Here is a 72,089-nt window from a genome sequence, read left to right on the forward strand (position 1 = left end):
CTGGAAGAAGGACTGTGACAAGTATGGACGGAAGCGGGTGGGCCAGGCTGATGCCAGACGAGGGCCGCCGGCGGGAAACTATAGAGCCTACACTTGGAGAGGGGCAGTGTGGGGGATCAACACAAAACCCTCATTGGAGACGAGGACTTGGAGCTACTTTACATTAATGCCTGTTCAGCCGTACCAGAAGGTCTTCAGGTGGTGGTTCAAGGGTCTGCAGAGGTGCCAGCTTTCAGTGAATTATTCTACGTCCAGGTTGTGGTTAATGACAAGGTGGAGCTGAAGGGCATGATTGACTCAGGATCCATGGCTTGTACGATGAGTGAGGGGGCTGAAGCATTACTCAAGGCAGCGGGAGTCCTTCTTAAAGAGCCTGAATCAGCAGAAAGAATTGTGCTTGTCGGTTGTGGTGGAAAGCAGACACGTCCCAAAGGTGTTTATGACTTGACGCTGTCTGTGTATGGAGTGAAGTGCGCTGTTCCTGTTCTGCTTGTGCCGGGCCAGCATGATGAGCTCATCATCGGTTCGAATGTCCTCAAGCACCTCGCACGTACCATGAAGAGCGATGAAACTACTGGAGACTCATATCAGCTGGAGGCAAGAAAGTACCGTCAGACTGTGACCAGTTCCTTGATATGCTGTCCTGCACCACAAGATGGAAGAGTGAGGATGTCCCAGAAAAGATCGGCCCTTTGAAGCTGCCTCATGCTGTCACATTGGAACCGCAGCACGAACACCTGGTGTGGGGTAGGCTGTCCAGCAAGGTGCCAATGTCTCCAGGCAGCACAGTCATTGTGGAGCCATGTGGTTCCGGGTCAAGTCCACGGGATGTCCTTGTGGGTCGTGTCATCACTGCGATGTGGGCTGACAGGTGGGTGCCCTTGAAGATGACGAACCTTTCGTCGAAGCCAATCACATTGAGACGTAATGCCATCATCGCTGATGTGTTCCCGTGTCTTGCTGTGGAGGACTTCAACGTTCAGCAAGGTCTGTGTGAGATGGAGGGCTTGGAGCCAGAGAGTGTTATAGTTTCAGCTGCCACGGATGCTGACCTCAAAGAACGCCTGTCCAACCTGGGGTTGAGCGATTTGGACATTGACTCATGCCAGGCTAGCTTTTGGGCGAAGAAACGTCTTGTCGAACTGGTTGGAGAGTATGAAGACATCTTCTTCAGACACTCACTTGATTGTGGCGAGGCGAGAGAGTTTGTGCACAGCATTCGCCTGACAGATGATCGCCCATTTCGCATGCCATATAGGAGAGTCCCTCCTGCACATTACCAACAGCTACGACGTGTGCTCTCAGACATGGAGGAGAGGGGGATCATCCGCAAGTCCATCAGCGATTATGCATCCCCTCTCGTCATGGTGTGGAAGAAAGATGGTGGGCTCAGAATCTGCACAGACTTCAGGTGGCTAAATGCACGGACTTTAAAAGATGCTCACCCACTGCCTCATCAGGCCGACTGTCTAGCAGAACTGGGAGGTAATGCTGTTTTCAGTACAATGGATCTGACCTCGGGCTTCTATAATGTTCCGATGTGTGAAGACCACAAGAAGTATACAGCCTTCACGACACCTGTTGGTTTGTACGAGTACAATAGGATGCCGCAGGGGCTTTGTAACAGCCCAGCATCGTTCATCTTTGGCAGCCTTAACTTCACAAGCCTGCTCTGCTACTTAGACGACCTACTTGTCTTTGCGCCCACTGAAGAGGAAGCACTAAACAGGCTCCAAGTGGTCTTCAGTAAGCTCAGAGACAACAACCTCAAGCTGAGCCCCAAGAAATGTCACCTTCTGATGAGGTCAGTGAGGTTCCTTGGTCACGTCATCGACCAAAGTGGGGTTGCGGTGGATCCCACCAAGGTTGATGTCATCTGCAAGATGCCAAAGGAGGCTCTGATGGAGGAGGATGGTCATACTCCATCTGTAAAGAGGCTGAAGTCATTTCTTGGCATGGTGTTCTTCTACCAGTCTTTCATCCCTGGCTGCTCAGCCATTGCCAAGCCCCTGTTTGCCCTGACGGCAGGCCAGAAGAGGAGAGGCCGGACTGGTAGGAGTGGAGGAGGTGCGGGTTTGTTCAGGAAGCTGACTGCGGCAGATTGGACTCCTGAATGCGAGAAAGCTTTCCAGAAGCTCAAGACAGATCTGCTCAACTGTGCTGTATTGGCCCATCCTGATTTCTCCAGACCATTCATCCTGTCCGTTGATGCATCCCTGGACGGGCTTGGGGCTGTGTTGTCACAATTGCCAGTAGGGGAGGACAAGGCTCGCGACATTGCTTTTGCCAGTAAGACCCTCAGCAAGTCACAGCAAAGATATCCTGTTCATCGTCTTGAGTTTATGGCACTGAAATGGAGCGTCTCTGAGAAGTTCAGTCACTGGCTGAAGGGACATGACTTCACCGTGTGGACAGACAACAACCCGCTGACCCACATCATGACCAAGCCCAAGCTCGATGCATACGAACAGAGATGGGTAGCCAAACTGTCTTCATACAACTTCGACCTGAAATACATCCCAGGCCCAAAAAATGTTGTAGCAGACGCACTCAGTCGAGATCCCTTTACCACTTCAGTTAGCAGGCGTCTGATCCAAGAGCCATATGGTAGCCTAGTGCAGGAGGCTGAAGGTGCGGAGGCTGAGGAGGTGCAACAGACATTCAGACTGGGCGTCCAACACCACCAAGCGGTTCAACAGCACGAGCCACCACATGACACCGCAGGCTCCTACAGTGCAGCTGAAGTCAAAGCTGCTCTAGCCTCTCACAGTTCCTGGAGGAGTGGTGTGGATAACAGGGCTCTTTTTCTTGGCCAACATGTTCAACAGCTGCAACCTGCAGGCCAGTGTACCCTGCCCTCACTCACTCTGCGCGAATTGGAAGATAAGCAGCTTCAGGATCCCACTATATCTTCGGTTCTCCCTTTTGTGGTCCGCAGACGTCGGCCATCCAGACGAGAAATGCACAGTATGGGCCCCAGTTCGTTGGCATTACTGAAACACTGGGAGAAGCTAGTCATTCGGAATGGTGTCTTGTACCGAGAAACAAGAGACCCTGTGAGTAGGATGAAAAGATTCCAGTTGCTACTGCCAACCAGTTTGAGGGGTGATGCCTTGAAGGGAGTTCATGACTTGGCAGGGCATCAAGGACAGGCGAGGACGCTCCATCTGGCGAGACAGCGCTTCTTCTGGCCCAGTATGGAGAGAGATACGAGAGAGCATGTGCGATGCTGTGAGAGGTGTGTACTTGCAAAATCCCCGGAGCCCTCAGCACGAGCCCCCTTGGAAAGTATTAAAACTTCCGCTGCCATGGAACTGATCTGCATTGATTTTTGGTCAGCAGAGGATAAGAACAAGAACTCTGTTGATGTGCTGGAACCCCAAGACTCACATCTACAAGATCAGTGATGCCTCTGGCCAGAGCAAGGTTGTGCACAGGAACCTTTTGCTTGACGTAAGCTTCCTTCCTGTCCAAGATACCCTGGAGAATCAGTCTTTTGTCAGCTCATCAGAAGTTGAAGGCACAAGTGTCTGCGGAGATGTGGATAGCCTGAGCAATCTGGAGCGAGGGTATTCTTTGGCACGGACGTCCTCATGGGTTCTGTCAGACCCAGATCGAGCTGCTGAGGCTTCAGCAGACGAAGAAGTTTCTATTCCTGAACTTGAGGATGAGTCTCACGCTCATGAAGACATGGCCAGTTCACCTAAAGCGACTCTGTCTGATCCAGACTTTGTTCAGGCAAATGCACCTACTGACGTTGATACGACTCCGACTGACTCAACCCCCACTCATGCCTGCTCACCTGCTGACTCTACTGTGACTCAGACTGCTGTAATTGATAACAGAATTCAAGGCAGGGTCGTAACTAGAACTGGGAGGGTGGTTAGGTCTGTCAATAGGCTTATTGAGAGTATGGTTCAGAGACCTGTTATATGGGGCCTCTCTTTGCCTCAGAAAGTTTGATTTAGAGTGCACACCGTTAAGTTTTTTCTCTTTTCAAATGGGGTTTTTGTTTTTTTTCCTTCCTTGTGTGAATGTGAAACCGTACTGTGGGTTTTTTCAAGCCAGGGGACCAGATGTTTAGGGGTGTAGGCTGCACCTTTATGTTCCTGAGAGGATGAGGGCCTGATCAACCTTCTTTTTTTCTCTTGATCTGTTTTACGGATAGTTTTTACTGAACTTTGGGATTAGATTTCATTGTTATTTGGTCCAGGTACGAGTGTGTTTACATTAATGCATTTTTGGTGCTATTATAGAATTCAGGGGTGTCGTTATTTTGGTGGAATTCAGGGGGGGGTGAATGTAGCAGGTTTATTTGTATAGTTATGAATTCCACCAAAAATATTTCTTTTTGTATTACTGGAGTTTCGTTTTGGGTTCATTCTGCCTGCGCGTCGGGTTAGTGCAGTGCGTGCGTGTGACGTCATCAGACTGGAAACTTGCGCCACGCAAGGTTGACCTCAGTCAAAGCAATGCTGGATTTGACTGAGGTGAGTTCACGTCAGGTCTCTCCGATAATAAAACAGATATATAAGTTGCTATTATCACTTATTTGTTGACTTATCACTGTGTAAGAGTGTCTATGATGATGAGTGAATCTTGCAGTAGTCTTAATGAACTACGAGCCGCAATATTGTGTCTTTTATATGTTAAATGCAGTTCGGTAGCTGCTGCAGCACATGGTGAGCTAGCTGTTCGGCAGGCCATTAACATTGTATTGACGTGATGCTATTTTTTTTTTAGATGCTAATTTGATGTCACGCAACACTCATTGCCATATTGTTTATGACCGCAGGTATGTTTTTTTTGTGTGTTTGTGCATATTTGTTCTAGATGAATGAATATATGTGTAGTTTATCTAATGGAATTAATGAATGACTAAGGGGAATTTACAATGTGTTTTTCTATTGGGAATATCTGTGATATTTTTCTTTGTATTTGTTTTTTGATTACAAATGTATGTAGTTTTTCTTTGTGAAAAGAGGTTAAATGTGATTAATGTGAATACAGTGAAAGCAATGCTGGATTTGACTGAGATGCTAATTTGATGTCACGCAACACTCATTGCCATATTGTTTATGACCGCAGATAATAAACTACATTGTGACAGCCAGTGCCCCTGTGTCTACTTGAGAACAACCCAGAACACAACGCAGACAGACAAGACGGGTTACATATATATTAAAATGTAATTTACTCCTGTGATGTCAATGCAGAAGTTTTAGCAGCCATTATTCCAGTCTTCAGTATCACATGATACTTGAGAAATCATTCTAATACGCTGATTTGGTGCATAAGAAAAAAATCGTCTCAACTTTTAAAATGGTTGTTCTACTAAATATTTTGCAGAGATTTTTTTTTTGATGAATAGAAAATTCAAAACAATTTTATTTCTTTGAAATGTAAATATTTTGTAATATTATGTCTTTACTGTCACTTTTAAATAAAGTATTGTGTTCTTACCGAAATAAAATAATACATTTATTTCCCAAAAAATAAAAAGAAGATATTTGTCACGCTGTCTGGTCTCTGTTTCCCTGAGTCTCCACTAATGGTCTCACTTCCCCATAGGCACCTCACCATAGGCACTACAATTCCCACAAAGCCTTGTCCCTTCATCACAGTAATTGCACTCCTGTTAATTGCACTCAGGTGTCTTCACTTGATAGTCATTACCCTGCCTATATTAACCGGTCTTTTTCTGTTTGTCTTCATGGAGTCCTTTCATTCCGTCACCCAGTTTCCTCACCTTCCGAGTTTCCTCGTCTTCCGAGTTTCCTGTTCCAGTTCCTATTCCTGTTCCTGTACCTATCCCTATTGTTTGTTTGTTTGGATTGATTTCTGGTTTTGACCCCTGTTGTGAGGTGGGCTTCTGTCTCGACCGCACAGATGTGGTGGTCCTCTGCGCCGCCCTGGTAGGCTTCTGTCTCGACCGCACGGATGCAGTGGTCTTCTGCGCGGCCCTGGTGGGCTTCTGTCTCGACCGCATGGCTCCAATTCCACCTTGCTCCTCTCTGGATTCCTGCCCTGTCGGTTCGGCCCTGGGCCACTGAACGTTATGTTCCTTCCTGGACTGGTGTTTTGTTTTTTGCTCTTCTTCTCTCTGTTTCCCTCTATGGACCTCGCCCTCGGTCCCTCCCCCTGATCCTCCGCCGGTCCACCTCCCTCCTGGGCTCCTTGTTTTGTTTTTTTTCTCTGTTTCCCTCTACGGACCTGGCCCTCCGTCCCTCCCCCTGATCCTCCGCCGGTCCACCTCCCTGCTGGGCTCCTTGTTTTTTTTTTCTCTCTGTTTCCCTCTATGGACCTGGCCTTCCGTCCCTCCCCCTGATCCTCCGCCGTTCCACCTCCCTCCTGGGCTCCTTGTTTTTGTTTGTTGCACTTCTTGTCTCTGTTTTCCCATTTAACCTGGCCCTCCGTCCCTCCCCCTGGTCCTCCGCCGCTCCACTTCCCTCCTGGTCTCTGTGTTCCTTGGTCTCTTCTTGTGTTCGGGTGGAGCATCTGGTAGCTGCTCCGTGGAGGAAGGGGTAATGTCACGCTGTCTGGTCTCCACTAGTGGTTTCACTTCCCCATAGGCACCTCACCATAGGCACTACAATTCCCACAAAACCTTGTCCCTTCATCACAGTAATTGCACTCCTGTTAATTGCACTCAGGTGTCTTCACTTGATAGTCATTACCCTATGTTACCCTATGTTAACCGGTCTTTTTCTGTTTGTCTTCATGGAGTCCTTTCATTCCGTCACCCAGTTTCCTCGTATTCCGAGTTTCCTGTTCCAGTTCCTATTCCTGTTCCTGTTCCTGTACCTATCCCTATTGTTTGTTTGGATTGATTTCTGGTTTTGACCCCTGCTTGTTGGATTCTGATTTGGATTACCCATTAAACCACACTGCGTTTGGATCTCTCGTCTCCTGTGTTTCCCTGGGTTCTGATCGTAACAATATTATAACATTTCTTCTTATTTTTAAATCTTACTGACCCTAAACCTTTAAATTTTGGTGTATAATTTTTTTTTATTTCTTTGTTTGTTTATAATACGTGTGGACCCTGAAAAAAAATGTAGACACTTAAGCTATGTTTAAAAATAAATGAATGTCAAATAATTAAATAACATAACATAAGTGTTTTGTGGGTTTAGTTGGTCATATCCTACAGATATACAGATATATATAATTTGATAAAATAAACAAGAAAATACTACTTCTTTATCTAATGCACTGAAATTCATACATCTAATGTATTTAAGGGCCAAATTTTCTGTCGCATTGTTGTTGTTCTGTACGTTGAATCACATATATCAGCAAAAGTTAACATGAGCTGTCACCTGTTTCCACTACAGCTTTAGGTTGAGAGCTGCTGTTGCAGGTGGTGCCATCAGCTTGGACAGTCACATTTAGTCTCATCCCACACGGCAGAGAGGTCAGCTGACAGGAAGTTCCCATAGAGTGACAAGAAGCTAAACGTTGCTGCTGTCTGTCTGTTGCAATTGCTGTGTACCCATTAGCTCCGGCGCTGGCAGTCCATGTCACGTTGGCTGTGTTGGTGTCACACTGGAGCACAGTTGTGATGTTTTGAGGGTCACAGGGAGCTAAAGGAGATAGATAGTTGGTTTCAAAGATCTGTTAGTACTGTGTAAACATGCATTTTATTCCTCATTTAAAATTTTTATCTATTCTTTTTTTTTTTACACACACAATTTGTATTTTCCATTTTAAAGGGGAGGTCTAATGCTATTTCATGCATTCTGACATGTTTACACTGTTAAGAGCTGGATTCAGCAACCATTACTCCAGTCTTTAGTGTCTCATGATTCTTCAGAAAGAAACATTTATTTAAAGTATTAATTGTATTAATTAATTTCTTTAAAAAAAATATTACTGACCTGTGTATCATGAAAAAAAAACAAATGTGCAGAGCATACTTCAGACCATAGTAGTCTGGGTGCTGAATCCCACAATGCAAAGCACTCGACTTTGTCCAAATTCAACTCATTTAACTGATTTGCAAAGACATTTTTTTTTTTTACATAAGATTTGAGATTTTATGCCAAATGAACCTATGTATTTCACCTGAATGCCACTCACTGAATTAAACGTACTCTGCAAAGTAATCAGGTCATGTTACAAGAAAGTACCATTGTTTAACCTTAAATAATATTGAATAATCTGTTTTACATACTATTTCTTAAAAATAGTAAGCAGTATACAGTATATACTGCACGTTATGCAGTGAACAATGAACATCTTGATTATGTAGGGTGCTCCTTAGTATCCCGCCTCCTCTCCTCGCTCCTCTGTCCTCCATCCTATAACCCGGAAACCGATCGAGCACAGCCATCTTGAAGGACATCTCAATTCTCTAATTGCACCACGAGGAGGCGAGGATCGAGGAGGGAGGAGGCTTCATGAGGAGCGATGAGCGAGGAGGATACACAGGTGTATCCTATAGATACAGACGGTTGGTCTGGGAACGCCCCCGGGAACGCCCCGTCACGTGATGTGAATTTAGCCCGTGGGGGAAAACATTGCGTTGGCGCCAATTGAAATACACGGGACAATCATGTCGAAGAGTTGCTGTGTCGTTTTTCTGTACCTCCAATAAACTAACAAATTATGAAATGAAGTTCTACATCCTTCCTAATAAACACACAGAACCGGAAAGGATGACAAAATGGCTACAAGCAATAAGTTGTGAGGATGATCAAGGGAAGTTGTGGAAATCCCAAGACTAAGCATGTGTATGTGTGCAGTCAGCATTCATCACAGGCAGGCTACGTTAACATTGTGTTCATTATTAACGCTATCAAAACTGTGTAAGGTTGTTTCAGAAAGTGGCATGTATATATAATTAGCCTTATCATTCTACCTGAAGCAAAACTATGTAACGTTAGCCTAGTGTAGAACATAAACCCGTTTATCCACTTAAAAAAGCGTGTGGACATGTAACAACTTAGTTTTGTGTCAGAACTTTTACACTTTCATTCATAAATTCATCCAATTTTTGAATGAATACATCTATATTAGGGCTGTAAAATGAATCAAATATCGATATGGACTTGTGTATTTCAATATTAAAGTTAAAAGAGACTAAAATTGTTCTACGCGTCTCTGGGAATGAGCTCTCAATATGTGCATTTTTGTCATTCAGATACACACAATGTTCGAAGTGTTTTCCCCCACGCCGACTCCACCCTCGCCACGCCCCCAGCTATGACTAGATGCCGACTGTATGTATGCGGAAGTCTTTTATCGAATTAACGTGACGCACGTGTAAATTCTCCTCCCCCTTCACCTCTGTTGTAATAAATTTCATTTATATTTTACCTTTTTACTTCAAATAAACCATTCATGTCATATATTTCAAACAGGGCATCTTGCTTTATTAATATTTATTATGAATGTCTTAATTTACAAACTTTAACAACATAAGGGCAGATCCCTTTAATCACAGCTGATGACACTTTGAAGTAACGCTGAAGGGAGCGAGGATAAATCATTTCGCTTGATTCAAGTCCTCCATCCTCACGTCTTTTCCTTGCGTCCTTACCTCGCATCCTGAAGAGGTGGCGCTAAGACACGAGGAAAGGAAGCGAGGAAGGGAAACAAGGATGCACAAATAAGAATTGAGAAGCACCCGTATTGTAACCTTCGTTCCCTGAAGGAGGGAACGGAGACGTCACGTCGGTGACCGACGAATTGGGAATCTCGCTAGAAAGACCAATTTACCTAGAGTGTAAACTAAACTGTCTAGCATTTCCGAGTGTTTTCCCTCTATTTGTTCTTACCGTGTCTAATTTTGGATTGTTTATACTCACTCTGATCCTCTGCTGTCTTCCCTGACCTCTGCTTGTTTCTGTTTTCGATTCTGGTTTCCCTGACAATACCTGACTCCATTCCTGATTTCTGCCTGTCTGACCACTCTTAAATAAATACTGCAATTGGATCTGAACGTTTCTGACTCTCTTCGTAACAATCACCACCCAGGAACCGTATCAAAGCACTTAATAGAAGTTATTCAGAATTTTTTTTTTTTTTTAATTTCAAGTGTTGCAGAGAATAATATTGTGTACTATAGGTTAAAAGTTCTGGAATTAAACATTACTATACAAACTTGCAGTATGCAAAGTTCAATTTTAGAGAAAATATTTACCAGTACTGATGCGACGCACTTTACTGCGTTGCCCAGTGCAGTCCACACTCATAGCTGTGACTGACACATTGTACACTTGACCACACGACAGGCCGCTGATGTCACAGGAAGTTCTGTTGGAGTTGCTGGTTAGCGTACGTCCATTATCATCTACTGCTGTTACTGTATAGTATGAAACAAGGCCACTGGATGCTGCCCAGGAAACAGATGCAGTGTCCGACCCACAAGATAATGACACATTGACTTGAGTGGGAACACAAGGAGCTGGAAAGGAAAAGATTCATACCACAAAAAAGCAGAAGATTTTAGCTCTATAAATAATTTGATGCCAGAAGAATCACCAAATTTGCATGTTGTGTTATTATTTAATGTTATACCTGTGTCTAGAGTGACCAAGGCTTTAGAAGAGGTTGAACAGGTCTGGCCGTATCCTGTAACACAGATGTTATAGTGCTGACCACACGGCAGTGAGCCAATGTTGCAGGAGGAGCCATTGGTGAAGCAGTTGTGCTTTTGGGGGTCCTGGAGCGACTGTAGTGTTGCATTAAAACTTAATGAACCGTTGCCTGGTGTCCAAGAAATGAGTGCTGAGTTGGTGCGGCAGTCCAGACTGGCTTGAATGCCAGTGTTGTGGCACGGTGCTGGATCATGACAAAAATGTTAACATATCAAACTGCAGAATATATTTTTACATTTACTGATTGGTGCTTGCCATGAAAAAACTGCTAAGGTTTTGCTGTATGGTTGCTAGGGTGTTCTGGGTGGTTGTTAGGTAGTTTCTTAATAGCTCAGAAAAAACTAAGGCCGGTTTATTGTTTCAATCACTAGTTATCACTAAGAGCTGAGTTCAAGTACCTGAGACGAGAGTGACAGGCTGGCTAGCCGGGCCCATGCAGACACCATTCATGCCCATGACTGTGATGGAATATTCCTGGCCACACTGCAGGTTTGGGATATCACAGTGTGTGACAGTGTTGTTGCAGGATGTCTTGTACCCTTGGCTGCTTTCTGCCTTTACCAAGTACCAAGTGGCACCAAGTGCACTGTACCAGGTGATGGAAGCAATGTTGGATGTACAGTTTAGAGCGGCAGCAACACTGGTGGGAATGCAGGGAGCTAGAGAAGAGGAGGTTATATAAAAAAAATTATTATATATAAAAAGTGTACATATACAGTACTTTTCAAAAGTACAGTACTTTTTTAGGTTTCTTGAAAGATGTTTCGTATTCTCACCAAGACTGCATTTGTTTTATCGAAATACAACCAAAACCTTAATCTTATTGAATTATATTGAAATTTAAAATACCTGTTTTCAATTTTTTTTTGTTATATTTTAAAATGTAATTTATTCCTGTGATGTCAAAGCAGAATTTTCAGCAGCCATTATTTCAGTCTTCAGCATCACATGATCCTTGAGAAATCATTCTAATACGCTGATTTGGTGCAGAAGAAAAAATTCTTATCAACTTTCAAAACAGTTCTGCTAAATATTTTGCAGAGACCTTTTTTTTGTTTTGTTTTTTTGTTTTTGATGATGATGATATAAATTTTTTTTTTATTTGAAATTTAAATAGTTTCTAACATTATGTCTTTACTGTCACTTTTGAATGAATTAATGTGTTCTTACCGAATAAAGAAATTTATTTATTTTCAAAAAAATAAAAAAAGATATTATAACAATTTTTCTTTAAAAAAAAAAAAACTTTGAATCATGGTGTATTTTTTTGTAATACATGTGGACCTTGAAAAAAAATGTGGACACTTAAGCTACGTTTAAAAAAAAAAATCAATGTCAATGAATTAAATAACATAACATAAGTGTTTTTTGGGTTTAGTTGTATTCTTAGTTAATGTGATGAACTACACTTGTGGTTCCTTGGGATAGATAAACAGATATATATCATTTGATATAAAAAAAGCAAATTCTACTTTTTTATCTAATGCACAGAAATTCAAACATCTAATGTATTTAAGGGCCAAATTTTCTGTCGCATTGTTGTTGTTCTGTACGTTGAATCACATATATCAGCAAAAGTTAACATGAGCTGTCACCTGTTTCCACTACAGCTTTAGGTTGAGAGCTGCTGTTGCAGGTGGTGCCATCAGCTTGGACAGTCACATTTAGTCTCATCCCACACGGCAGAGAGGTCAGCTGACAGGAAGTTCCCATAGAGTGACAAGAAGCTAAACGTTGCTGCTGCCTGTCTGTTGCCATTGCTGTGTACCCATTAGCTCCTGCGCTGGCAGTCCATGTCACGTTGGCTGTGTTGGTGTCACACTGGAGCACAGTTGTGATGTTTTGAGGGTCACAGGGAGCTAAAGGAGATACATAGTCGGTTTCAAAGGTCTGTTATTACTGTGTAAACGCATTTTATTCCTCATTTTAATATATATATTTTTTTTTTACACAATTTGTATTTTACATTTTAAAAGGGGAGGTCTAATGCTATTTCATGCATTCTTCTGACTTGTTTACACTGTTAAAGAGCTGGATTCAGCAACCATTACTCCAGTCTTCAGTGTCACATGATTCTTCAGAAAGAAACATTTATTTAATGTATTAATTATATTTATTAATTTCTTTTAAAAATCTTACTGACCTGTGTATCATGAAAAAACAAATGTGCAGAGCATACTTTAGACCATAGTAGTCTGGGTGTGAATACCACAATGCAAAGCACTCGACTTTGTCCAAACAAACTCCACTCATTTAACTGATTTGCAAAGACATTTTTTTTTCACAAAATTTGAGATTTTATGCAAAATTGACCTATGTATTTCACCTGAATGCCACTCACTGAATTAAACGTGCTCTGCAAAGTAATCAGGTCATGTGACAAGAAAGTAGCATTGTTTAAACTTAAATAATATTGAATAATCAGTTTTACAAACTATTTCTTAAAAATAGTAAGCAGTATACAGTATATACTGTACATTATGCAGTGAACAATGAACATCTCAGTTACGTATTGTAACCCTCATTCCCTGAAGGAGGGAACAGAGATGTCACGTCGGTGACTGACGAATTGGGAATCTTGCTAGAGAGACCAATTTGCCTCGAGTGTAAACTAAACGAGCCAGTGCATATTGGCATGCGATGATTACATCCAGCTGCTGCTGATCACAGCGCAAGTATAAGGAGAGGAGGTGGCGGGTGAGTTGTGACATACGATGGGAGTGCAGACAACCTTGAAGGTTAATGTACGCAACCGTCACAGTGTTGTCCATACGGACCAGTACATGCCTGCCTTGTAAGCATCCTCTGAGATGGTTCAAGGCAAGGCGTACTGCTAACAACTCCAGGCAATTGATATGCCACTGCAGTTGGGGTCCCGTCCACACCCTGACACTCTCAAACAGCCCGCTGGCAACATAAAAGGATTAGTGTAATCCGCCTCTGGACCGTAAACATCTTTCAGTGCTCTCTTTAGACCCAGAGATCTCATTTGCTCTTTTTTGTTGAGTGCTTGGGTACCACCGATCGAGAGTTCATTGGCGGAATAAAACAAAACAAATATTTTCTGCCCAGCCATTCTACAGGGGAGGCAGTGTTGCGTTTACCATCTCTCGATGAGCAATGGGGGCTGAGATGGGCTGGGTGGTTGCCCTGTGACCAGCTCCACGGCAATGCTCAGTGTTGCCCTTGGTGATGAGCAGAAGGGTGGAGGCAGCAGCTGCCCCCAGGGCAGGATGTGTCAAATCGCCTCAGTCTGCTTCTGTGCAGCCGAGAACTGCTGTGCGAAACTCTCGACTGTGTTGCCGAAGAGGATGGTCTGGGACATAGGGGCATTAAGGAACCAAACATTGTCTACGCCCTTCATGTTGGCCAGACACAGCCAGATATGGCACTCCTGGACCACAAGCATGAACATCGCACGACTCAGAGAACTCGCCACGGTCAGTTGCGGTTCAGAGTTCTTTTAAAACTTCCGGATCGAGTACACCCTCATACAGGTCCGTCAGTGCCTAAACCTAGTGTACCTGCAGTAATGCCATGGCGTGTATGATGGAGGCAGCCTCTACACAGGCCACATAAGCACTGCCGGTCAGAACAGACAAGTGTTTACAGGCCCGGGAGGGAAGGGACCGTTTGCCCTGCCATATGGAGGCGGTACCAGGACACAACTGCATCGCAACTGACTGCCTCACCAGAGGGAAACTCCATATACACTTTGGTTGCTCCACCATCCATTGTGGAGAGGGAGGAGGAACTACCAAGCCAGTTTCTGGCAGTAACAGGTGCCATCCATGACCTGGTGAGCTCCTCATAAACCTCTGGGAAGAATGGCACCGGAGTGGGGCAATAAAAACCATATATATATAAATTCACTGTATTTTATCTGGTAGTGATAATAATTACATATGCATATTCAGAATAGAAGCTTGCAGCTTTGTCCACATGCTACTGTACCTGCCGTGACCTGACTGGTCACACTGGTGTTGGAGCTACAGCTGTTGGCCACTGCAACCACAGTGATATTGTACGTCTGCCCACAGCACATTGCAGGGATTATGCAGGATGTGGAGGTAGAGTTACACACCAGAGTCTTGATTGTAGATTTTGCTTGAGCATAGTAGATCTGTGCCCCTTTACTCGACTGCCAGCTGATCTGAACATCACCTGTTCGGCAGTCTAAGAGCTGACTGACCACAGACTGAGGAGCACAGGGTGCTGGGAGACAAAGGTAAACAAAGTATTACTTTAGTATGTTTAAAGGAATATTCCAGGCTAAAAACAAAGCTTTCTCAACAGAATCTGTTGTGTACTGTAAAATACATTTAAAATGTGAAGTACTGTCGTCAAACAAAGCACTTAACATGAGTTATACAGTAAGTGTTACGGCACGAAAGTGTTTTTTTAAATTTTCAAATATTGAAGAGAATGACATTGTGTACTATAGTTTAAAAGTTCTGGATTTAAACATTACTATACAAACTTGCAGTATGCAAAGTTCAATTTTAGAGAAAATATTTACCAGTACTGATGCGACGCACTTCACTGCGTTGCCCAGTGCAGTCCACACTCATAGCTGTGACTGACACATTGTATGCCTGACCACACGACAGGCCGCTGATGTCACAGGAAGTTCTGTTGGAGTTGCTGGTTAGCGTACGTCCATTATCATCTACTGCTGTTACTGTATAGTATGAAACAAGGCCACTAGATGCTGCCCAGAAAACAGATGCAGTGTCCGACACACAAGATAATGACACATTGACTTGAGTGGGAACACATGGAGCTGGAAAGGAAAAGATTCATACCACAAAAAAGCAGAAGATTTTAGCTCTATAAATAATTTGATGCCAGAAGAATCACCAAATTTGCATGTTGTGTTATTATTTAATGTTATACCTGTGTCTAGAGTGACCAAGGCTTTAGAAGAGGTTGAACAGGTCTGGCCGTATCCTGTAACACAGATGTTATAGTGCTGACCACACGGCAGTGAGCCAATGTTGCAGGAGGAGCCATTGGTGAAGCAGTTGTGCTTTTGGGGGTCCTGGAGCGACTGTAGTGTTGCATTAAAACTTAATGAACCATTGCCTGGTGTCCAAGAAATGAGTGCTGAGTTGGTGCGGCAGTCCAGACTGGCTTGAATGCCAGTGTTGTGGCACGGTGCTGGATCATGACAAAAATGTTAACACATCAAACTGCAGAATATATTTTTACATTTACTGATTGGTGCTTGCCATGAAAAAACTGCTAAGGTATTGCTGTATGGTTGCTAGAGTGTTCTGGGTGGTTGTTAGGTAGTTTCTTAATAGCTCAGAAAAAACTAAAGCCGGTTTATTGTTTCAATCACTAGTTATCACTAATGAGCTGAGTTCAAGTACCTGAGACGAGAGTGACAGGCTGGCTAGCCAGGCCCATGCAGACACCATTCATGCCCATGACTGTGATGGAATATTCCTGGCCACACTGCAGGTTTGGGATATCACAGTGTGTGACAGTGTTGTTGCAGGATGTCTTGTACCCTTGGCTGCTTTCTGCCTTTACCAAGTACCAAGTGGCACCAAGTGCACTGTACCAGGTGATGGAAGCAATGTTGGATGTACAGTTTAAAGCGGCAGCAACACTGGTGGGAATGCAGGGAGCTAGAGAAGAGGAGGTTATATAAAAAAAATTATTATATATAAAAAGTGTACATATACAGTACTTTTCAAAAGTACAGTACTTTTTTAGGTTTCTTGAAAGATGTTTCGTATTCTCACCAAGACTGCATTTGTTTTATCGAAATACAACCAAAACCTTAATCTTATGGAATTTTATTAAAATTTAAAATACCTGTTTTCAATTTTTTTTGTTATATTTTAAAATGTAATTTATTCCTGTGATGTCAAAGCAGAATTTTCAGCAGCCATTATTTCAGTCTTCAGCATCACATGATCCTTGAGAAATCATTCTAATACGCTGATTTGGTGCAGAAGAAAAAATTCTTATCAACTTTCAAAACAGTTCTGCTAAATATTTTGCAGAGACCTTTTTTTTGTTTTGTTTTTTTGTTTTTGATGATGATGATATATATATATTTTTTTATTTGAAATTTAAATAGTTTCTAACATTATGTCTTTACTGTCACTTTTGAATGAATTAATGTGTTCTTACCGAATAAAGAAATTAATTTATTTTCAAAAAAATAAAAAAAGATATTATAACAATTTTTCTTTAAAAAAAAAAAAAACTTTGAATCATGGTGTATTTTTTTGTAATACATGTGGACCTTGAAAAAAAAATTTGGACACTTAAGCTACGTTTAAAAAAAAAATCAATGTCAATGAATTAAATAACATAACATAAGTGTTTTTTGGGTTTAGTTGTATTCTTAGTTAATGTGATGAACTACACTTGTGGTTCCTTGGGATAGATAAACAGATATATATCATTTGATATAAAAAAAGCAAATTCTACGTTTTTATCTAATGCACAGAAATTCAAACATCTAATGTATTTAAGGGCCAAATTTTCTGTCGCATTGTTGTTGTTCTGTACGTTGAATCACATATATCAGCAAAAGTTAACATGAGCTGTCACCTGTTTCCACTACAGCTTTAGGTTGAGAGCTGCTGTTGCAGGTGGTGCCATCAGCTTGGACAGTCACATTTAGTCTCATCCCACACGGCAGAGAGGTCAGCTGACAGGAAGTTCCCATAGAATGACAAGAAGCTAAACGTTGCTGCTGCCTGTCTGTTGCCATTGCTGTGTACCCATTAGCTCCTGCGCTGGCAGTCCATGTCACGTTGGCTGTGTTGGTGTCACACTGGAGCACAGTTGTGATGTTTTGAGGGTCACAGGGAGCTAAAGGAGATACATAGTCGGTTTCAAAGGTCTGTTATTACTGTGTAAACGCATTTTATTCCTCATTTTAATATATATATTTTTTTTTTACACAATTTGTATTTTACATTTTAAAAGGGGAGGTCTAATGCTATTTCATGCATTCTTCTGACTTGTTTACACTGTTAAAGAGCTGGATTCAGCAACCATTACTCCAGTCTTCAGTGTCACATGATTCTTCAGAAAGAAACATTTATTTAATGTATTAATTATATTTATTAATTTCTTTTAAAAATCTTACTGACCTGTGTATCATGAAAAAACAAATGTGCAGAGCATACTTTAGACCATAGTAGTCTGGGTGTGAATACCACAATGCAAAGCACTCGACTTTGTCCAAACAAACTCCACTCATTTAACTGATTTGCAAAGACATTTTTTTTTTTCACAAAATTTGAGATTTTATGCAAAATTGACCTATGTATTTCACCTGAATGCCACTCACTGAATTAAACGTGCTCTGCAAAGTAATCAGGTCATGTGACAAGAAAGTAGCATTGTTTAAACTTAAATAATATTGAATAATCAGTTTTACAAACTATTTCTTAAAAATAGTAAGCAGTATACAGTATATACTGTACATTATGCAGTGAACAATGAACATCTCAGTTACGTATTGTAACCCTCATTCCCTGAAGGAGGGAACAGAGATGTCACGTCGGTGACTGACGAATTGGGAATCTTGCTAGAGAGACCAATTTGCCTCGAGTGTAAACTAAACGAGCCAGTGCATATTGGCATGCGATGATTACATCCAGCTGCTGCTGATCACAGCGCAAGTATAAGGAGAGGAGGTGGCGGGTGAGCTGTGACATACGATGGGAGTGCAGACAACCTTGAAGGTTAATGTACGCAACCGTCACAGTGTTGTCCATACGGACCAGTACATGCCTGCCTTGTAAGCATCCTCTGAGATGGTTCAAGGCAAGGCGTACTGCTAACAACTCCAGGCAATTGATATGCCACTGCAGTTGGGGTCCCGTCCACACCCTGACACTCTCAAACAGCCCGCTGGCAACATAAAAGGATTAGTGTAATCCGCCTCTGGACCGTAAACATCTTTCAGTGCTCTCTTGAGACCCAGAGATCTCATTTGCTCTTTTTTGTTGAGTACTTGGGTACCACCGATCGAGAGTTCATTGGCGGAATAAAACAAAACAAATATTTTCTGCCCAGCCATTCTACAGGGGAGGCAGTGTTGCGTTTACCATCTCTCGATGAGCAATGGGGGCTGAGATGGGCTGGGTGGTTGCCCTGTGACCAGCTCCACGGCAATGCTCAGTGTTGCCCTTGGTGATGAGCAGAAGGGTGGAGGCAGCAGCTGCCCCCAGGGCAGGATGTGTCAAATCGCCTCAGTCTGCTTCTGTGCAGCCGAGAACTGCTGTGCGAAACTCTCGACTGTGTTGCCGAAGAGGATGGTCTGGGACATGGGGGCATTAAGGAACCAAACATTGTCTACGCCCTTCATGTTGGCCAGACACAGCCAGATATGGCACTCCTGGACCACAAGCATGAACATCGCACGACTCAGAGAACTCGCCACGGTCAGTTGCGGTTCAGAGTTCTTTTAAAACTTCCGGATCGAGTACACCCTCATACAGGTCCGTCAGTGCCTAAACCTAGTGTACCTGCAGTAATGCCATGGCGTGTATGATGGAGGCAGCCTCTACACAGGCCACATAAGCACTGCCGGTCAGAACAGACAAGTGTTTACAGGCCCGGGAGGGAAGGGACCGTTTGCCCTGCCATATGGAGGCGGTACCAGGACACAACTGCATCGCAACTGACTGCCTCACCAGAGGGAAACTCCATATACACTTTGGTTGCTCCACCATCCATTGTGGAGAGGGAGGAGGAACTACCAAGCCAGTTTCTGGCAGTAACAGGTGCCATCCATGACCTGGTGAGCTCCTCATAAACCTCTGGGAAGAATGGCACCGGAGTGGGGCAATAAAAACCATATATATATAAATTCACTGTATTTTACCTGGTAGTGATAATAATTACATATGCATATTCAGAATAGAAGCTTGCAGCTTTGTCCACATGCTACTGTACCTGCCGTGACCTGACTGGTCACACTGGTGTTGGAGCTACAGCTGTTGGCCACTGCAACCACAGTGATATTGTACGTCTGCCCACAGCACATTGCAGGGATTATGCAGGATGTGGAGGTAGAGTTACACACCAGAGTCTTGATTGTAGATTTTGCTTGAGCATAGTAGATCTGTGCCCCTTTACTCGACTGCCAGCTGATCTGAACATCACCTGTTCGGCAGTCTAAGAGCTGACTGACCACAGACTGAGGAGCACAGGGTGCTGGGAGACAAAGGTAAACAAAGTATTACTTTAGTATGTTTAAAGGCATATTCCAGGCTAAAAACAAAGCTTTCTCAACAGAATCTGTTGTGTACTGTAAAATACATTTAAAATGTGAAGTACTGTCGTCAAACAAAGCACTTAACATGAGTTATACAGTAAGTGTTACGGCACGAAAGTTTTTTTTTTAATTTTCAAATATTGAAGAGAATGATATTGTGTACTATAGTTTAAAAGTTCTGGATTTAAACATTACTATACAAACTTGCAGTATGCAAAGTTCAATTTTAGAGAAAATATTTACCAGTACTGATGCGACGCACTTCACTGCGTTGCCCAGTGCAGTCCACACTCATAGCTGTGACTGACACATTGTACGCCTGACCACACGACAGGCCGCTGATGTCACAGGAAGTTCTGTTGGAGTTGCTGGTTAGCGTACGTCCATTATCATCTACTGCTGTTACTGTATAGTATGAAACAAGGCCACTGGATGCTGCCCAGGAAACAGATGCAGTGTCCGACACACAAGATAATGACACATTGACTTGAGTGGGAACACATGGAGCTGGAAAGGAAAAGATTCATTCCACAAAAAGCAGAAGATTTTAGCTCTGTTGATCATTTGATGCCAGTAGAATCACCAAAATAGGGTTTTAACTAATTGCATGTTGTGTTATTATTTAATGTTATACCTGTGTCTAGAGTGACCAAGGCTTTAGAAGAGGTTGAACAGGTCTGGCCGTATCCTGTAACACAGATGTTATAGTGCTGACCACACGACAGTGAGCCAATGTTGCAGGAGGAGCCATTGGTGAAGCAGTTGTGCTTTTGGGGGTCCTGGAGCGACTGTAGTGTTGCATTAAAACTTAATGAACCGTTGCCTGGTGTCCAAGAAATGAGTGCTGAGTTGGTGCGGCAGTCCAGACTGGCTTGAATGCCAGTGTTGTGGCACGGTGCTGGATCATGACAAAAATGTTAACACATCAAACTGCAGAATAGGTTTTTACATTTACTGAATGGTGCTTGCCATGAAAAACCTGCTAAGGTATTGCTGTATGGTTGCTAAGGTGTTACTACGTAGTTTCTTATTTGTTCAGAAAAAACTGAAGTCGGTTTGTTGTTTCAATCACTAGTTATCACTAATGAGCTGAGTTCAAGTACCTGAGACGAGAGTGACAGGCTGGCTAGCCGGGCCCATGCAGACACCATTCATGCCCATGACTGTGATGGAATATTCCTGGCCACACTGCAGGTTTGGGATATCACAGTGTGTGACAGTGTTGTTGCAGGATGTCTTGTACCCTTGGCTGCTTTCCGCCTTTACCAAGTACCAAGTGGCACCAAGTGCACTGTACCAGGTGATGGAAGCAATGTTGGATGTACAGTTTAGAGCGGCAGCAACACTGGTGGGAATGCAGGGAGCTAGAGAAAAGGAAGTGATATGAAAAAATAATTTATATATAAAAAGCATATATATGCAGTACTGTTCAAACGTTTAAGAGTTAGTAGGGTTTTTTATGTTGTTGTTGTTGTTGTTGTTGTTGTTTTTAAGACATTTTGTATGCTCACCAAGGCTGCATTTATTTTATGAAAGATACAATGAAAACCGTAATATTATGACATATTATTTCAATTTAAAAAACCTAACTGTTTTCTATTTTAATATATTTAAAAATTTCATTTATTCCTGTGATGTTTAAGCAGAATTTTCAGCAGCCATTATTCCAGTCTTCAGTATCACATGATCCTTGAGAAATTATTCTAATACGCTGATTTGTTGCGCAAGAAAAAACTTGTATCAATTTTCAGTATTTTTGCAGAAACCATGATAAAAAAAAATCACAATTTATTTTTCATGAATAGGAAATTCAAAAGATTTTGTAACATTTTCAATGTCTTTACTGTAATGTTTTCTTACTGAATAAAATAATTAGTGGGTCATGTTCATAGTTAATGTCATGAACAACACCTGTGGTTAGCCAGGATATATTTATAGATCTATACATAATTGGATAAAATAAACTAGCAAATGCTACTTTTTTTCTGTCTAATACATTTAAGGGCCAAACATTGTTGTTATGAATCACATATATCAGCAAAAGTTAACATGAGCTGTCACCTGTTTCCACTACAGCTTTAGGTTGAGAGCTGCTGTTGCAGGTGGTGCCATCAGCTTGGACAGTCACATTTAGTCTCATCCCACACGGCAGAGAGGTCAGCTGACAGGAAGTTCCCATAGAGTGACAAGAAGCTAAACGTTGCTGCTGCCTGTCTGTTGCAATTGCTGTGTACCCATTAGCTCCTGCGCTGGCAGCCCATGTCACGTTGGCTGTGTTGGTGTGACACTGGAGCACAGTTGTGATGTTTTGAGGGTCACAGGGAGCTAAAGGAGATACATAGTTGGTTTCAAAGATCTGTTATTACTGTGTAAACATGCATGCATGCTCACATGACTGTTACCTGACTGTATCTGAATGGATGTGGATGGCAGACTCCTGCATTGACCATCATTCCTTGTGACTGTGACATTGTAGGTCATTCCACAGAGCAGGTCTGTGAATGTGCAGTTGTTAGAGCTGGTGCTGCAGTTAACTGTGGGTCCATGTTCATCCTGCAGTACTGCCGTGTACAGACTGCCATCCTGAAGGGCCTGCCAGCTTGCTATCACGTGATTCGCTGCACAGTCTCTAGTGACCCCCACACTGAATGGAGCACATGGAGCTACAATCGAAAATGTATTAGATTTATTTGTGTACATCAGAAAATCATTTGTTTTACTTTTATCTAAAAGTATAAAAAAAAAACAGTAAAACACAGGTCGATTGATATATAAAATGCTAGATAAAAGAATTTTAATAAGATAAATATAAAGACCATACATTTATTTATTTATTTATTTATTTTACATTTTAAAAAATCTTTACTTTTTACAAATCTGGGCAACTTTATTCACCCTCTCTTATTGTTTTATTTTACTTTTTAAAAGTATGTCCATTTTAAATACCTGCCTAATTTTATTAATCCCATTTTATTTATTTTTATTTTTTATTATTATTATTTGTTATATTACATTTTAAATATCTTGCCTCTTTTATTTTTCCTGTTTTATTTTTTATTAAAAAATTTTTATCTGGGCCTTTTTATATCTTTTTTTACATTATTTGTTTTTTTAAAGTGTAAGTGACATGACATACAGCCAAGTATGGTGACCCATACTTGGAATTCATGCTCTGCCTTTAACCCATCCAAAGTGCACACACACAGCAGTGAACATGCACACACCGTGAACACACACCCGGAGCAGTTTTTTACACTTTAAATATTTTACCTTTTATTTATACCATTTTATTTTTATTTTATATTATTTATTATTTTACATTTTATATGGCATCTTTTATTCATCACCTTTAATTTTTTGTTTTTACTTAATTTTTAATTTTACATTTTAGATGTCCGGTCTCCTTTATTCCTGATTTAAACTATTTCATGCATTCTGACTTATTTACACTGTTAAAAGAATTGGACTTTCATGCTAAACATGACCAAAGTTTCAAAAAACAAGTTGGACATATGATGGAGTATTTCTGTGCCAGATCAGGGATCAGGTTCAAGGTTTGTTTCTTGTTTTTTTTTTTTTTTTTTTTTTTTTGAGAATGGACTTGTATGACGTCATAAAGGGCTGAATTCCTTGTATGGGCACTTCTCCTGGAAGAGCACACACACATCAACCAGAGAGAAAGAGCACGCCCATTAAAGTGGGTTACGGAAGTCGTCTGCAGCGTTGCAAGGGACTTGCTCAAGAGCAATTGGGATGCAGTTTGTTTCTACGGAACAGCAAGTGTTGTGCAACTTGCAGTTGTGAAATTGTGTTTGTTTCTTCAAAGGATTTAGACAGTTGTATTATACACAAATTAAATCAAATTTAAGTCAATAAAGTTTTTGTTCCTGATTTCTTTCTATCAGTGTCACAGCTTTCAGACGATCACTACGCAAAGGCTGAGCATGATCATGTCTCTTTAGCTCTGCCCACGGCACGCCTCGAGGAGCTTGGCTGTTTTCTGAGAGAACCATAAATCAGCATCTGTCTTTTAAATCTGATAAAACTAAAGACTCTTAAGAGATAAGAAGAATGCAATACTACCATGTAGGTACTCAAATACTTACTCAAGTAGGTTATTTTCGTTATACCCTCTTTTTTTTTTTTTTTAATTACATTTTAAGTATCTGACCTCTTTATTTTTTTATTATCTGGTCCCCTTATCCTCTTTTTTATTTTAGATTTTACATTATTTAAAAAAAAATTAACCAGATGAAGAAACTATTTTTTTTTAAATGTCTAGCCATTTATATTCATCCACCTTTTTGTAATTCCATTTATAATTTATTTAGCATTTTAAATATCTGGCCCCTTTTATTCATCTTTTTTGGATCTGTGCACCTACCCGTCTGCAGGGTGACATGTTGACTCTCAGAACTGTTGCATTGCAGGTTAGTTGCTTTGACTTTCACATCATATGTCTCGCCACATCGCAAGTTTGGGAATGTGCACTCTGGCGCCATGGCAGCGCAGGTGTGAACTGTACCATCTATGTGCGTTGCCGTTCCAATGTACAAGATGGCACCGTTGGCATTGTTCCATGAGAGAGAGGCAGATTCTGAACTACAAGTCTTCACAGCGGACACATTCTGAGGTATGCACGGAACTACGGTGGGAGAAATAGTGTATAGTATCACAATCTAAAACCATTCCACAGTCCTTTTTTGTGAGTTCATATTCATATGCCATTGTATTTACATTGCAATTGGTATTACCACATTACCCAGAATCACTCACCTGTCTCTGCCACCTCTCCCAGCACAGGATCAGTAGTACAGTCATCATTTGTGGCAACAATCCACACACTCAGGCTCTCTCCGCATTCCAGATCTGTTAGCGTGCAGCTTGTGTTTGCAGACGAACAGTTGTAGAAATCTTTACGATTACCTCGGGCCTCCACAATGTAGGTCTTGGCTCCTGCGGCCTCATGCCAAGTAATGACGGCACTGCTGATGCTATCACAGTTTGCTATTGTGTAAATGTTCTGCGGTAAACATGGGGCTACATGGGTAAGGAGACAGAGGGGGCCAAAATAAAGAATTATATTTAAAACAATTCAAGACACATTTATTTGTATAGCGCTTATAACGGAAATATAATGGAAATTTCAATATTTATACATTTTTACCAAAATGACTGACTAACCCGTTTTGATCACCACACCGTCTGTGTATCCAGTGTTGCAGTCTAGTCCTCCAGAGTAGATGGATCTGACATAGAAGCTGTAGGTCTTACCACAGACGGTGTCGGTGAAATAACAGGAGGTGTCCACAGTGAGGCATTCAGTTACCAGTTGGTCCGAGTCCACAGCTATGGCGAAGTAATAAGCCGTGTTGTTGGTGGAATCCCACGAGAACAAGATGACATTAGTGGAACATTCACGGTACAGCCGTGGGGCTTTGGGTGGGCAGGGTGCTGTTTGTTTGAGAGATGGGAGAGAGAAATGAATTTGCTGGTGAAATATACAATTCCTTTTTGATTTAAAGGGACACTACACCCACAAATAAAAATCCTCATCATTTACGTTAATGTTGTTGAAAACCTGCATAACTTAATATTTCTGTCGAACACAAAAGAAGATCATTTCAAGAATAACTGCTGTTTTTGTCCATACAATGAAAGTAAATGGGGTCCAAAAATTAAAGTCATACAGGTTGAAATGAGGGTGAGTAATGATGATAGAATTTTTATTTTTGGGTCCAATATCCCTTTAAGAGAGTATATAAAAATACAAGCTGAGAAAGATAACCTTAGAGAAGGCAGGTAGATTTACTAACTTAAGGGATAAGGGCCCGTTTACTCAACAATGTTTTCAGCCAAAAACTGGAAACTTTTTATGCATTTTGACTCTTCGTTTACAAGACAATGGCATTTTGGGGACTGAAAACGCATATTTTGAAAAACGGGTTTCAAAGTGTACGTTTTTGAAAACGGCACCATTATCGTTTCCAATGTAAAAACCCAATACAGCAATCCTTTGAAAACGGTGACGTCATGCGTCAGTATACAAAAAATAAACATTCTTGAGGAAGCTGCACTGGCCAAATTGTTCAGCTAGTTTGGGGGGGGGGGGGGGGGCTGACAACTCTGCCCTAACTGTCATCGACTGATTAGCTGTGGGACTTATCAGATTGCCCCCTAGTGGATGGTTAAATATTTGCTAGATTGTATTCATAATTACTTGAGTGTATGCCTCTGAATTAACAGGTTCTTGCTCCCCCCATAATAGGTTCTGGGCCCCAAAGGTTGAAAACTTCTGTCCCAGAGGACTGGATGAGGTTTGAGTGTGACCTTTAAGAAAGGACATCTTTACCTGTCTCAAAGACGTAGGTGCCATCAGAAGTGCTTTCACAATTAGCAATGGCTGTAATCCGTACAGTGTATCGTTCTCCACAGACCAGCATCAAGAACTGGCAGGTGGTGTTCGTGGAAGTGCAGTTGAACGACCGGCCTTGACCATCTGTAATGACGGCACGGTACAATGTGGCACCAAAAACCACATCCCACCTGACTATTGCTGTAGAAGTAAGACAGCTGTACTCCACAGAGATGGAGGAAACTGTTGAAATGGCTGAGATAAACAAGAAGTAATATATTAGAGTTCTGCATATCCAGATGCTGAAAAGACCAGCATTGATGTCTAGGCTGGTTTTAGTGTTGGTTCTGGACTAGAAGAAAGTCTTGGTTATGCAAATCTAGAAGCATCCAAAACACATCAAGGCATACATCTGTTACTTTATGGTTTCATTCAAAGGTTTTACGTGAAATGTTCTGCTTCATCTTGACTTACTGGAAGTTAAGAAGGTGAAGTTGGTGGACTCTCCTGGTTCCAGGAACATGTTGATGGATGCAAGCCCTATTGTGTATGTTGTACATGGCTCCAGGTTTGAGATATTCATAGCGGTACCAGTGACATTCTTAAGAACCGGGGGAAATCCCGACTTGTTATTGGCTCTCACTGACATCTGGTAGAGCAGGACGCCTGAAACACTGTTCCATGTTACGCGAGCCATGCTCTGAGTTAACTCTGTCACGGCCACGTTATTTGGTGGCTGCACCACTGTTGAACAAATATATTTGCTAATTGTCAGTTATAGGAAGGCGAGATGTCATTGACAGTATACCAAAACTGCTGTAACGAAAATAGTACAAAACGGGAAAGAACCAAGTAGACTTACACGTTCTGATGGTTTTGACAAGGCTCTTGGCACCGAGTCCTGCAGAATTCGAGGAATAAACGTAACAGTTGTATGAAGTGGCTTGCTGGAGGTTGTCTACCTGTCCACTTAGCGTTGTGTATGTAAAGTTATGAGTCTCAGGTTGGAAAGTTCCATCCACCACCAAAATGTAACTATCGGCTCCTTGCGCACTGGACCACTCAAACCTGATCGAGGTGCTTGATATTGCCTTCGAATATGTTATTTGCGAGGTGGCAGGAACTGCAGGTATAAATTAAATGAAATCAATATAAAAAATGTCTAAACATTTGTTAAAATATATGTGGGTCGATAACTTACTTGTCTGTGCTGTCATGGAGTTGATGCATGACATATGGTTTAACACAAACACTTTAAAAGTCACTAGATAAATTTGTCCTGGTCTTAAAGCTTGGACTAGTCTCTCCGCAATGGATGCAGCGAGTGTAATAGTGATAGGTGCTGTGTTGTTTGAATTCACAGCCCTGACATCCAGAGTATAGCTTGTTGCACCTGGGAAAGTGTTCCATTTTACAAGCAGAGACGATGCAGTGGGTGATAATATTGATGTTATATTACAGTCTGGAGGGAGATAAAAAATAAAACATTTTTTAAATATCTTCACAAATCTTTTTGTTAGTCATTTAAAGATATAATGGTGTATTAATACTATATATTCAGTTAAAAACATTCCTAAATATTTATTATTTTTGCTCAAATATATATATATATATATACAATTATAAATATATATATATATATATATATATATATCTATATATATAAACAATTATAAAACTCTCTATAAAAAATAAACTGTGATACATAATACTACACTGTATTAATATTCTTAATTCCTCTATTATTACTAAAATAAATAATACAATAAGTAAATAAATACATAGAAAGTAAGAATTAAATACTTACTTGCAGTAGTAGCTTCTATTACCTTAGTACAAAGAAGAATGTAAGAGACAACTTAATCATAAGGATTTCAAACAGAAACATAACATAACAGATTTGACAAATTAATAAATACCTGTGCCACTGAAAACAGAGTTACAAATATGAACAGTGTCCCTGGAAGATGCATCTCTGATTAGATGCCTAATGTGCTAAGTTACACATAAGTTAAAATACATACACTTTCTAACACAGAGAGAAATCTGAAATCTTTTGTGGCATGGTGCAAGTATACCTGCTCTGCATGAACCAATCAGTGCATCTAAAATGAGGGCAGGTGGATAGATGCCTCTGGGCTGAAGACATCATCCAAGTGTCTCTCTCTGTGTGTGTGTGTGTGTGTGTGTGTGTGTGTGTGTGTGTGTGTGTGTGTGTGTGTGTGTGTGTGTGTGTGTGTGCTCTTGTTTTTGTGACATATCAGGACACAACTCTGTATAATGACATGGGTATGACACAGGTATTACAAGGAGAGGGTGACTTATGAGGACATAACCCATGTCCCCATTTTTCAAAACACTTATAAATCATACAGAATGAGTTTTTTTTGAGAAAGTAAAAATGCACAAAGTTTCCTGTGATGGTTAGGGTTAGGTAAAGGGTTGGTGTAGGCCCATAGAATATACAGTTTGTGCAGTATAAAAACCATTACATCTATGTCCCCACTTTTCAGACAAAAACAAAACTAGTGTGTGTGTGTGTGTGTGTGTGTGTGTGTGTGTGTGTGTGTGTGTGTGTGTGTGTGTGTGTGTGTGTGTGTGTGTGTGTGTGTGTGTGTGTTTGTGTGTGTGTGTGTGTGTGTGTGTGTGTGTGTGTGCGTGGGTGTGTGTGTGTGTGTGTGTGTGTGTGTGTGTGTGTGTGTGTGTGTGTGTGTGTGTGTGCGTGGGTGGGTGTGTGTGTGTGCGTGGGTGTGTGTGTGTGTGTGTGTGTGTGTGTGTGTGTGTGTGTGTGTGTGTGTGTGTGTGTGTGTGTGTGTGTGTGTGTGAGAGTGTGAGTGTGAGTGTGTGTATGTGTATGTTTTAATAGGTAAAGGGAAAGCTGGGGATCTAAGGTTTATTGTTAGACTAATTTAACAATTTCTTTATTTTAAAATAATAATTTGCTTAAATGAAGAGCATACTGGTGTGTAAGGGTTATTTTTGGGTGGTTAGTGATATAGAACAGGTTGTTAGTCTTAAGTTTCAGTGAAATAGGCTCAAGATAATGGAAAGAGTGAAATTCCCATCCTTGTACTGGCATGCCTCAAGCAGTTTGGTGTAATGTTAAAGAAAGATTCAATTACTGGATATTAAGCACATATTCCCCCCTCTTATTTCACCTTAATCCTGGTTTAATATCATCTTCTGTAATGATGATGTTGCATTTGTAAATGACTCGGTCTTTCAAATTTGTTCTTCGTAAATGACATGAAAACTGATTAAAACGAACTGAACTGAATCAGTTCAGTTGGATTGATGACTATTTTCAGTTAATCATTTACTAAATTGAATAAAGTTATTCAGTTATCTCTCACTGAATTCACAATGGTTCATGAACTGAAAATACTGTAAATGGAGATATTTTTAGTGTATCTTTTGCAGTTATTTTTAACAACATTGTTTGAATATCAAATACGAATATGTATTTTTTTTTCTTCTAAGCTAAATTCTTTTGCATTTCATGTTATTAATGGCTGCATCTTAAGCTGAATATTGGCTAATATAATGATAAAAATTGCAAACTAGTAGCCAAAGATCATACATGTGCAGTTAATTTGCCAATAAAATAGAAATGGGGCAAAACTGTAGCTGTTTAATTTTACATGCCTTACCCTGTAAATATGTATATATATATATATACATAGATTTTGAAAGAATTTTAGCTATATTCTTTAAATCATTAACTCTTTTTTTGTATTTTTACATAAGCTTTTATTTATTCATTTTTATTCATTCATAAAGTTTTTTTTTTTAACTGTGTCATTCATTCAACTTATGTAATCTTGTTTCTGAAGCATTTCTTTTTCTTCTGTCATACCTGGCCAATACACAACTTTTTCACCATTAATCACTTTTCATCTAATATTACATCATCTTTTCAAAATGAGAGATCTTCCATACTTCTTCTTAACTGCACTGGGAATGCAGAAAGCAACAGAATGTTACACTCTAAGAATTCGTCATTGTGCCTAAAACAGTGTGTACTGGTACTATAAAAAGAAAGATAATGAAGGAATACAGTGTCTGTGTCTCAGTCTTACTGATCCCAGAAACAAGAAGCTATAAGGGAAAGGAAATCCGCCTCTTCAATTCAGAGCCTGAAATATAAACCCAACTCTGTGTCCATCCAACTCCAATGGTTTTGTATAGTGGTTAAGGTCAGTGTCTTTAATGTTATAGTTTCTTTTGCTTTAACACAGGTGGAGTCCGGGTGTGATCAGGTTTGCTTCCCAGCCATGAATGAGAATCTTTCATCTTTTCTGTGGAAGCACCGAATCATAATATTTGAGAAGGAATTGATTCAGACTTACACAGGAAATACAACTTTATTATTGTAATGAAGGGTAATACTTGATCGAATGTAATGTTAAATTACACAAAGTTTTAACTTATGTTGCAAATAAATAAAATGTCTAACTTTGAACAAAGTTCCATCACACTTTCTTTGCCCTTCAGAAAATCAAGATGCTTTATTATTCAGATGTGGCCCTTTTGTTGTTCAGGAAATGAGAAGTATGTTTGGATATGTTGCACAGAAGTATTAACTGAAGTAAAGTTTCTCCTCAAATTCTTTGCAAAAATTCAAACAAAACAGACGTAGAGTAAAAGGCTGTAAAATGAATGCGTATAGCAGCTAAGACACTACCCAACTTTGGGTCCAACTTCATATTAAGTGTCTTTAAATACTACTTAATTACAAACCCGATTCCAAAAAAGTTGGGACACTGTACAAACTGTGAGTAAAAAAGGAATGGAATAATTTACAAATCTCACGAACTTATATTTTATTCACAGTAGAATATAGATAACATATCAAATGTTGAAAGTGAAACATTTTGAAATGTCATGCCAAATATTGGCTCATTTTGGATTTCATGAGAGCAACACATTCCAAAAATAAGTTGGCACAGGTAGCAATAAGAGGCCGGAAAAGTTAAATGTACATATAAGGAACAGCTGAAGGACCAATTTGAAAATTATTAGGTCAATTGACAACATGATTGGGTATAAAAAGAGCCTCTCAGAGTGGCAGTGTCTCTCAGAAGTCAAGATGGGTAGAGGATCACCAATTCCCCCAATGCTGCAGTGAAAAATAGTAGAGCAATATCAGAAAGGAGTTTCTAAGAGAAAAAATGAATTGAATCACAGGTGTACTAACAGCATGGTATTTTCAAATAGTTCAAAGTAATGTAAAAACTTGTATGTACACAAGGGCATTGTTTCAAATGATTCATTTAAATGTGAGTGCATAGTAATTAACAACACTTAACTTAATATAAAGTGGGTCCCAGTCTTTATGTCTTTATGTTTCTAACTTCTTTCTCAGAATTGCATAGGTCAAAGATTATGAGATACTCACAATTCTGAGAAGTCAGAAATGTGAGAAGTAACCTCGCAACAGCAGAAAAGAAAGCCGGAATTGAGAGATAAAAAGTCACTGCTAAGAGCCGGATGACATGTAAGCAATATGCGTTCTACAAAAAAAGCTCAAAATATCAAACATATTTGATATCTCCAACTGGATGTATTAATAGTCTGAAGTTACATTGACTCCACTAAATGGATCTAGAAAATGGATCTTTTCTCTCAGAAGCAATACACTGGTGCATGTTGGTTTATGCATTTTGCTGACATTTTTATCCAAAGCATCTTACAGTGCACTGACAGTACTGTACATCAAAATATGTGTTCTTTGGCCAATTTTCTGTTATAGTTCATACACCCCAAAGTATTAAACTTTGATGTGCAGGATGTTTGTGCAGTGGAATTGAATTTTGAGTGGATGTGTGCTATTTTTACAACCATGTGGATAACAAAAAATGGCCATTTTGTTTGTAGAACAGTTTCTTCAGAAAATGTAAAAATCTAGATTAATTTCAATAACCTTTATTTTTTATTTATTCTAAAGAAAATGTGAGTGGTTCTTGCCCATTCAAAACCAACTGCCACAATGATAGAATGTTGTGGCTACTTGCCATAATGTGGTTATATGTTGTTACGATGTTGATAAATGGTTGCAAGGATGTTCCTGGTGGTTCTACATGTTATAAGGCATCTTTTCTAGGTGATTGCCAGCTGGATCTGGTTTTCGATGTAAATCTGCAGAAGGTTTTCATCTGATTTGAGGTACCACTCACCTATAGAACAGATGGTGCTGGATAAGTTATGGAAGTTTAATATTCATGATTCAGGGTGTGTTCAAATCCAGTATTGATAACAGTAATGCTCATCTTAGCAAGTGCCACTAAATATGGTGTTATGTAATAAAATAGAACAACCTCTTTTGTGTCCTTTTTCATGAAGTAGATGAAAACACAGATCAGGAACTCTATGTTTGTGACGTGGATCTGTTTCTTTTGTTTGTCATGCCATGTCTTTAAGGTATTTTGAATCTTGATTAGGTTTTCCATCTCGGTTTCATTTATAAATACATGTGCCATTAGATAGATATAAAATATGCACAGTCTTGTGTTGATCTTCATTGCATAGAGAAAGAGAAAGTTTCATCAACTGATAACCGTGTGGTTTGTGACTGTGCATTGGAGACGGAAACCTTTTGTGGTTTTCTTGCAAAGCTTTGACTGTTCAGACCAGTCTTAAGAAACAGAACACGATAGCAAAATTATACAAATTTAAAGTGTCAAATAAATTTAATATCATTAAAATTATTTAGTAAATCTAAAGAATTAATGTTAACTTTAGCAGCCATATAGTGGACAAAATATATATTGAAAAATATTTAATAAAACTGCTTAGGGGACTTCCTACAAAAATAGACATTTTTCTTTTCATTATGATATTACTTTTTTTGGACATGTAAACATTTGGGCTTCATGACATGCTTTGAGTATGACACAATTAAAGTATGAATCCAAACTTCATAATACAAAGGAAATAAATGTACAAAATATCCCACATTTAGAAATGGTTAACAATTTGACAAAAAAATAAAATAAATGAAATGAAAAAAAATGAAAACTATGAATTAACACATGTGGAATTATATATGGAATTATATACATAACAAAAAAGTGTGAAACAACTGAAAATATGTCATATTCTAGGTTCTTCAAAGTAGCCACCTTTTGCTTTGATTACTGCTTTGCTCACTCTTGGCATTCTCTTGATGAGCTTCAAGAGGTAGTCACCTGAAATGGTCTTCCAACAGTCTTGAAGGAGTTCCCAGAGATGCTTAGCACTTGTTGGCCCTTTTGCCTTCTGTCTGCGGTCCAGCTCACCCCTAAACCATCTCGATTGGGTTCAGGTCCGGTGACTGTGGAGGCAAGGTCATCTGGCGCAGCACCCCATCACTCTCCTTCTTGGTCAAATAGCCCTTGATGCCTTCAGTGTGACTTTCAATGAGAAGGTGTGTCCAAACTTTTGGTCTGTACTATATATATATATATATATATATATATATATATATATATATATATATATATATTTGCTTTTAGGTTTTAAAGATCATGAGAAGAGAATGGCCTGTTGTCTCTGTTTATGACGTCAGAGAACCATCTTCTTTCATCTGTGCCTTTTGATAGAGGACAAAAAGACGTGAGAACCGGACATTTGTGGGCGGTCCAACTTTGATAATATTCACTGAAATGTATATGGCTTAAACATCATTCATGTCACCTCAAAGACAATATCCTGCAACCTTCTCATCATTCATTTGTCTTTTTTTTTTTTACACCATCTCATCACATCACACCATGCTACACACACGCATATATATGTGACCCTGGAGCACAAAACCAGTCTTAAGGCGCTGGGGTATATTTTTAAAATAGTCAAAAAAACATTGTGTGGGTCAAAATAAAAAAAATAAAAAAAGTTATGCCAAAAATCATTATGATATTGAGTAAGATCGTGTTCCATGAAGATATTTTGTTAATTTTCTACCAAAAATATATCAGAACTTAATTTTTGATTAGTAATATGCATTGCTAAGAACTTCATTTGGACAGCTTAAAAGGTGATTTTCTCAGTATTTAGATTTTTTTGCACCCTCAGATTCCAGATTTTCAAATAGTTGTATATCGGCCAAATATTGTCCAATCATACATCAATGTAAAGCTCATTTATTCAGCTTATGTGTATGTGTGTGTGTGTGTGTGTGTACATGTGTATCTCAAATTTAAAATCACCAGTTAAATTTAATATAATAAATGTAAGATTTTCTTTAAAATCATTTTTTTTTTCAGTAGACATTAAGACATACTTTATGAGATTCATTTGTTTTCCTAAATGTTTCAAAACAAGTAACAAGACACTTTATCATTTATCATATTTGAAGAAGTTTTGACTGAGATGTGCATCTGGAGTCCCAAGAGTACAAGTGTCATATTTTATTGCCACAGGCTGTACAGCAATAAACATGTCCAGCATGTTGACATGATACGCTTTATCTTATGGTGAACACAAAGACCTCCAGTTTCAAATACCCTGGGTAAGTCTGTCCTGAGAGACTCTGCATCTGTGTGTGATGACACTAAATGTAAACATTCGGTCATAATTCATGTACAATCACTTACAATAAGGTTTTAGGCCACATTTCTTTGGCCTTGACAGATCACAGATACACAGAAAGAGTCATTATGAATATGCTTAGGAGAACAAGTCATTTTAATTGTTTTAAATGTGTATATTTTAAAAATATGCATATATAATTGTTCTATTAATATATCACATTTATATATATATTTTTTAAATAGAGGGTTCTAGGCAGGCAAGGCAAGTTTTTTTATATACAGTAGCACATTTCGTACACAATGGTAATTCAAAGTGCTTTACATAAAAGAAAGTAAAATAATAATGAAGAAAAATAATAACAAGAATAAAACAAGCAATTTTAAAACTTTTAAAATTATTAAAAAATTTACTTATTTAAAATGAATTTAAAACAGTTAGAAAATGATTTTACATAAAATAAAATAAAATAAAAACTGTGAAAATATAGTGCAATCAGTTCGGACATTGCACAGTGCTAATTCAATAAATGCACAGCTAAACAGATGAGTTTTAAGTCTAGATTTAAATGTGACCAGTGTTTTAGCACATCTGATCTCTTCTGGAAGCTGATTCCTACTGCGGCGGCATAGTAACTAAAGGAGGACTCTCCTTGTTTTGTGTGAAGCCTTGGTATTTCTAACTGACGCGATCCTAATGATCTGAGTGGTCTGTTAGGCTTATATTCAGTGAATATATCTAAATATATTTCGGTCCTAGGTCATTTAGTGACATATACGAGTAAACCTTTTTCTTTTGCTTTTTTTTTTACTGTTTTCTTACTGACTATTATTGGAGCAATATCATCAATAACATTCTTAACTTTTGAGTTGAAGGAATCAAGGAGAATATCAACAGAGTCTGCAGAAATGCTTGGTGTTAAAGATATAGCCTCCATAAATAGTAAACTTTTGTTTTCATTAATGCATCTCCTGATCTAGAGACTGATCTAGATTCAGTTGTAGCAGACATCAAAATATCAAAGAAAATACAGAAGTGATCAGATACTGTAGCTATGTCCTTAATAACAATGGATGAAATGTTTAGACCCCTACTGATGATTAAGTCTAGAGTGTGTCCACCTTTGTGTGTGGGTCCATGCACATGCTGAGTCAAGTCAAAAGTGTTTAGAACCGTTATCATTTCTTTTGTAGTTTTGTTTTCTGCATTATCTATGTGAATATTAAAATCCCCTGCAATAGCAAAACAGTCAAACTCTGAGGAAATCATTGATAACATTTCTGTGACCTCTTCAACAAAGGCTGGAGAGTATTTTGGAGGCCTGTAAATAATAATAAACAGAATGCGTGGAGCACCTTTCAGCACAATCCCTAGATATTCAAAAGACAAGTACTGACCAAATGACACTGGCTTGCATTGATAGACATCTTTATATAGAGCAGCTACACCCCCACCTCTCCTAACAGTCCTGCAGACACTCATGTAAGTGAAGTTAGGAGGGGCTGCTTCATTAAGGACTGTTGCATTGCAGCTGTCTTCAAGCCATGTTTCGTTTAGAAACATAAAATCCAGATTGTTTGTGGTTATAAAGTCATTGATTAGAAATGATTTATTTTTTAGTGAGCGAATGTTTAAAGATGCTAACTTGATGGCTGTGCTTTGTGTCTTTACATCAATTTTAGTTTGCATAATAGGCCACAGATTAGATGAGTTTGCCCTTCGGCTTGAGAAGGCCTTAGACTTTCTATCACGTGATAAAACTGAAATAGAGAAAGCTACAGGCACACTGGGTTCCCACTTGTTCTGTAGGCATTTGTGAATGTTGCTGTTATTATAGCGGGGACCCGACACATATCACTGAGAGCTGCTATCAGTTGTTTTTGGTTCACCTTCAGCAGATAGAGGGTTTGGGCCCTGGCATTGTGGCAGTGGTCGAAGAGCTCTCGCATGAGCAGGGACCACAGGCTTTGGTGGTTTTGGGGCCTGCCGTTTTTTTTGTTGATATCTGCGGGCTTGCAGCAAATCAGTGAGAGAGTTAAGTCCCAGCATACACCAATTCCTCCATTTTCTGTGAAAAGCACAGAAGTGGAGATGCTGGAGAAAGGGATAATGTGTCTGGTGAGATGAGCTGTGTCTCTGGTGTTTCCAGTGGCTGTGATATGTGATATGTTGTACTGGCTTCCCTGGCTGTTTTCCAGAAAGTCGTCCGTGGGTGCTGAATCTTGTAGCTGTTTTGATATATCACAGTCTGTCTGTGAGGAGCTCTGTGGGCAGGGCTCAACCTGGATAGTGTCTATCAGCAGTGATTGTTTTGTCTGCATGGTGTTATCAGTGTCCTTGTGGGATATGTCAACCACATGATGACTCTGACCCGGTGTGTGTGTGCTGAATGGATTGACACACTCTGCTGAAGGATGACGGAGGGAAAAGTAGATATTGTCCTTAAACAACCCAGTCTCATGGCAGTTCGTGATTTGGTCACGTAATTTCATGCATTTCAATTGGATGCATCTTTCATGCATCAGCACGATACTTTCTGATTAATAAATTATTTTTTTTTTTTCCACAGGACAACAGAAGAAACTCACTGAAACTTTTTAAAAAATCGGAGCTTAACTTACTGTAACAAAACTTTTTTTTACTTTAGACTCTAAAGTTAAAAGTTTTTATTAAGGTTAATGTAAAGGCTGCTTAAAAATGCGATAGCCATACTGACGTTGATGAGCCGCTGATCGCTGTCAGATTCTGTGATATGAATGTCCGCGTTTGATTGTGGCTAATGGGCTTAGAATGAGCCCCGCTCGGCCCGTGTTCTGGCTTACTGTAATATTTCACCGGTAATAAGACCGAAATAATATCATTAAAATAAAGAAATGAATGAATACAATGATAACATCTAAATAAATGTTGATAGATGTAGCGTTATAGTTTTAAAAATATCAATAAACAGCAAATCAACACAGCTTCGAAATAATAACCGAAAAAGACCTAAATAATAATACATAATTAATATACAGTGCCGCCACTCCAACCACGTGCATCACGCGCTGTGCGTCAACCCATTCTCACTCCCAAAGCATCAAAAACTGAAGCATGGTCAAGCGCCTCTAGCGTCACTGACATGAGATGTTTCTCGCTATGAAATCATGTTCAAGAAGTCTCATTCAGCACACATCGCGATACTTGCAATCAGTTTACAAGAGCCGCAGGTTGGGTGAGTAGTAGTAAATATGCTCTTTTAATGCCTGTTATAAAATGTATTCTGTCTTCTTTATTAATCAGATGAGCGCCTTATGTTTACTCTGTATTATATCGGTCATCCGAGGCTGTCTTTGAGTTTCATTGTGTTTAACTAAATCAACAGAGCTGCTAACTGGGGTGATTAAACTCTATCTGTCACGTGACGTGCCATAGACCTGGGATCCGTTTTATATTTATTTCAGGTTCAAAGATGTAAGTTGTATTTGTATGGAAGATACATTCCATTTGTGAATGGAAGATGGCGGTCCGTGCAGTCGCATCTCACTGAGCTCCTCGAGATGTCCCGATGTTATAGTTAATAAAAAAAAAAAACAAATCCACTATTAACTGCCATTTGTCCAGTTCTCAGCATGAAAATGAAGAAACACAACAGCGGAAAGCCTCCGGCGCAAAAAAATCTCCCATTTGAAAGCTGTGTGAAGACGAGTGAATATGACTATGCAGATATGGCTAACGTTAGCAAGAACAAACGAGGGCCGACAAACCCAGTGGAAACCCCTGAAAAAACACACCTGGAGAAGAAAACGAAAGGTATGTCTCAAGAAAAACAAACAACGAGACCATACTGAATGCTATCAACTCTCTCGGTCAACGTGTAGACGACCGCATGGAAGAATTTAGTACGCAGTTGCAACAGCACAGCTCCATGCTAGCTTCTATTGCTAAATCGGTGCAGTTCAACGCAGAAGAGCTAAAAGAGTGTAAAACGAAAATAAAACACCTGGAAAAGAAAGTGGAGACACTGACTAAAGAAAATGAAGACATGAGGGGTCGGGTATTGAACAATGACAGATACAAAAGACGGTGGTGCCTGCGCATCAAAGGGAAAAAAGAAACGGCCAATGAAAACATAAGAGCGGAGGTGGTGGAGCTTCTTCGCAGGATTGCACCGGACCTGGAGGTAAAGATGGATGAAGCGGTCGACATTGTCCACAGAGTGGGAAGAATGATGGACAACCGGCAACGACAAATAATCATTTTATTTGTGAGACGAGCAGTGAGAGATGACATTTGGAGGCGAACAAAAACTTCTCCAATCTGCAAAGAAGAGGGGATTCGCTTTACTGAAGATCTGACTCAAGAGGATTGGCGTTCCAGACAGGCTCTCTGGCCCAAAATCAAACGGCTAGAAAGGAAGGAAAGGATGCAGGCTCCAGGGGCCCATTTGGATTCATCGAAGGCAAGCGTATTATGGAGGACACTTAAGTTAGGGGCTGAAACTAGAGCTTGAAATGAATACATAGTGGATCAGTTCGGGTGATGGGACTTCTACCTCAATGTTTTTACTCCACCTCCCTACATTTTTTTTCACAAAAAGTTCGTTTGTTCATGTGTTCTGTATTTCAGTTAAATACTGACTTTTCTTTTATTTCCTTCAATACAAGGGGACTTAAAGACTCAGTTAAGCGAAAAGCTGTCTTTTTGTTTTGCAAAGGGCAACAAGCACATTGCACCTTTCTTCAAGAGACTCACTCTGATATATCTGATGTTAAGTTTTGGTCACAACAATGGGGATATAAAATTCTCTTCAGTCATGGGACAAATCGGTCGGCTGGAGTTGCCATGTGTTTCAACAGATACCCTGGTAAGATTCTGGGGGAAAAAGCAGACAAGGAGGGACACTGGGTAGCATGTGTTTTGGAAATTGATGCTAATCTTGTTATTCTGATTAACATATATGGTTATAACAACGATAACAAAAATAGAAATCTGTTACATCAGATATCAGTTATCATAGAACTAAAAGCAAAATTCCCCACAGATCATATTATTGTTGGAGGGCTTTCAATTTAACTCCTGATGAGTGGATGGATAGATGGCCTTCCAAGTTATTGAGAGAACATAGAAACACAATTTTGGAAGCTCATGCTAATAATAACCAATTGATTGACATCTGGAGAAGTTTACATAGTGGGGTGAAACAGTTTACCTGGTCAAAACAAATCACGAATTGATAATTGGCTGATATCAAACTCAATATCAGATCATGTCACAGAAACAGAAATTGCTAACTGTCCTCTAAGTGATCATTGTATTATTAATCTGAAGATTGGAAACCGTTATAAAAATAACAAACCAAAAGATTATTGGAAATTTAACTCTCAGAGTTTTGACATTCCATTAAAAAAATGATTTTTGATATAAAAAATGACAATACACTAGACACATCTATACTAAAATGGGAATTTCTGAAATTTAGTATTAGAAAGCATTCAATAACGTTTGGTAAAAAAGTGAATAAAGAAAAGAGAGCTCAAGAAGCTACAATGGTTAAAGAACTCATGACACTTTATAGTAAATCAGATTGGAGTGAAGAGGACAAAGAAAAAAGAAGTAATTTGCAATCCAAATTGGATAGAATGTATATAGATAAAGCTAAAGGTGCATATATTAGATCCAGGGCCCGGTGGATTGAAGAAGGAGAAAAGAATACTGCATACTTCTGCAAATTAGAAAAACGCAGACAAGAATATAATTCGATTTGTAGTCTAACAGTTGATGGAGAGGAATGTACAGAACCCAAACGCATTGAAAAAGAAGTTTTCAATTTTTATAGGAATCTTAATAAATCTTCCTACTGAGAACAAGATGCCTCATCTTTTTTTGATAAAATTAACAACTTGATTCCTGTTATTGATGAAAATTTTAAAGAAGTTTGTGATGAGGAACTAAGAATTGTAGAATTTGACTATGCTATAAAAAAATGGCATCTGATCGTTTGCCAGGAGCAGACGGTATTACAAATAACTTCTATAAACACTTTTGGGAAGACTTAAAACACCTATTGTTTCAGGCTATAAATGAATGTATTAATCAAAAAGAACTGATGGAAACAATGAAACAAGGAATAATAACATTGATTCCAAAACCTGGAAGAGATAAGAAAATATTAAGCAATTTAAGACCTATTACACTGTTGAATACAGACTACAAGATTCTAACAACAGTTTTGGCAGCAAGATTAAAGACGGCTCAAAGATATCTAAATTTAGATATCTAAATTAATCAGCCCAACACAATCTGGTTTTCTTAGAGGAAGATCCACCAATAATAACACCCGCCTGGTCCTGGATCTTATTGATTATAATTATTTAATTAAGGAAGATGGTTTTATCTTTTTTTTGGATTTCCATAAAGCATTCGATTCAGTGGAACATTTATTTATTGTTCACACTCTGAGACACTTTGGCTTTGGAAATATGTTTCTTGATATGATCACTATGTTACATACAGATATTAATAGCTGTGTTTCCCTCTCAGAAGGTACATGTCCTAGATTTAAGGTTGAACGAGGAATAAGACAGGGCTGTAGTATTTCTCATCTTTTATTTATTGCAGTGACTGAACTACTAGCAATTGCGGTTAAAAATTCAAATATTAAAGGTTTAGAGATAAACAACCATAAGTTACTCATAAGTCAGCTAGCTGACGATACAACTCTGTTTTTACAAAATAAGGAACAAATACCAGTGGAATGAATCTGAGTAAATGTGAACTGATGAGCATTCATAACTGCTCTGAATTCTCAGTATATAATATACCAGTCAAAAATGACATTAGATATCTAGGTATTTGGATTACCAAATCATCAGAAACAAGTGAAAAAAAGAATATCCAAGATAATATTGATAAATGTGGAAAAACATTAAACAGTTGACTACAAAGAGATTTAACATTATTTGGAAGAACGATGTTGACCAAGATTGAATCTATTTCCAGACTGATATATCCATCCTACTCTCTTGCTATTTCTCCAAAGTTAATTAAAGAAATTAATAGAGTCAATTTAAATTTTATTTGGAAAAATAAACATCACTACATTAGAAAAGGGGATCTGTTGAAAAATTATGAGGAAGGTGGCATAAAGGCAATCAACTTTGAAATGATGAATGGAATATAGAAAATTAAATGGCTCCAATCTATTTGAGGAACGGCGAAGAGTTATGGTTCTCCTTACCGGCATATATCTTTGATAAAGTGGGAGGTATTAAATTTTTTATAACATTTTTTTTATAACACTTTGAAATATCTAAATTGCCTATAAAACTTTCAACTTTTCATCAACAGGTTTTGTTACAGTGGAAACTGATGTTTAAACATAACTTCAGTCCCCACAATGTTCCATTATGGAACAACAGAGTTATATTGTGTAGAAGGAAATCTATGTTTCTGAAAGACTGGTGGGAAAAACTAAATATGGTCAATTGTTCATATATTGGATGAAAATGGTAATATTCTTGAATTGAAGGAATTTAATTCTAAATATAATATTAACTGCTCAATTGTGGATTACAACAAAGTAACACAGAACATTCCAAAGGTCCTTATTCAAGCAATAAAGAATAATTTTTGAACATTGCATCACCAAGACTACACAAAATTAAAATCGATTATGTCGACCTGGTAGATACAAAATGTAATAATAAATTCCTTAAGTAAACTCTTGTTAACATTTTGTACCCGTGTAGAACAAGAAGCACTCTTTTCTTTCTTGGTTATAACAAATCTGAAATATCTTCAATTAGAACAAGAATATCCAATTCCTCCTAAATTTAAGGAAGTACATTTTAAAACAATAAATAATATATATCCCTCTAATGAATTTGTAAAGAAAAGATTCAATTTTGAGGTAGCCAATTGTCATATCTGCAACATTAATGTTGAAACAACAGAACACCTGTTTTATGAATGTCAACTGGCTCAGAATTTATGGAAATCTCTTCACAACCTGTTGTCCTCCAGATCTATAAACATAGATTTCTTTTCATATCAAAACATTCAGATGGGTGTAATTCTACAAAATAAAAATGATGAATTTTTGGTCAATAATCTAATTATAGCAACAAAATATTATATACATAAATGTCGATTTGCTCGAAGTCCTCCCCCACATGGTCTGCACTTAAAAATGAACTTTTGCTGTTCCAAAACGGTCTCATAAAGGTTGAGAATACCCAGGCTAAAAAACTGCATAAACGTTTAATAACATTTCAGATAAGCTGAGTCCATTTTATTTTATTTGGTTTGTTTTATGTTATTTATTTTGTTTTAGCTTATTTTTATTGTTTTGTGTTCTTTCAATCTAGTTTGTTCTCTCTTGTCATGTGAACAGTATAGAAAATGTCTTCTCAGATTATTTGCTGGAGGTGTGACTCTTAGTTTATAATACAATAAGATTTATATTGTACATTTTGAGGATGTCATATTTTTTATTTTATTTTTATTTTTTTCTTCTTTGTCAGACATCTTTATTGTTTATTGTGATAAGAAAAAACTAGTTTGAACTGTATGTAATAAAAATAAGATTATAACAATCAAAGATCATAAACCACATGCAAAAGAAACAAGTTTATAAGTATACAGTAACTATCAAAGAACATAGGCTATCAAACAGAGCAGAGTTATAATGTAGGGGAGAGCGGGGTCGAAAGTAACGTGGGACGAAAGTAACAAAGCCATTTTTTCTGAGCCTCTTTCTGCATTTGCATTCCCAGTTATGACAGCAGATTCAGCATGCAATCATTGACGGAGCTGAGAAATATCACGTGATTTCCTCATCGTTTCCCAAAGTTAGGTCCGTAAAACTGTTTTCGAGTACAAAAAGTTAATTATTGAAGCGGTAATTTTTTTAAATTAGTCGTGTTGTTTTTCTTGTTTCATGTGTCACAGTAATGATCAATCCACAGGTTATTTAGTGCTTTAACATCCTAAAGTTTGCATTTTCAGATTTTTTTAATATAAAATTAAATTGAGTTTAAATGTCAGGAGTTCCTGTTGGGACGAAAGTAACAATTGTTACTTTTGTCCCGCTACAGTGACAAAAAGTATTTATTTTGTTCCAGTGCATGCTATATTGTGACTTTCTGCATCTTGGCATTTCTGGACATAGAGGAACATCACTCTCTGGGCAGCTGCTACATCACATTTATATTTAGGTTTTAGCCATAGCTTAGCCTTTACACCTCCACCTATGAATTTGCAGTGTTTCCAGATGTTTTAATGCACATTTTCAATTTATGCATAAAAACAACTGGATGGAAACATAAATAGGCCTACTGTTACATTATGTTTAGAGTTTTTTTTATTATGCTAATGAAAATACATTTTTATATTGTACATTCTGTTGAATTTTTTTTTTTTTTTTTTATAAAAATACATTGAAATTGACAATAAAAAAAGTCAGGTTTTGAGACATCTGATGAGACTTAAATTTAAAATTAAATATAAAGATGTAATTTAATATTTATTTTGCAAAGAGCTGCGTACTTTTAAAGATCTCGCGCCCGCTGCTCAGAGGCCCAGCAGACGGGGGGATATCGATAAGGAGCTGATGCGTGTACTCTCGCTGGCCGCGGCGAGCCTCGGCCTCGAGTGGTCTGCACCAGAGCCCCCTTCACGTTCCCGGCTGGATGGTAGCTATCTTCCGGATGAGCGCTCTTCCTCAAGCTCAAAGCACGCCCCTTTTCTTCCTGAGCTTCACGAAGAAGTGGCGAAAGCTTGGGACGCTCCACTCTCGGCGAGAATCCGCTCATCTGTTTCGCCAGCATTCTCCACACTGGACGGTGCTAAGAACAGAGGCTACCTGTCACTTCCGCCGGTGGAACAGGCTATAGCAGCGCACCTTTGCCCGCCCTCTGCTGGACGGCGGACTAAGGCGGCGTTGCCATCCAAAGCCTGCCACATGACGTCATCGCTGCTCGCACGGATATTCTCTGCTGCTGGGCAGGCTGCGTCTGCGCTACACACCATGGCTGCGCTACAGATTTTCCAGGGCGATCTCCTCCGCAAGCTGGATGAGATGGGACCTGAAGCGATCTGTCTCGCGGATCTGAGGAGTGCTTCGGATCGGTAGCCGTGGCAGAGGATTGCGGTGAAGCCAGAAGCCCCGAAAGCATCCTAGCACTGCTGGGAAAGCGCCGGTGTTCGAGTTCCGCTGCGGCCGAGCTCTCACCCAAGCGCGCCGCTGTTGCAGTTCCAAGAGTTATGACTGCCTCAGTGTCCTCTGCAATGCGCAAGCCTGCACGAGTGCCCGCTTGCCTGCACACAAAAGCCGTTATCACGGCTACCCAGATGTTTCACAAAAAGAGTGTTTTTTCTGGTGTTCCGGCCACGGCCGATGGTGCTATAAATGTAGTGACGATGCCCACTCCTCAGTGCCCATCTCAACATGTAAGCACAGCCCTGCACACAGGGCCTATGCCCATAATGACGACTCAAGTCGGTCGCGCACACTGCATAGTAAACGTGCCCACCCCTCAGTGCCCACAATTACTATGTCACACGCGTCATGTGGTTTCTGTAAAAATGAAACCCGTGCACGCTCGTCCGGCCACGGCCGATGGTGCTATAAATGCAGTGACGATGCCCACTACTCAGTGCCCAACTCCACATGTAAGCACAGCCCTGCACACAGGGCTAGCGCACATAAGATCGACACAGATCGGTCGAGCACGCCGCATAGTAAACGTGCCCACTTCCCAGTGCCCACATACACTATGTCACATACGGCGCGGGGTTTCTGTAAAAACGAGGCCCGTGCACGTACATTCTGCACAGGCAGACAGCGAGTTGAAAGTGGTAAATGTGCACACATGCAGCCCACGGTTACTCGCAGATATATCGAGTCCCACAGGACCCGCTCATCCTCCCCCCAGTCGGTTAAGTGCCGGGACGGGGTCGAGGAAGAGCGATCTGCCCGCTGTGATCAGCGCGCTCCCCGCCTCAGATGCGCAGAACACTCGAGCGCCGCCGTTGCCCAGTCAACAGAGCGCGCTTCGCATCCAGCCCATAGCCATTCATGCAGATGCATGGTCAGCGCTTCCAGGGGTTTCGGATTGGGTGCTAGGCATTATAAAGAGAGGCTACTCGCTACAGTTTTCTCGACGCCCACCGCGCTTTTCAGTGCGCGTCGAAACTACGGTCAAAACAGAAGTAGCACACATACTTCGGGCCGAAATATCAAAACTGTTGAGCAAAGGGGCTGTAGAGCCTGTGTCTCAAGCTCAAAGCGAGGAGGGGCTGTACAGCAGATACTTTCTGGTGCCCAAAAGAGACGGGGGTGAAACGCAGTTTCAAAATGCTCTTGATGAAACGCAGTTTCAAAATGCTCACGACCAGGAAGCTCCTCGCGCAGATTCGCAGAGGGGACTGGTTCATGTCAATAGATCTGAAGGACGCGTATGGGCGACGAGTTCGCTGAACCCCCGTCAGACGATCCTGTTTCTGGGTATAGTTCTGAACTCGTGTTCCATGACGGCGTGGCTGTCACCACAGCGCGTGATGGGCATTCAGCGCGCAGCGAGTTCTTTCCGCTGCGGCGCGACCGTGTCGCTCAAACACTGTCAAAAGATGCTGGGCCTAAATCGGTTAGCCTTCAGCATCTGTCGTTCAAGACAGTATTCTTGTTGGCTCTCGCTTCGGTGAAGCGTGTGGGTGATTTGCATGCGCTCTCGGTGAGCCAGTCGTGCTTGGAGTTTGGGCCCAATGACTCAAGGGTCATACTCAAACCTAGGCATGGTTATGTGCCGAAATCCCTCAACACACCATTTCGGGCTCAGGTTATTGCCCTGTCTGCCCTGCCGGTGTCAGGGGAGGATGGAGACTCGAGTCTTCTTTGCCCTGTCAGGGTTTTAAGAGCTTATGTGTCTCGCTCTGCTGCCTTTCGGCAGACGGAGCAGCTGTTTGTCTCGTTCGGTGGACGTTCCAAGGGAATGGCTGTTTCAAAACAGACTCTATCCAGATGGATAGTTGACGCCATATCGTTAGCTTACGCTTCCAGGGGCCTTCAGTGCCCGTTGGGCGTCAGAGCACACTCCACAAGAGGCGTCGCCTCGTCGTGGGCGTGGTCTACTGGGATCTCCTTGCAGGATATATGTATGGCGGCAGGTTGGGCCTCGCCGTCTACATTTATCAGGTTCTATAACCTGGAGGTTCCCGCCTTGCAAGCAAGGCTGCTGTCGGTATAGTCGAATCAGGGCCCTGAGGGGAATTCTGAGTTCACGAGCGCTATGCGCTGCCGACTGTTATATGGGCAGTATTGCGTAAGACCCGCATTGCCACATTAGTCAGGCCTTGCCTCGGCTGTGTGATGTCATATTGCCGCATCTACGGATGCTGCTAGATATAGGAATGGAGGGCCTTTTCCCTTTTCTGTCCTGGACTCTCTGTGAGTCCCTCAGGTGACTGTGCACTGTAAATCCTGGGCGTTGCTTCAGGTTTATTGGTGTGTGATCCCTGCGCGCACGGCGTTTTACATTGGGTTCCCGTAGCGTCTTAGCTAAGACGCAGTACGAGAGAGCTCTCGTAAGAGAATGTACTCGGTTACTAAACGTAACCTCGGTTCTCTCTAGAAGAGCGAACGAGTACTGCGTTCTCTGCCGTGCGTACGATTCACTCTGGTTCGCTTCGGCGATGAAATAAATCAGGTGAGTCAGCCTTTTCGAGCTGCTTTTATAAGTTGGGCCACACCCGTTTCGGCGGGAAGTGAGCGAACGAGCCGTCTCGCCTATGGCTGTGTACTGCTGCAAATGCGCTTTACAAAAATACAAAATTAAGGATAATTTTTTGCTTCAGTATTTCGTGAAAAGAGGCTTTTCCCGTAGCGTCTTAGCTAAGACGCAGTACTCGTTCGCTCTTCTAGAGAGAACCGAGGTTACGTTTAGTAACAGAGTACGTTTTTTGTACTAATCTTATGTTGTTACTGCAACTACACTGCACATATCTGTACTTGTTGTTCATACTGTATCTATTCTGCTCTTATATATATTTAATTTATATTACTGTAAACCATACTATCAGGTCAAAAGTTTGTAAACATTACTATTTTTAATGTTTTAGAAAGAAGTATCTTCTGCTCATCAAGCCTGCATTTGTTTGATCAAAAATACAGAAAAAAACAGTAATATTGTGAAATATTATAACAACTTAAAATAATAGTTTTCTATTTGAATATACTTAAAATGATTTATTCCTGTTGTCACGATTATTAGATGGAGTGCCCATGAACTTCATTAGAGGGCACTCCACTCAGGACCATTCCACCCATCAACCACCAGATGTCACTTGGACACTAGCACCTCTCATACTGTTGCACCACACCCGAACTACATTACCCATGAGTCACTGCATCACAATCACCCTGCCACACCTGCACCTCATTCATCAGCCAATTTCCTTGCCACACCTGCACCTCATTTACACACACACATAAAAGCAGCACACTCACTCTCACTCAATGCGAAGTCTTGTTTAGCCAGTCTGACATTTCCGAGCGTTTTCCCTGTGTTTATTATTCCTGTGTTTATTATTCCTGTGTTTTGACCTTTGGACTGTTTATTCCTACTCTGATTCTCCGCTGCCTGTCTCGATCCCTGCTTGTTTCTGATTACGATTCTGGTTATCCCTGACACACCTGACGCCATTCCTGATCTCTGCCTGTATGACCATTCTGTTTAATAAATGCTGCATATGGATCCGAACGCCTCCGACTCCTTGTTACACCTGTGATGCAAAGCTGAATTTTCAGCATCATTACTCCAGCCTTCAGTGTCACATGTAACATCCAGTCTATCACATGATCTTTTAGAAACCATTCTAATATTCTGATTTATTATGAGTGTTGAAAACAGTTCTGCTGTCTAATATATTTAATGAATAAAAGGTTAAAAAGAACTGCATTTATACAAAATAAAAAAAATATTTTCTAATAATATAAATCTTCTTACTTTCACTTTTTATCAAGTTAACATATCCTTGCTGAATAAAAATATTGATTTTATTTAAAAAAAGAAAGAAAGAAAATTACGGACCCCAAGTTTACTAGTGTATATTATTTATTAGTGTATTATTAGTGTATATTGTTGTTACAAAATATTTATATTTTAAAAACATGGATTTTTTTCTTACTTTTTGTTCATCAAAGTATTGAAAAAAAATTAAGCAGCAGAACTGTTTCCAACTTTGATAATGAATCATCATATTAGAATGATTTCTAAAGGATCATGCCAACCTCCCGCTCTCTCTCGTGAGGCCAATAAGGAAGTGACTAAAACTGCAATTCATCGACTGGCCGCTTGAGGCTGGCTGCAAAAGGGAGTCAGTCCCATAGACTCCCCATGTTAAAATGCCCAACTTTACAGCAGAAAAAAACATGTTTACAGCCTGGTGCAAAAAAAGATTTTGGTCTAAATAGCTTATGTTGCCCTTCATGACAACTGTGAGGAGGGTAAATTTTTTTATAACTCATCCATTTAAATTATATTAAGACTTAAAGTTCTGCATAATTAAGGGCGTGGCCACTTGAGCGACAGGTGTATTGCCGCTGCTAACACTGCCGTCGCGCTAGGTGGGCGTGGCTTCAGCAAGTAGCTCCCGCCTTTTTTGCCCATTTTTGATTGTCTGGGAGAGTCGCGCGGTGACGCTCTGCCAAGATGGCGACGGCCCGCTCTACACACTTTAAGCTTCAAAAACACACTTCAAGAGTCTACAGGTGACGTCACGGACACTACGTCCATGTTTTTATACAGTCTATGGTCGGACCCCGCACGTAGCTGCTTGCTCTATTCGCCGGGAAAATAACCTGGAGAAAGTTATCGATTTTATAGTAATGGACAAAGTGTGTGAGTGGCAACAATTTTTATTTGCTTTGTCGAAAAGCGTAGTGGTTAAGTATAAAAAACTGGGTTATCCCTCACCACAGATCGTTTGAAAACACGAAATCTCCCCTCGGCCCACCGTCTATATGTTTGACAGGTGCAATATACCAGTGTGCAGTGTTTGGAATAACGGCGTTTAAAAGAACGGCGTTAGGTAACGACATTATTTTTTCAGTAACAGGGTAATTTAACTAATTACTTTTCCCGTCGTTACAACGCCGTTAACATTACTGAACGTTAAATGCGGTGCGTTACTATGCATTGATTTAATAAACTATGCAATCCGAACGCACCCCTGGCTCACAGCGAGTGAGCAGGAGGGTTAATAACGAGATAATCGATTATGATTGGCTAAGGCAGAGTCATGTGTTTCATGGTAGCCAATCAGAGCCATTGTTTTTACACACATGCCGGCACACATGAACAGAACAGCTCCTCGGTTCTCAAATTGGACGAATCGGACGCATCCGAAAGAAACGGTTTTCGGTTCAGTGTACTGATGATCCGAAAACCGATGCAACCAGTGTTGCCAGATTGGGTGGCTTCCCGCCCAATTGGGCGGTTTTGAATTTGATTGTGCTGGTAAAAATTGTCTTGGGTGGGTGGACAAAATTTGGGCTGGTTTGGGGTCAGTTTGGCGGTTTTCAAAAATATAAATTGTATAGGCTAATTGGCTAACAAACAAGCTCAAGTGTGCATATACTGCATCCGAACAGTCATCATGTTGTTATAAACTGCAGTGCAGAGGTTCTGATGCTGATGTGAACGTCGCGGCCGTACTTTTAGCCAATCACTAGTGATCTACAGACACACGTGATGATTCATGAGCAATAACGGATCTAATTTTAAATGTATGAACTGTATGAGTGATCATAATGCCTAAATATATGTTACATGGTAAAGAGTGGGAGAGTGTTTTAACACTCAAAACGTGAACTACACCTGTTGAGGGAAAGATGACAATAAAGATGACTCTAATATTACTGCAACTCCTAAAAAAGAGCACAGTTAAATTATTTAATTTATAACAATCTATTTATATCTAATCTATATCTAAACGATCTTGTCTTTTATCTTTTAAACAGTACAGATTGGTATATCTCCTTAGTTTTGATTGTGCAAATGTAATGTTCTACAATATGAACTTCACAAAAGACTATTAGGGCGGTATTGTTTCTCATGTGGACCGCTGTGAAAATAAATTTACATACCACCTCAGTGATAAACTCATGGATTCGGATGGCGATTATTATTGTTGTTGTTGTTAATTTTCATACAGTATTTATCAATGAATGACAACATAGTTTTGACTGTTATATCTGTGCATAAACAAGTGTGAAATACCTAATTAGGTTGCTTTTTCCTATCATTTATATTGGACACTTATGCATTTAAATTCTGACTGCTGACATTGAAAATAATGCATATGTTTTTTCGAGGGTATCGGTAAATCAATTGTAAATCAATCAAATGTTTTGACGGTCACTGCTTGCATAACCTATTTTAATCATATTCGGTAATTGTTTTTAATGTATTTGCCACCATTTGATCCATGGGAAATTTATCTTACGTTATTATTTATTATTTAGTTTCCCAGCCGGCATTTCAACGTTGATTGAAGGTTGAAACAACGTTGGTACCATGGTTGAATCAACGTTGAATTACCTTTCGATTTTGCAAATTGGATCAACGTTGATATTGTAACGTTGATTCACTGTTGTATCAACGTTGTTTCAGCGTTAAAACAACAACTGACCTTATTTCAAACATATTTCAACGTTGAAAGTTGGTCATGGGCAGACTGTTTTTCAACCGTTCAGCTTTAAACGTTGTATCAATGTTGTTTCAGCGTTAAAACAACAACTGACCTTATTTCAAACATATTTCAACGTTGAAGGTTGGTCATTTGCCGGCTGGGTTTAAGGAGTTAAAATGGCTCTTAACACCTTTGACTGACATGTTGTATCACATTATTTTGTTAGTTAAAGTTTTGGGCGGTTTTTTGTTGGAGTGGGCGGGTTTTTGTGAGCTTTTGGGCTGGAAATCTTCCATCCAATCTGGCAACACTGGATGCAATCGGTTCTTGACTCGAGAACGAGAATCGCTCTAACCGGCACGTGCTGCAGTTCAGTATCATCAGCTGCTCTACTCGTGTTCATGTTCTGTTTACTACAAACTCAGTTTGTGAATTTGTCATCATTAACTATAAATACAGTAAAGATTTTTCATAAATCATCCCTTATTCCTATTAAACATAGAGTCTTAAGAGTCTGTCGAACTTCCCTGAAAACCCCTTTGGCCTATAAATAATCTACAATATACAGATAAGAAACATTCATCTTAAAAAAAATTTTTTTAATTAAATATAGTTGTTTTATCACACTTTCCGATGTTTAACAAAATACTTGAAAAATGACACACATGTGCAGTATCATCAGTTCATCGGTTCTCAAATCGGACGCGTCCGACAGAAACGGTTTTTCAGTTCAGTGTACTGGTGATCCGAAAACCGATGCAACCGGTTCTTGACTCGAGAATGAGAACTTCTCCAGCAGTGGGCGTGTTCATTCCTCATCTGGCTCGGCTCGGTGTTCATCTTCAGTTCGGTCTTCACAGCAGTTCAGTCAGTGTACTGTTTGAGTAAATGAATTACTCCGGGATATTGGTTTATTCTGACTCAGAGGGAGTGTCAGTCAGGTTAAAAAGGTTAACAGTTTAAGTAATTTGTGGATTAATGCTTATTGGAGACGTGAACCGTTTAAAATGATTCAGTTCGATTTGGTGAACTGGTTCAACCGGTTCACTAAGGAGAACCAGTTAAATTGAACGATTCGTTCACGAATCGGACATCACTAACAGCTTCCCGTCACGAAGATTCGCAGCAGCAGCAGCAGAAATGGCGAGTCAGGAGCAATCCGATGAAAAGTTGGCATTTTCAAGGTGGAGATATAAGCACTTCTTCAAATTCATTGCGGTCAAAGGCAAGAACGTGCATGTAATGTGTACATGTAATGTGTGACACACGCATCTACAAAGCTAGTGGCCAAAAACACTTTGATAATACTTGAAGTGCAGGATAAAACTCTTGCTGTCTGTTGACGTGCAAAAAATATCGAAAGTTATGTACGAACACCTGTCTGTTCTACTCATGTCAACTGACTTGTGAAAACTGCTAAAAAAAATTCTTTGACATATAGCAATTTTTTTTTTTTACAGTAACGCAAATAGTTACTTTCCCTGGTAAAGAGTTACTTTTATTATAGAGTAATTCAGTTACTAACTCAGTTACGTTTTGGAACAAGTAGTGAGTAACTATAACTAATAACCTTTTTAAAGTAACGTTCCCAACAGTGCCAGTGTGTCACCGGCCTAAGGTTTTCAAAAGGCATCACGCGAGTGTGAACATCACTACAACTAGGAAAAAAACGATTGTAATTCAAACGCAGCTCAAGTCGGCATTTAAACAGACCTTTGCTCTTAATTCCGATCGGTCCAACGCAATAACGAAATCTGAGCAGGTCTCAAGACTGAAACTGTTGATGCTGCACTTTACACTTTGGAAAAGTTCTATATATTTTTTAAATATGAGCAGGCCTACAAGCTGGGATTGGTAATGCTGCACTGTAATCGTAGTTATTTATTTATATTTTTCATTATATTTTATTATATGATATTGGTTTGATGAGTATTTTATTTAGTGGATAACTTTGCAGCAGTATTTTATTTCTTATTCTTTTTTTTATTTTATATATATTTTATTAAAAAGTATTTTAAAAAAGTGTAAACAAATTTTAAAAAAAGTTTTTAGTAATAAACAACCTGCAGTTTAATGTTTGCATTTCTTTCCCTTACTGTACCGAAAATGAACCGAACCGTGACTTTAAAACCGAGGTACGTACCGAACCATGATTTTTGCGTACTGTTACAACCCTAGTATCCACAGATGCACTGGAAGTAGCAGGTTGTGCCAGTGGTGTTGTAGTTTTCCTCTAAGCCTTCATCTCTCTTCACATAGGCGATGACAGAACAGTTCCCTGTGGTCGGCTCCTCAATCCACTCCAGCTCAGGAGGAAGTGGGACTGGGACTAAAGGGAATGGACCTTTTTCACATTTCCAGGTTTCTCAGCAGCAGAAGTCGTCATAGTTGAGTAAACTTCTATAACAGTGACTGGGAGAAAAATATATTTTTTGCATTCCCATTTGCTCCAATAGCAAAAGGGAACAGCAAAAAAACCCATTGACTTCCATAGTTAGAACAAAAAATGTTAGGCAATGGGACACGAAACTGGTTAACAAAATTCTTTAAAATATCTTCTTTTGTGTTCAATAGAAGAAAGGAAGTTATACAAATTTGGAATGACATGAGGGTGAGAAATCTCTTTAAGGTTTGATTCATAATTAGTAATAATTTTACAAAATCATACACTGATTATCTAGTACACAGTGTCAGGCAAAACACTTCACAGAATAATAGAACTTTGTTGAACATGGCAGTCCAGCCTTTTTCAGTTAAAAGAGCCAAATGGTTTATTGAGAAATGTGAAAACACATTCTGTTCAAAATACTATAAACAAGATAAATGTGATTTGGTAGATGGTGATGTCATCTCCTTGGTTTCCATCAGGATCCCAGGCATTGCCCTCGATGCTGTAGGTGTTGCCAGGCTAAAGGTCAGTGAAGGTCACATTAGTCTGAGTCGTGTTGAGTCTGATCCGTGTGTCTGAACACACCATGGTCATGACCAGGCTGTATAGCACAGCGTGGTCCACTGGATCCGAGTCTATCACAATTGTGTCACTGCTGGGGGAGCTGGAAATCAGATCTGGGGCTACCAACACTGCAAAGAGAGAGAAAAAACTTTTCATAACTTACTTTTATTAGCATAATAAAAGACAGAAAGAATAGAAAGAGCTGACAAAGCAGCAAGAGCATCACCACAGGCAAAGACTAAGCAATTACTACCCCAAATGGTGAATTTCGATTATTACAACTTAAAAAAAAAAACAATCCTGTCCGAATTAAATGGATAGTCCATCCAAATATGAAAATTGTGTTATCATTTAGTGCCCCTCATTTCATTCCAAACATGTATGAGTTTCTTTCTTTTATTTAGTGGATAACTTTGCAGCAGTATTTTATTTCTTATTCTTTTTTTTATTTTATATATATTTTATTAAAAAGTATTTTAAAAAAGTGTAAACAAATTTTTAAAAAAGTTTTTAGTAATAAACAACCTGCAGTTTAATGTTTGCATTTCTTTCCCTTACTGTACCGAAAATGAACCGAAAGACTAAGCAATTACTACCCCAAATGCTGAATTTCGATTATTACAACTTTAAAAAAAAAACAATCCTGTCCGAATTAAATGGATAGTCCATCCAAATATGAAAATTGTGTTATCATTTAGTGCCCCTCATTTCATTCCAAACATGTATGAGTTTCTTTCTTTTATTTAGTGGATAACTTTGCAGCAGTATTTTATTTTTGTTATTCTTTTTTTTTATTTTATATATATTTTATTAAAAAGTATTTTAAAAAAGTGTAAACAAATTAAAAAAAAAAGTTTTTAGTAATAAACAACCTGCAGTTTAATGTTTGCATTTCTTTCCCTTATACCGAAAATGAACCGAACCGTGACTTTTTGTGTTCCACAAAAGAAGATATTTTGAAGAATGTTGGTAGCCAAACAATTCTGGGTCCCATTGACTCCCATAGTATTTTTTGTCCATACTATGAAAGTCAGTGGGACCATTTGGTTACCAGCATTCTTGAAATGTCTTCTTTTGTGTTCCACAGAAGAATAAAAAAAAAACTTACACGTTTGAAACAACAAAAGAGTGAGTAAATAAAGACACAAATAAAACACTACGTTATGGGAAAAAGATTTATTGTTAGATGTGGCAGTGCTTACATCTTTAGATATACTATGATTAGCTTTAAAATTAAACTGGTGTAAATGTCTGATTGGATCAGATGTAGGCTGCAAATAACCTGCAGTGAGTCTGTTGGTGAAATGAGATAAGTGTAAGTTCTGCTATACATGAAACTTCATGAAACCCGTCCCTTTATGTTACGTCAAAGCCATTCCTTGGGGAGGGGCGACAGCCTAGTTCTCAGGGTTTTATCTTTTCATTCAGTTTTGGGTATAAAATCCAGCTAAAGGTGCTGTTACCATCAACAGTCGGTTGAGTCAGTGGTACAAACTCTGCATAATACCCGGAGTAAACAATACAGTGTTATTGTTACAGGTTTTAAATACCAACTCATTGTCATCCAAACAGGGAATAGTGCTCAAGTTTCCTTCTATTCTATCGTGTGTGAGCTTTGGTAAATGATGATTGGTTGGAAGACTACAAGGTACACTTTTATTTGAGCTTTATAGTGTTATGTAATGGATTTGAGGGCTACACTTTCCATAATCCATCGATTCATCAAGCAGGTGTTTTAATGAAAGTCTTTAGTCAGTTTATCTGTCCAAGCGTTCATGGGTATGGATGGCTGACTCCTTCCCAAAGTGTTGACGGACATCACGCTGAATGTGCATTGGGTGTAAGGCAGCAGACCGACCACTGTCCCGGGGGAAGTGTCCACCAGGCTTTCAGAGAAGAATCCATCCTCGTTCTCTGCCCAGATGATGTAGCTGGTGGCTCCAGACAACACACCGAACTCCACTGTGATGCTATCACTTTGTTTGGAGTTTTGAAGAATGAGGGGAACCTCAGGAGCTGATGGCACACAATTCAAAAACATCATAATAATTATAATAATAATCAATGAAATTACAATATATAAATAACCAATAGCAAAATTTCTAGAAAAAAAAATGTAATTTTTGATTTTGTAATGATGGTAGATGAAAGCGCTTTTAAAAAAATATATATAATAATGCTAATTATAATTAATCAATTCTTTTGTATAAACAAACAAACATACACACATACAAATAAATGCATAAATAAATAGATTGTAAAGTGTCCTTCGTAAAGATTGTGGCTCAAAGTGTTTTTACATTGGTTTCCACAATCTTAAACCGAGCTAGCGCCGGTGTGTCCGCTCCAACGGACCGTCATACTTTTGGAGGTGATGGTGAACACAGATAATTTGATGTCTGGAGAGAGAGAAGCGGTTAGGATAGCATAATAATCATAATACTGTTACAATTCATTGATAGGCTACTACAAGATGAAAACACAACCGGGTAATTCCTTAAAGTGGTCACCTTGTCAATTTTGAGTTTTAGGCCTACATACACATATATATATGCCCATTTCATGGAATGCCACAAATATTAAATATATAAATATGACATGAAAATGCAAGTGCAAACATGACAGTAGTATAATAAAAATGACTATTGTTTTATGCATTACAAATAATCAGTTTTTACAATACTCTTTGAATCCCAATGCATTTTTTTTACTCTTTTCCGGCAAGTATAGGTAAGGTACTCAAACCTTTATTTATTGCATGCATAAAGAAAGCCAATTTTTATTCTTACCTGTGGCACTGTAATAATCAAAAAGATGACATTAGATAGATGTAAATATTTAGCCCCCATGCCTCAAATTTGGTGCTGATCATCTGCCTTTAGGGCACACTTTCTTCTTCTGATTTGTCTCTGTATTTCTGCAGGGAAATGGCTGAGACCTAGGTTCATTTTTTTTCCTCTCTATTACCGTCCAACAGGTGTTTTATTGTTCTGGGAGTCCTAAGCATTCATGTGTACCCCCTCCCTCTGTCGCAGAGAAAGACTGGACCTATCAGCACTGAAGGACAGCACAGACGCATCAATACACGTGAAGTTAGACACAAAGAAGCACTCTGCCAAATAATGGACTGTTCAGGATTGATGTTCTATTGTATGTCAAATACACAAGATATTGAATTTTTAAAATAAACTTAAATAAGATAATACTTCAGAATTAAAAGGTATCAATGTCATTGATCCACATTATGAACTAAGAACATGTACTACACATGTTACATACTTTTATGACAACTCATTTTTATTGCTGAGAGGTTACTATTTCATTCACTGAAAAATGGTGTAGAAACACACAATTCTGTTTTTCACAATTAAGTACAAAGAAACATCAAGTAACACACTAGATTAAAATTATTTTGAAGTAGGCTAAAATAGTATTTTCTTGAAAACATCTAATAATCTAACATCTAATCTTCAAAAACAACAACATTTTTACAGGAGTTTCTCTCAATTATGTTTTGTTTTAGTACTTTTTCTCAGATGTTTCACTTAAAATTATTGTATGAAGAAATAAAGCTATGAATGGATAGCTTATATGATTAGATCTTGGAAGAGCTTAATGGGTTCATAATGAGACCTCGGCCTATTGATTGCAGATTTTGGCATTTTAGCACGTCTGAAAACAATTGGTGATATTATTTTAAAACTCTAGTGAAGACGTGTGTGTCACAAACACGCCAGGTTCCACCTCCACACAATCACGGCGCACACCCTCACCTGAATTCTAACCATCACCACCTGATCCTCATCACCTGTCATCCACCACAGCACCATAAAAACCACACACACGCACCCAGTCATTGTCCGGTCACGTTCGCGACAAGATCATTCCTGTGCGCTAACTATTTGGACTAACGCCTCTTTACCTTCTCTCCAAGGATAACCTCCGAAGACTCTTCTTCCATCTTCTCTCCAAGGATTGCCTCCAAGATCCTCCAAACCCCTACGGTGCGTGTGTGTGGTCACTACCTTCCCGGCACGGATCCCAACACCCATCCACTCCTCACTTCCCGCTCCTCTGCTTGTGTCTATTCAATAAATACCATCTTTCATCTGTTACTCCTCTGTCTCCGAGTGATCCGTAACAGTGTGAGATTACTGGGGTCAGATTTTGTAAGGAGGAACATAAGAGAAGCAGTAGATCTAAGCAAACATTTTGAGAGCGACAGACGAAATGTGGATGAGGAATGTCAGTGTCAAAAGATTCATACATGAAATGCTTTAGTATATATCTTACAGAGCTTAGTTTTCCTTTCTGGGCAAAATTTGGGAATTTCAAAACCAAAGCAGGAACAGTTTCAGTTCAAGTAGTATAGCGCAAACAAATTAGTGCTGGTTTAGGTTGGGTTTTATGACTTCCATCAGTCACATCCATCAACAGCATAATGATAAATGACCAAACCTGACTACTGATCTCTGCTGTTATATAGCCAGTGCTTAGGGAATTCAGCTGAAAACCCTCAGTTGAAAAGACTTTTATACAGTAGCACTACACTACCACTCAAACAGTTTGGGTCAGTAAGATTTTATTTTTGTTTTTTTTAAGTTATCAATACAGCAAATATTCATAATATTGATCAAAAGTGACAGGAAATACATCTAGTGTGTTACAAAAGATTTGTATTTTAAATACATGCTGTTCTTTTGAATGTTTCTTGAGCAGGAAATCAGCATATTGGAATGATGTAAAATTATTAGTAATGATGCTGAACATTCAGCTTTGAATCACAGGAATAAATTACATTTTAAAATAAATTCAAAGAGGAAACCATTTTCATAAAATAACCACAAGAGACTTCTTTCAAACACATTAAAAGACTCTAAACGTTTGAATGTAAGTTAGATTCTTTTTCTTATATTTAAATAATTGAAAAGGCGTCACTTTGGGTAAGAACAGATGCAAGAAAAAACCTCAGTATGAATGAAAAAGCCATGCTGGCATGGTACTCATAAGCCAGACCTAATAATGAGATTCAGGTTCAGCAGCTACAGTATCATGGTGCCGCATGAACATTTTTTGTGTGACCAACTAGAAGTAAACAGGTCAGAGCAAACAGAAGTTTATTATGGTGCATTTTAGTTAATGTCTAAAAACATTGCATTTTGAATTTGTATTAACTTTGTTACAAAGGCAAAAATTAATTATATACAGTATATATATATATATATATATAAATGTGTTTTGATTTCATTTTGTTTGGAAGTGGGGCCTGGGGACAGATAATTCAAAATCCCACCCTGTAAATCACACTTATCTGGGTCACTGATGCGTTTGCCTCAGCATTGTTGGGTTTCAATAGAGAATGGACCATTAGAGTTGTAGCATATTCATTGGAGTCATGGGAGAAGGACATCTGATATGTAAATTTGACTTTTTCATTTTAAGTGTCTCTAAAGTTACTGTATTTTACACTGTAATTGCTATAGGAGATTGTTTACAGTGTAACTCTCCTAGTCAGATGCATTATACAAGAATCACACCTGTGATGTTGTCTGCACATGCTTACAAGTAAAACAAATCTGAAACTTGGAATATATATATATATATATATATATATATATATATATATATATATATATATAGCCATTTCTCTTTTATATTATTAAAAGCTGATATTTTTGTACTTTATTTTAATGTTTTTTCCCCCCATACGAATGGACCATATGCTACCTTTGAATATACTATATACTTTAGGCAAGACACTTCAGGCAAAACCCTTTTCAGAACCATTCTGATGGCTGTTTTGCTTCTATAACATAGAAAACATCCCAAATATACATAAGTGTTTATTTTATTACACTATCTATTTGCTTCTGTAGATTTAAATTATCTGTAAAGGATGTTTTCTCCCTATGAGTTATTTCTCCTACACTTATTCAGAAATCTCCACTTCAGCAGCATTTACATACACCGACAGTTTTATTCCATGTTATCTATATTCTGCAGGTTTTTATAAAGGGGTTTGTTCATATATCATTCATCAGATTTATTCCTAAAAGTATGGTGAAAATGTAGGGGTTTTTCTTAGACTGTTTGCAGTATTTTCTGGAGTGATAAAATCAGATATACCTATGAATCCTATGAAAACCTTTAACTCTAATATGTCATTGAAATTAAACCAAAATGTTGAATGTAGCTTTATCAAATGTTATTGCTGTTCTGGAAATGTAAGCAAATTAGTGCATATGTAATTAGAAAATGCTTAATTTGCATATTTAAACATAACATATTTGAGAAAAGTTGTCATACAAAATATAATGTCTTGGATTATGGGGTAGTATTGTGATGTCTATTAGTTAATATTTTTTACCCTATTTACCTGTGGTGTCATGTCTTAAAGGGATAGTTCAATTCAATTCAATTAAATTTACTTTTATTGTCATTGTCATTCAAGAACAACAACGATATTGCGTTGGAGCATACAACAACAACAACAGTACATGATATATTAAAGAGCACTAACACCAGTGCAGATCCCAAAAATGAAAATTTTATGTTTATCTGCTTACCCCCAGGGAATCTAAGATGTAGGTGACTTCAGTAGAACACAAAATAAGATTTTTAACACAAACTGTTGCAGTTTGTCAGTTTTAAAAATAGAATTGAAAGGGAATCACGGCTAAAACGTACAATAAAACAAAACAAAAATACACAAACAAAACCAAATTAAACCGTGTGGCTCGTGACAATATATTGATGTGTAAAGACACAAAATGATCAGTCTGTGCAATTTATATAATTTTTTACCTTTGATTCAAGCAATGTACAAACTGTCTGAACTCTCTTTTAAAAAGTAAAAAAAAAAATTAAATATAATGTTGCCTCCAGTCTTCACGTTGCAGACATTACGTTGCAGTCTGGCTCTACATTACATAGTGACAGGTGTTTGCGGTCAGCAGAGCAGGATATTTATTCTACAACAACAAGAGTGCGTAGGCCGCTTTACATTTACAATAGCAATGACCAGAGGATTACCACACACACACTATATATTGGCAGAAACTTGGGCGGCGTTGGTTTTGTCTGTGACAGTGGATGACTCTGCTGGAGTTTCAAGTGAGAGGAAAAAAAGTCTTATGAAGCTGAGGGAAGTTGTATTGGAATTGAACACATGATGGTTTGTGATAACAAAAGTCAAATCCAGCAAGGAAATCCTTAGGTGTTTTATGATACATTATATCATAATAGACAGGGATTCTGGTATTGTGCTAATCTGGTCATTATAATTGCATCACACTTACTACATTAAGAGGCTCTAATCTGCCTCTTATTGGTCATGTTAATTATTACAAATATTACAAAGACAATTTTTCAAACTTTCAGCTTTTTTATTTGATGACAATGCAAAACACTTTTAAACAGATGTGTAAAATCAGATTCAAATGATTAAGAGTATGCTCCATTGTATGTCCTAGAGAGAGTATATTACAGTACAGCTAACTGCCCGCTCACCTGCTAAGAGGATGTTGGCCCAATAACTTCCTCTGAAGCTGAGCCTTGGCCAGGTCAGCAGAGAGAGTGCCCGCCATCCTGTCTGTGATCTGCTTCATCAGAAAAGTTGCCTGTAAGGTGTTGTCTAATGTCTTATGTATTGAGTCCTCCTGAAAAGCGTGCAACAGATATTAATATATGTTTTATTTGAATACACTTCTGTTCAAAGGTCTGGGGTCAGTAAGATTTTGCAATAACTGCTCACCAAGGCTGTATTTATTTGTTCAGAAATATAGTATTACTGTGAAATATTATGAAAATAAATGTTTTCTGTTTTTATATATTTTAGAATGTAATTTGTTCCTGTGATGTAAAGCTGAATTTTCAGCATCCTTCAAAATTCATCTTAATATGCTGCTTTGCTACTCAATAAACATTTATTATTATCCATGTTGAAAACATTTGTGCTGCTTCATGTTTTTGTGAAAATAGTGATTTGATTAATATAAAGTTCAAAAGAACAGCATTTATTTGAAATATAAATATTTTGTAACATTATATATCTTTATTATCTTTACATCCTTATTGAATAAACATATTTCTTAAAAAAAACAACTTAAAACCCCCAAACTTCTGAACAGTAATGTATATATGTTAAGTATATGTTAATATGTTTTGCAGGAATTATATTGTAAATAATCAACGTTATGAAGTTTTCAATTAAAATTTCCATTAAATTCAAAATGTTTGCATTACTAAATTATGCCTTGTTCTGTTGTGTGGATGTTAGCTGTATGACTCTGCTGGTGTCTCTTCCACAGGTCTGCAGTGAGGTCCATTGACAGAAGACAATACTGAGTCAGACTGAGTTGAGAGTCTCTTAGTGGACACTGGTTCTGACACTTGATCTTGCACTTTAAATCTCAGAGAACAGCCAGCACAAAGTCAAATGCTATGGTAAATTAAGGGTTATACAGTATGTACAGTTCACTGTATGATCTATTAGACTATGATCTAACCTTGCCAGATCAAGATGCATTTGTGCTTTTGTAATATGATGTGTTTGACTATAATGATTCATTGTTGGGTGCGTATTTATTAATTTGTTTGCCATTTAACTGCTTAATTGCTTACCCAGCAGGTAGACTACTGGATGAGCCATAGTTGATCTGCGGCATGGGCTTATGGGGAGGATGAGCAGGAATAGAGGGGTCAAGTTTTGTGCTGTTAAAGAAGATATTGCCCAAGTTTCCCACTGAAACAACAAAGGACATTCTTTTTTAACTTGGCTTTCCAGTTAATATGACATAAAGAGGTAGTAGGTTATAAAGTGGTTCCTCACGTGCACTTTTGTTGGTTGGCTCAGTGTCAGTCCTGGGGATTGTTGGCCCAATGCTGGCTCTCCGATGGCTATCAGACTGGATGAACTGAGATGTGTCCAAAGGAAAGCTCTCCACTGAGGCAGTGACTATTGAGAGAAGAGTACCTTTATCTCACTCTCTACATACTGAACTGCATCAAAATAATTTCTCTAAAAGTATAGTCATACCCTTGGATAAGGTTCTGGAGTTGTGTGACCTCTTGTCAGCACTGAAGTGGATGTGTATTTGTCTGTGTGATTGACTGAAGGTTCTCCGGAAACTCGTGGTTTGATCTGAATCCTCATCGTCAGTGGCTGACAACACACAAATACCATTAACTTCAGTATCACTGTATAGACATTAACAAACACCAATACTTGACCACATTTATTACATATGTGTTGCTAAAGAAACAAGTGTGAACAAAATTGTGGCACTGTCACCTTTGCTCTTGCTGAGCCCCATTTCAGAAGACATCCAGTCCTCAGTCGTCTGAAGGTTTGAGTCTATCTTCACATGTCTGATGATATAATGAAGGGTGCATGTTAGGTTTGCAAACCTCGAAGAAATAACACTTAAAAATAACGTTTTTTTTATTGGCTTCATGGTTCTATGAAGATCCTTTAACATCCATGGAACCTTTCCATTGCGTTAAAAAGGTTCTTTATAGTAAAAAAAAAAAGAAAAAAAATCTTCTTACTATTAAAACAATGTTTTTTTAAGAACTGTTTACTTAAAGCATCTTTGGGAAACCCAAAATGGTTCTTCTACTATGGCATTGCTTCGAAAATGTCCTTTTGTTATATTTATTCTTTAAACTGTAGAACTTTTCTATTGCACTAAAGTTTCTTTATAGTGTAAAGGGTCATCAGATTATTCTTCACACTAACTAAAAAAATGGTTCTTTTAGGAAATGTCCACTGAAAGGTTCTTCGGGCAACCAAAAATATTTTGTGGGAAAAAAATCTGGTTTAGTTGGACACTTATAGGACCCTAAATTGAAGTACCTGCAGCGGTTGCCTCTGTTCTGGCTATGGGTCTGTCCCTTATGCTTCCTCTCCAATGGATACCTGCCACTCAAATAATCAGTCTTCTGGCTCTCATGAGGCAGGTGACCAAGACTCTCCTCTAGTGCCCTCCTGAGGCACAACACCTTATACTGCAGTGCACAGATAACCTCACTGCTGTGAAGAGAACAATGGAAATGATGGTTAATCTAACAATTTGCAGGTAACAAACAACTTCCTTTAATACTTACTTGTGGCATGAGCAGTGTGATCCTGAGTGCGTCTCATTTGCAGAATGGCTCTTACCCAGCTGAACATCCCCTCTTCTGTTAGTCACGGCAGTGGCGCCAACTAATGATCTGTCATCCTCTGTTAGAACTCTAACAGGTGCATTCTGGGTAATGCTTCATGCGTCCATGGCTTGTGTACCCAGCTTTTCATATTCCAGGTGGTTCACTATGGACTGCACAGGTCGTGGTGCCACTGATATAGTTGTTCATACATTGGAGTGGGAGGCTTCACTGTCTGAACCGTTCATATTTCCCATGAAGATGACATCATCAGAGAGTGCAGAACTGAACAAGAACATCAGAATTTAAAAAAAATATTTTTTTCAAATGTCAGTTCTGCTATAGATAAAATTTCTAATCTGAATATAAAAGCACATTTAGTTAAGCATTTATTCCAATTTGTGGAACAATTTGAATTGTAATGAAAATGTGGCAGGGCATCTCAGTTACCATGTGCTCCAATGACTGGCTTCCCTTCAGTGGTGAGTTTTCTGCACTGCTGCTTTGAGTATGTTTCCTTTCCTATTTCTAGTGTTTGAATACTCGGTGTACTGACTACTAACTGATTCAACCCCCTCTGAAGAGCCTTCTTCAGTCTCACATGATTCTGACAGTTAGTAAAATAGATCCAGTTGACATTAGGGCATTATGTATGATATCTTTTTTTTTTTTAAGAAATGTATACTTTTATTCGGAAAGGATGCATTCAGTTAATAAAATATGACAGTAAAGGCATTTTTAATGTTACCAAAGATGTTCTTGAAAACCTTTTCCACAAAATATTATGCGTCACAACTGTTTTCAACATGGATGAGAATAATTTTTTCGAGCAGTAAATTCTAATGATAGTTAACAATTTTACTGTTTTTATTACATTTTTGGAAACATTTCTGAATGTATCAGTATTTCATGGTAGCCTATTTACATTTTCAAAATACTTAAAACTATTTTTTGGTTATGTTTCTCAGCGACACCAAAAAAAGACAAACATGAAATTGCATTGTATTGCCATATGGCATTACTATAGTACCATGTCCAAACCATGGTAGTACCATTGCAGCTTTACAATATCTAAGTATATCTTACCAGTGAGTTGTGGGCTCTCGGGTAATGTTACACCCAAGCCCTGCGAGAGGTTAACAGTGAAGGTTCACTGAAATGAAGACTAGTAGAACGATACAAATTCAAATTTCACTGGCGATTCATAGTGGGCGTGGTTATATTTGAATTCTGGGCTCTGATTGGCCAGTTTAGTCAGGACCACGGGGCCCCTATGTACGGATGTGTGTAAAGTTTTTTCTCTACACTGCTTCGGTGACTCGACTACGAATGTATAAATTAAGCGGAAGCGGTTTTAGTTAATCGGTTCTTACAGTATGACTGGATTTGATTGTTTTGTGTTATCGATTCTGTTGGTTGTAAGAGACTAAACCGAGTGTATGATCAGCGGGGAATCGGAGGAGTTTGAGTGAGTATGTCTTAAGTTTAGACGTAACGTAACGGCCGTTAAGACAGATCTGCACGCGCAAACACAACAAAACATGAACGTAAACCAAAATGCAAACTTCAAAGCACGCAGAGACCTTCTTAGGTACTATATTACTATTTCAGTACAATGGAACGTGCGCCAGTTTTTTTTTGTTTGTTTAATTTTTACTTAATTTAAAAATAAGTTATCTTCTGTGCCGTAAAATTAAAAGATGGTTAAACATTTAAATTATTTACCAGCAATATAATGTTATTTATGTTAGAGCTTTTTCTCTCTGGTTTATAAATGACTAACACTATGACGTTTTTTTTTTTTGCTGTTGTTTTCCCAAAATTGTAGGTTTTGCTAGGGCTTTTACACTTTCATTATTACTCTGACGATATTCTTATTCACCGCGCTTTCTGACTAACACCTATCCTCCTGGTAGAATGTAATGGAAAACTCTATGCTGAATTTGGCAGATGTGAAATAGTAACTGCTTACAACACACTGTGTGTTTGTGTATAAAGGGGTCTTTAAATTGCGAGCACCTCAGGAACAGCTGTCAAGTGACAGACATGCTTTGTGATGATTGAAGTCATCATCACTTCCTGTGTGGCATGGAAGCTGAAGCTTATGTCTGTCTTCTTGTTTACCTCTCTTTATGTCTCATCTTGTTAAACTAACCTGCCTCAAAGTTACTTTGAGAACCACGCTGCTGTTTGTCTGTTAGAATTGACACACAAACCAGTTTTGTAAACAACTCTGTTTTGAAGTCCTGTTCGTTCTTTAGAATGAAGAAAGAAATTACAATAGATTTGAAGGTCTTTGGCACAAGTGTTGTTACATGTTTTAGCAGGCAGTTTATCATCATTCTTTGAGACCGAGCATGGTTACTATTTGATGTTAAGAAAATTTGTCTTTTTCCCTGTTTACCAAAGGGTAATTTTTCTCCATGGTTTATGCTGTTTAAACTTTAGTCTGTGAGTGGTGTTGTTCTTTTAATTTTTTTAATTTACATGAGAAATGTATTTCTGTTGTAATCAATTTTTATTTTTCACTGACTTTTGCCCCATGTGGATTCTTAAAAAGTCTTTGTTAAATAGGTAAAAGCCATGATGAAACCCACAATGAGGTGACTCACAACAGACTTAAATAAAAAAGTATTCGAAAATTGGACTGTGTATTTAATGTCTTTTAATAAGGAAGAGAACGATACAATCAAACTATAAATGCATTTAAAGATGTTAGTTAGACACATAGAAACAATATATTTTATGTATATTGCAAAATAATTATATGTAAGTAGTTTGAAAACATATAGGGACACTGACTGTTAAATTGTTTATAATGCTTGTTTCTTTGATTGGTGGTGATTTTTTTCAGAATTATGAATAATGTAGTTTGTCACGATTCCCACCATTTAACACAATTGTTTAAAAAATAAGTTTCAACAAAGTCCTATACCATTGACTAACAACCTCACAGCTGACTATAGGTTTGTCTTTAATGATTTACCAATATGATTTATACGTTTACCAATACGATTTCTACTTACAGAACCAGACCTTTATTTATGTATTGTTTTATATATATATATATAAACATTGTCCTCTTAATTCACTAAACAAAATGTCATAATTTTATCTTTCGAGGGAAGCGACAGACTTCTCTTTAGTGACGTATGCCGAACTTTCCCAATATCTTTGTCTGCTCATACTTTGTCCTTCTACTATCCACTAGCAAATTCATTTTTGAGTGCAACAACCACATCACAAAATACAATCAACCACCGCTGGACAAATCTAAGTTTCTGCTTTTCATTTTTTTTCTTTCTCTATAATAGTTTGTTATACCCAGATGCATGTTTGCTTCTACTTTGGTTTTGTCACTACTTCAGTATGCACAAGAAACGTATGACTCACCTATTTACATTGTGCAATATTTCCATCTTTCTAAAATGATAATTATACATTAGACTAAATGTTTCTGTGAGCTCTGTGGTTCTTCAACCTGATTATCTTATATCTGGATTAGTTTGGCATTGACAAATCAGCTTTCCAAATGTCTCAGAGGTGTAATGTTTGAAAGTGGCAAACAGTTTTGAATTGAACATTTTCTTCTTCTTGATTATCTTTACATTTGTGGGGCTTTGTAAGAGAAGGGTAAACAAACCCCTCTCTTGCCACAAATCTGAATGCGTTTTCTTTCATGTATTGGTACTGGCCTGCATGCATGGCAGATAATCAACTGTGTTTATTGGCCAGTTGCTCTTGCTTTCTCTCTTGTTGTTGGGCCCCCTTGATTTAGCTTTCACATACACAAAACTGACATACACACCCTTAATATCTGCCTCCATTGCATGTGTCCACTGGTAAGTGGGTGTTGCCATGGCATTACTCATAGAATGAGGCTTCACACTCCACGTCTTTTATTCTTTTCACAGAGAGCTCTGGGAGAGCATCCTGGTCGACAAATCATGTGGTGAATATTTGTCTGGATAAACTCATCTGTAGTGCACTGGACTCCACAGCGAAACCTCAGAGAGACTTCGGAACTGTTTACAAATTCTGGGATTCAGTTCACTACTCTTCCCTGTTGGATTACTTTCTGGATTTGACTCGGATCAGTACTTCATAATGCTCTTCAATGGCTGTCAGCAGTGCAGTGGTTAGCATGCAGAATGACAACCGGACCTTTGTCCACTACAGGTAGGCATGCAACACTTGAATTATGTTTTATTTTCAGTTGAAACCCCGCACTGTTAGAGCAAGTCCAGTATTACCTCATTAATAAAGACGGACCAAAATTGTTTATTCATATGCCACTTAATCATAGTTTTTATTTAGCACTGTATTAAATTAACAGACCATAAATGTGTCCTTTATGACAGTTGCTCATATTGCTGTTCTGCAGTCCATGAGCTGAGTTAGTTTTTTAGTCAGTCCTCTGCAAACATCTGTCACTCAGACATTGTTAGCAATGCATATATATAAATAAAGTCATGGCCAAAAGTTTTGAGAATTACATAAATATTGGAAATTGGAAAAGTTGCTGCTTAAGTTTTTATAATTAATAGCAATTTGCATATACTCCAGAATGTTATGAAGAGTGATCAGATGAATTGCATAGTCCTTCTTTGCCATGAAAATTAACTTAATCCCAAAAAAACCTTTCCACTGCATTTCATTGCTGTCATTAAAGGACCTGCTGAGATCATTTCAGTAATCATCTTGTTAACTCAGGTGAGAATGTTGGCGAGCACGAGGCTGGAGATCATTATGTCAGGCTGATTGGGTTAGAATGGCAGACTTGACATGTTAAAAGGAGGGTGATGCTTGAAATCATTGTTCTTCCATTGTTAACCATGGTGACCTGCTAAGAAGTGCGTGCAGCCATCATTGCGTTGCATAAAAATGGCTTCACAGGCAAGGATATTGTGGCTACTAAGATTGCACCTAAATCAACAATTTATAGGATCATCAAGAACTTCAAGGAAAGAGGTTCAATTCTTGTAAAGAAGGCTTCAGGGCGTCCAAGAAAGTCCAGCAAGCGCCAGGATCGTCTCCTAAAGAGGATTCAGCTGCGGGATCGGAGTGCCACCAGTACAGAGCTTGCTCAGGAATGGCAGCAGGCAGGTGTGAGCGCATCTGCACGCACAGTGAGGCGAAGACTTTTGGAAGATGGCCTGGTGTCAAGAAGGGCAGCAAAGAAGCCACTTCTCTCCAAAAAAAACATCAGGGACAGATTGATCTTCTGCAGAAAGTATAGTGAATGGACTGCTGAGGACTGGGGCAAAGTCATATTCTCCGATGAAGCCCCTTTCCGATTGTTTGGGGCATCTGGTAAAAGGCTTGTCCGAGAAGAAAAGGTGAGCGCTACCATCAGTCCTGTGTCATGCCAACAGTAAAGCATCCTGACACCATTTATGTGTGGGGTTGCTTCTCATCCAAGGGAGTGGGCTCGCTCACAATTCTGCCCAAAAACACAGCCATGAATAAAGAATGGTACCAAAACACCCTCCAACAGCAACTTCTTCCAACAATCCAACAGTTTGGTGAAGAACAATGCATTTTCCAGCACGATGGAGCACCGTGCCATGAGGCAAAAGTGATAACTAAGTGGCTCGGGGACCAGAATGTTGAAATTTTGGGTCCATGGCCTGGAAACTCCCCAGATCTTAATCCCATTGAGAACTTGTGGTCAATCCTCAAGAGGCGGGTGGACAAACAAAAACCCACTAATTCTGACAAACTCCGAGAAGTGATTATGAAAGAATGGGTTGCTATCAGTCAGGATTTGGCCCAGAAGTTGATTGAGAGCATGCCCAGTCGAATTGCAGAGGTCCTGAAACAGAAGGGCCAACACTGCAAATACTGACTCTTTGCATAAATGTCATGTAATTGTCGATAAAAGCCTTTGAAACGTATGAAGGGCTTGTAATTATATTTCAGTACATCACAGAAACAACTGAAACAAAGATCTAAAAGCAGTTTAGCAGCAAACTTTTTGAAAACTAATATTTATGTAATTCTCAAAACTTTTGGCCACGACTGTATATATAGTAATACTTACATTTATAAATTTGGCAGATGCTTTTATCCACTTGCATTGGGAACCCATGACATTGGCATTGTCCGTGCATTGCTGTATAATGTTGAATGTACAAACTGGAGATTTTTAAGTTTACCATAGTTATACTAATTTTGTGTTTATTTATTTCCAGGGACCAGTTTTTAATGAGAAACTAACTACAATCAATGTTTCTGAGTTTCTTTTATTCAGATCCATTTCAGTTTTTATATTCTAGATGGAAGTGCTATAAAATCGTGTATTCTATTAATCAGTCACACAATGAAATGAGTTTTATATCATCAGAAGCAAACACAGCGGGTCTAATCTCTGTAGTGTCCCTCTCTGTGTGCGCGCTAATCACACACAACAGTGCGAAGCAGAAACACAATCAGATTAGCTGTTCAAGTGCTGAGCACCACAGTTTTTGCCAAAGCCATCTTCAACCTCTGCCCTCAAAGACGTCTGAGGTGACGTTGTATGATGGTCAACTGCTGTGTAGCATATTCTTTTAAAAATTGATGAGTTTGTAGTGGTGTAATTCATGGTGAAGAATTGGGTTGATTTGCAGCCGCATCGTGATGTATGCGTGTTCGGGACGGTTGGTTTTAGAGATTACAGCCCCATCAAAAGACTTTTTAAGGAGACATTGAAGAATTTTAGATGCCTTTCACATGTCCAGTTTTCTTTGATTGTGTGAGTTGTGAAGGCACCAGGTAGGGCCTCTACAAACTCTGATGGATACTTATTGTGTGTAGGGAATGGGATAAATCTATTATGGATAACTGTTAAAAATATTTATTATATTATTCAGTGTAGGTTGGTTGGTAATGAATTTTTGTTGAGTTTTTTTTCATATAGCTTTATATTGCCTGTATTAGTTCACTAATATGATAAATCACACAGCTGATGTGTGTCATATATTGTTGTGTTTTATACCCTAACATACAATGTAAAAAATAAAAAGTATTATTTTTCTGAAATTTGTTATCCCTTGGTTATAAATGATATCCTGTAAGCCCCCCAAAATTAATACTTTTTAACCATTTTGGTGTGGTTTACACACACAGATGATTTTTTTTTTATTCAAAGTTTCATTTGTCAAACTGCCCCTTTCTTTTTTAAATAAAAAAATACAACTTGCAAAAAAATACAAGAGATCTATGGGATTTAAATCTTGCCATGATTCAAAACTGAAAATACAGGTCTGAAAGGTTGAAACTAAGTGTTCGAAAACTCAAAATCTTACAAAAAAAAGTTTTGCAAGATCGAAAAATAAGATTTGCAAGCTTGCAAAATGTAAAAAAAATAAAAATATATCTGCAAACATTGTTGTTTTTTAGATTTCCTTCTTCAGAACTGCAGCATTTTTTTACGATGTTGCGCAAATAAATTTTCAGAGTTTCAAGTTTGTCAGTGTTCTCCCACTGTATTAAATTGTTTTCCAGGTTTGAAACCTTGTAAATGGTGATCTGAAAACTGGTGTGCGAATGTGTGATTTTTTTTTTTTTTTTTTTAAACTCTGAAAACAGAGCTTTGCAGGCTTGCAAAGTGGT

At 38.8% G+C, this 72,089-nt stretch overlaps 3 protein-coding genes across 4 annotated transcripts in view; 1 reads left to right on the forward strand and 2 right to left on the reverse strand.

The window, feature by feature from the left end:
- Nucleotides 1–7,305: 7,305 nt before the first annotated feature.
- Nucleotides 7,306–14,826, reverse strand: LOC132155377 (fibronectin type III domain-containing protein 7-like). Its single transcript, XM_059564247.1, has 6 exons — nt 14,559–14,826; nt 12,200–12,463; nt 11,003–11,263; nt 10,489–10,788; nt 10,148–10,411; nt 7,306–7,586 (listed from the first exon to the last, which is right to left on the reverse strand). The coding sequence occupies exons 1-6, from the start codon at nt 14,647–14,649 to the stop codon at nt 7,306–7,308; spliced, it is 1,461 nt and encodes a 486-aa protein (XP_059420230.1). The 5' UTR covers nt 14,650–14,826.
- A 5,674-nt stretch (nt 14,827–20,500) lies between these two features.
- Nucleotides 20,501–26,912, reverse strand: LOC132155379 (fibronectin type III domain-containing protein 7-like). The gene is made up of 8 exons (XM_059564248.1): nt 26,690–26,912; nt 26,213–26,470; nt 25,045–25,314; nt 24,637–24,900; nt 24,245–24,505; nt 21,922–22,523; nt 20,964–21,224; nt 20,501–20,758 (listed from the first exon to the last, which is right to left on the reverse strand). The coding sequence occupies exons 1-6, from the start codon at nt 26,910–26,912 to the stop codon at nt 22,186–22,188; spliced, it is 1,614 nt and encodes a 537-aa protein (XP_059420231.1). The 3' UTR covers nt 20,501–20,758; nt 20,964–21,224; nt 21,922–22,185.
- A 38,880-nt stretch (nt 26,913–65,792) lies between these two features.
- The window catches only part of LOC132154623 (G-protein-signaling modulator 2-like), a 15,284-nt gene continuing 8,987 nt past the window's right edge, over nt 65,793–72,089 (forward strand). The window contains exons 1-2 of one of the 2 annotated variants that reach the window (XM_059563257.1): nt 65,804–65,961; nt 68,408–68,672. In XM_059563257.1, coding sequence (XP_059419240.1) covers nt 68,611–68,672 — 62 coding nt within the window. In that variant the 5' untranslated portion in view covers nt 65,804–65,961; nt 68,408–68,610. Of the gene's footprint in view, nt 65,962–68,407; nt 68,673–72,089 lie in introns of both variants that reach the window. The other variant, XM_059563258.1, reaches the window with a different exon arrangement.

This window comes from Carassius carassius, chromosome 12 (genome assembly GCF_963082965.1).
Source record: "Carassius carassius chromosome 12, fCarCar2.1, whole genome shotgun sequence".
In the NCBI taxonomy this organism is placed as follows: Eukaryota; Metazoa; Chordata; class Actinopteri; order Cypriniformes; family Cyprinidae; genus Carassius; species Carassius carassius.

Coding starts and splice junctions, on each gene's coding strand:
- LOC132155379 (XM_059564248.1), bottom strand. CDS start 26,912: ATGGCTCGCGTAACATGGAACAGTGTTTCAGGCGTCCTGCTCTACCAG. Junction 24,506..24,636: donor GGGAGAGGTGGCAGAGACAG/GTGAGTGATTCT, acceptor CTCCCACCGTAG/TTCCGTGCATACCTCAGAAT. Junction 22,524..24,244: donor ACATGTCACCCTGCAGACGG/GTAGGTGCACAG, acceptor TTTCGATTGTAG/CTCCATGTGCTCCATTCAGT.
- LOC132155377 (XM_059564247.1), bottom strand. CDS start 14,649: ATGTGCTGTGGGCAGACGTACAATATCACTGTGGTTGCAGTGGCCAAC. Junction 10,789..11,002: donor GCCTGTCACTCTCGTCTCAG/GTACTTGAACTC, acceptor GTCATGATCCAG/CACCGTGCCACAACACTGGC. Junction 10,412..10,488: donor TAACACAACATGCAAATTTG/GTGATTCTTCTG, acceptor TTTCCTTTCCAG/CTCCTTGTGTTCCCACTCAA.